The sequence below is a fragment of the Scyliorhinus torazame genome, chromosome 5 (genome assembly GCF_047496885.1).
Source record: "Scyliorhinus torazame isolate Kashiwa2021f chromosome 5, sScyTor2.1, whole genome shotgun sequence".
Classification (NCBI taxonomy): Eukaryota; Metazoa; Chordata; class Chondrichthyes; order Carcharhiniformes; family Scyliorhinidae; genus Scyliorhinus; species Scyliorhinus torazame.
Window position 1 is genome coordinate 237,150,293 of NC_092711.1, and position 72,089 is coordinate 237,222,381.

The following is a 72,089-nucleotide window of genomic DNA, read 5'->3' on the forward strand; positions in this document are numbered from 1 at the left end:
TTCACATCAAAGTCGCATCATCGAAAGAGAATGAGGTAGGAATGTAGACTTGGTGAATTTAGGCAATCGCAAAGCTGCATCATGTATAGCATTCCATCAGTTAAGGTCAAACATATATTCACCATAAATACCATTCATAACTGGCCAAACGGCTTCCATTCATTGGCCAGGAGCAACTGATAGGTCATTGGTATGCCAAACCAGAGAATGAAGCACAGTGCTACTTTGGTTTAACCATCTCATTTACGCCTGCTTACTCCATAGATGGCTCCAGATGTCACATTTCTGGAATGCCAATTTGATCATCTCAATGTGTGCGCTAGCGTCTCGGTACAATAAGCAAATAAGGTAGCCAAAGCTGAGTCCTACATTTCACAGAGGTTTGTAAATCAAAATTTCTCTTTCTTGACCCTTTAATCAATCTGATCTTCAATGTTTAATTTCAGGGAGAAGGCAAAAGGATGAATGGATTCAGGTCTCAATGCTGCCTTTGTGAGAGTCCTTGTGCAATGGAGGAGGTGAAGGAGGGAGTGACGTTGCTGCGCTCTGCTCCAGCTGCAGGCACCGCCTTGTGGGACATGGCCAAAGGGAGCCAGAGCATGAACAGGGTTATGAGAAGGAGAGACGCGAAAACAGAGGCGACTTACCAGACTGTGAGTTTATTATTGAAGAGTGTTCTTCTTACAAGTGAGTAAGAGGCAATGCCAGGCATGCCTGTGCTTGTCCAGAGACTGAGTCCATCACAGCACATTATTCAAAAAGACCTGGGGCGAGATTCTCCTACCCCCCGCCTGGTCGGAGAATCGCCGGGGGCTGGGGTGAATCCCGCCCCCACCGGTTGCCGAATTCTCCGGCACCGGAGATTCGGCGGGGGCGGGAATCGTGCCGCGTCGGTTGCCGGGCCCACCCCCCCTCCCGCGATTCTCCGGCCTGGATGGGCCGAAGTCCCGCTGCTAGAATGCCTGTCCCGCCGGCGTGGATTAAACCACCTACCTTACCGGCGGGACAAGGCGGCGCGGGAGGGCTCCGGGGTCCTTGGGGGGGGGGGGGGGGGGCGCGGGACGATCTGGCCCCGGGGGTGCCCCCACGGTGGCCTGGCCCGCGATCGGGGCCTACCGATCCACGGGCGGGCCTGTGCCATGGGGGCACTCTTTTCCTTCCACCTTCGCCACGGTCTCCACCATGGCGGAGGCGGAAGAGACCCCCTCCACTGCGCACGCGTGGGGATGCCGTGAGCGGCTGCAAACGCTCCCGTGCATGAGCCGCCCGGCAATGTCATTTCCGCGCCAGCTGGCGGGGCACTTCCACCAGCTGGTGGGGCGGAAATCAGTCCGGCGCAGTCCTAGCCCCTCAAGGTTAGGGCTCGGCCCCCCAAGATGCGGAGGATTCCGCACCTTTCGGGCGGCGCAATGCCCGACTGATTTGCGCTGTTTTTGGCGCTGGTCGGCGGACATCGCGCCAATACCGGAGAATTTCGCCCCTGATGTCAGTGGTGTTGGAGGCTTCCCCCTGCTAGTAGCTTTGAAAGTGGCCAGAGCATTCAATTTATTTGCCTCTGGGTCTTTCCAGGGATGAATAAGGGACCTGTGCAGCATCTCTATGTTTACAACACATCAATACATAAAAGAGGCACCGATGCCCTTTACAGCAAGGCCCATCATTATGTCAGGTTCGCTCTGGATGAAGTTAGCCAGGCTGTGAAATTCGCTGGCTTCATCACCATCTCAGGCTTCCCAAGAGTGCAGGCTGAAATAGACTGCACTTGTGTGGCTATACGGGCTTCAGGGCAGCAACCCCTAATGTTCATAAACCACGAGGGCTACCATTTCATCAATGTGCAATCATCGGGAGTGATCCTGCATGATGTACATGGAACCCTGGGAGTTTTCATGACTCGTACATCCTGAGTCATTTCCAGGTGCCAGAGATTTTCAAGGAGCCAGAATGTCTGCAGATTTGGCTACTGGGAAATAAGGGATACCCACTGAAATACTGGCTGATGACTCCTTTTCATTGCCTCAGAGCTGTTTTGATGAGAGGTACAATGTTACTCACAATTCCACATGCTCCCTATTAGAGCAGACCATAGGACTTCTGAAGATCCGCTTCATTTGCTCAGGTGGCTGTCTGCAGTACACACCGTGGAGGGTTTGCTGTATGACCACAGTGTGCTGTGTCCTTCACAACCTGACTATGCAGAGAGGTGATCCCTGTAGTGATCTGCATACCTGTATGTACACAAGAGGTTAATGTATAGACATAACAGCAAAGTAATCACCAGAGGGCAGCACTGGAGATGGGTATAAAAAGACAGACTCAAGCCAAGATCTGCCTCTTTGTAAGGACAGTGACTAGTAACCAGAGGCAGACAGAGACAGCTCAGCGCAGGTGTAGTTAATCATAAGTATTTCTTATTCAATCTTGTTCATGTAACATCTAGTTTAAGTATTGGGGAGAGAACAAACTCACAGTTTATTTGTTAACGTTACTTAATAAAGTATTTGCTCGAACTGGAAGACTACGAGTGTTCATCAACATTGAGCTAAAGATCATCCTGGCAAGAAGCAAGTAAGTGACATCATCATATCATAGAATTTACAGTGCAGAAGGAGGCCATTTGGCCCATCGAGTCTACACCGGCTCTTGGAAAGAGCACCCTACCCAAGGTCAACACCTCCACCCTATCCCCATAACCCAGTAACCCCACCCAACACTAAGGGCAATTTTGGACACTAAGGGCAATTTATCATGGCCAATCCACCTAACCTGCACATCTTTGGACTGTGGGAGGAAACCGGAGCACATGGAGGAAACCCACGCACACACGGGGAGGATGTGCAGACTCCACACAGACAGTGACCCAAGCCGGAATCGAACCTGGGACCCTGGAGCTGTGAAGCAATTGTGCTATCCACAATGCTACCGTGCTGCCACATATATTGCACAAAGCAATATAACATTACTAACTGAAGTAGTAATGTAACATGGTATCAGGGTTTGACTTCAAGAAAGCTTACTAGATAGACTGGATAAGAACTAGAAAGAAAAAAAACCGAACATTCGGACCGACAATTCGACTTTGGAAGGCTTTGCAGCATTTGGATCCCTCGATGAACAATTGACTCGATGGACCATGTTCAAGCTCCACATCAACTAAATTTAACCGGTAATCTTAACTCAAAAAGGAAACTTTTTAAACAGCAATTCCATATCTTTCTAGAAGCACAGGATTTTACCACCGCTTCTGAAATATACAACTCTTTCATTTACTCTGAATTAGTTTTTTTATAAATTTGGAGTACCCAATTCATTTTTTCCAATTAAGGGGCAATTTAGCATGTTCAATCCACCTACCTTGCACATCTTTGGGTTGTGGGGGCGAAACCCAGGCAAACACGGGGAGAATGTGCAAACTCCACACGGACAGTGACCCAGAACCGGGATCGATCCTGGGACCTCGGCGCTGTGAGACTGCAGTGCTACCACTGCGCCACCATGCTGCCCCCACTTACTCTGACAGGGAGGACAAAAGTAAACTTGTAATAATTAACAAATTTGGTGACCATTGCAAAACGCAGACAAATGAAATCTTTGAGAGATTCAGGTTCAACAGCCGTGTGCAAAAAGTTGGGGAATCTTTCATCAGCTTTGTCACCGATTTAAAGTTACTGGCACAAACTTGCAACTATGCAGATTTGCATGATTCTCTCATCAGAGACCAAATTGTACATGGAATATGTGATGAGGGCCTCAGAGAATCATTATTAAAACAGAAAGATTTAACCCTGGAAATCACAACTCAAAAGTGTTTAACTCACGACAAAGTAAAGAACACTATAATGAGTTTTACTACCGTGAAAAGGGCCCAAAAGTCCACCACGAGGTTGAGTCTGTAAAGATGGTGTCACAGGCAGCCAGGAAGCACATTTCAAATGGCAGCTACCCTGCGCGCGCAGCCTCCAGCCCGGGACATGCGCACTTTGCATGAAAATGCAAAACTGACGAAAAGACGTTTGCGCATGCGCGAATGTGGTTAACACGTCAGAGAGACGACGTCATGAGATGTCATTGATATGGCAACGCCCACTTAAAAGGGCAATGTCCGGCTAAAAGCAAACTAATGTTTAAAGTGTGGACAAATCAAAGACTATGCCTCACAATGCAGGTCTGCAATGCAATTTGAAACTCTGAAACCAAAACAAAGGAACATCAACGTTCGCAGTGTGGAATCATCAGAGCACAAAACATACAAAGAGAATTATTCTTCAGAAGAGGACAATTTCTCATTAGAAAACACACTTTTCGTGGGAACAATTGAAAAAAGTGAGGAACTTGAAGCAGCAACCAGCACTCCTCAACTGGTCAATATGATCGACTCCAGCAGTGAATGGACATCAACAGTGCAAGGTAACAATTTTCCAATATTATTAAAGCTTGACACTGGGGCTTCAGCCAATCCACTGACAAGCAAAGATCTCAACTCTATTCCAGAACATGAGATGATACCTGCTGCATGTAGGCTGAAAGTCTATAATGGTAATCAGATCACATCAACGGGATGTGCCATCTCCAAGTCAAAGCTAATAAGTTAATTATTACAAGTTTGCTGTTGTCAAGAACAAGCTACAATTCGAAATAATGGAAAACGACATATCATCACTGTTAGGCGCTCAGGCTTGCAAAGACTTACAGCTTGTTCAAAGAATTTTTATGAATACTCAGGATACCTCACACATGGAAGATGAAATCCAGCTGATACTTCAAGATTACCCTGACGTATTTAAAGATATGGCATTTTACCTTACCAGTACAAGATTTTGCTGAAAAAAGGCACAAAGCCTGTAATTCATCCACCAAAGAGGGTTCCAGCTCCTTTGCGAGAGAGGTTGAAATTAGTACTTGAAAGGCTACAGTCACAAGGCATCACCTCTCGAGTCACGCTGCCAACTGACTGGGTCAGCTCTCTTGCATGTGTTAAAAAACCATCTGCAGATCTTCGAATCTGCATAGATCCAAACAATCTGAACAAGAACATTCGCAGGGAACATTACCCTAACCCCAAGCGTGAAGAGATCACATGCAAGATGGTGAATGCTCGCATCGTCATAAACGCGACGCTTCGCAGGGATTCTGGCAGATGCAGCTTGGCGACTCAAGCAGATTGTTGTGCACATTCAATATGCCATTTGGAAGCTTCTGCTTTAACCACATGCCTTTTGGAATAATCTCCGCTTCAGAAATTTTCCATAGGATAATGGAGCAGATGACTGAGGGTATCGATGGTGTAAGAGTCTATGTCGATGACATAATAATATGGTCAACAACAGAAGGAGACCACGGGCTGGATTCTCCACCCCACATTTCTGCCTCGACCCACTGGCGGGATTCTCCATTACGCCAGCTGGTCAATGGGCATTCCCATTGTGAGGCAGCCCCATGCCGTCAGGAAACCCCCGGGCGCCGGCAAAACGGAGAATCCCGCCGGCGGAGAATCCCGCCCCACATTTGTGATCTGAAGAAGGTGTTTCAAAGAATCGATCAGTATGGATTGAAACTCAACCATTCAAAGTGCACATTTGCACAAACATCTTTAAACTTCTTGGGAGATACATCTCAAGGTGTCAGACCAGCTGATGGTCAGCGCAGTTGTAGTTAATCATACGTAGTTCTTAGTCAATCTTGTTCATGTAACATCTAATTTACACTACCCACAATCTAATGGGAAAGTTGAGAAAGGTGTTCACATCATCAAGCAACTCATCAGCATGGCGAATGATTCACGATCCGACATTCATTTGGCTTTGTTATCGTACTGAGCAACTCCATTAAGTTCAGGACTATCACCAGCTCATATGCTTTTTGGCAGAGACATCTGAACAACGTTACCAGCCATACAATTTCAAGATCCTGATCACAGACCTGTTCTCAACAAAATGCAGGAACAAAGTTCTAAACAGAAGCAATACTATGATCAGCACATGATTAAGCTCAAACCACTGACAAAAGGTGACACTGTCAGACTGAGAAATCCTGAAGGAAGATGGTCTGCTCCAGCCGCAGTACTCAGGCAAGCAGCACCGTGACCTACATCGTAAAGTCTGCAGATGGAGTGCTTTTGCGATGTAATCGGCGAGACCTACTTAAGATTCCATTTCAAATACCAGTTTTTCCTCCGTTGGATCTGAATGAGTCAATTAGTCGGCAGAACTTACTTCACAACAAAATGACAGACAACGTTCACAAAGACATTAAAAATATCCACAGCACTACTGCTACAGTTCAGAAGATCCAATAGAAGAAGAAGGAAACCCAACTGACTACATTTATAAAGATTGGACACATAAATAATAATTGGCTTTGTATAAGTATCAATATCATCACAACATCGTTTATCTACATGGTTTGTACAATTTTATTTAAAACAGTACAGAAAATATCTTTAAAAAAAAGGGGGATGTAGTGATCTGCATACATGTATGTACATACAAGTATGCAGATCACTACAATCCCTTGCAAGCGAGTGAACTGTAATGGATGAGAGCTCATCAAAAGATGAAGATGCAGATGTCCAGGAAGCTCAGGGGTCTGCTGAGGGACAATTTGAGTACGTTGATGCCATGGAGGAGGGAAGATGTGATAGACGTTACCGTGAGACTTTACCTGCGGACAGGTTCCAGTGAGAGTAAAGTTAACACATCCCACTGAACCCTCAAAATTCCCTGTCACCCCAAGAGATATCGAAACAATCGCTGAGAAAATGGGTCCTGCGTGTCTGGCCTCATGACTCAAAAGGACATGATTTCAGCTTTGGTCTGCAATGCCCTGTGAATCCATTCACACTACGAACTTTGAGTCCACTGAGGAACAATAGCGATGCAAAACAAACCTTGATACGTTTGTCGCCATCTAATGATGCAAACACTGCCGTGACTGAGATAAGAACCCGCCTAGGTACCTCATCCGAAACAGTACATCTTGTGTTGGGGTGCTTGCCACTGAGGAGACCCAAATGCTGCTTTCGTATCAGTGCGGTTCCACCATACAATTCTAATAAATGTCTAATGTTATCCCCATGAAAACACACAAGGGTAAGGAGGCTAGTTCAACTGAGGTTAACATCACATGAATGTTTATCTCGCATTGGGTCACTGAGTGAGAGGATAGCTAAAACCCGAAATGAGAGGATTCCAAAGTACAAATTCACACCGGCCATAATTCTCCGGCCGTTGCGATTCACTTTTCCTGTCGGCAGCGCACCCCCGCCAGTGGGTTTCCTGGTGGCGTGGGGCAGTTACAATGAGAAATCCCATTGACAAGTGACAGGGGTATAGAATCATGCAGCCAGCGAATAGCACACCGCCGATAAACACAGGGCTGTGCAACTGGAAAATCCAGCCCAGCGTCTTCAGTTGACCTGAACATTCACATACCCATCAAGTGATTTCACAAAAGTGCTGCTTATTTACAGTGACAGCGCACCTTGTGAACCAAAGGTAACATCAACATTTTTTTACGTCCTAACTCTACCGCTAGGCCTAGTTGCAACCCTGACATCCACAGTGGAGGTGGAAGCAGCCTGCTGACTGCTATGCCCTGATGCCTACGATGACCTTGGCAGATGTCACTTGATGGCTTGAGGCCTTGATGACCCCCGCTTCATAAGGGTCTCTTGCTCAGGGAGTGGGTGTGGGCATAGGCGGAGGGGACTGTGAGTGGTTGCGTACCCTTGTGATGTTCTAAGAGGAACCCCCCAGGGCTACTGGCTGATGCTCAGCTTCCCTTGTCGATGCTCATTGGCCCCGGCCTGACTCCTGCAGGAGATGTTGCACCGGAAGGTGCCCACCACGGTGTGTGGCCATGGAGTGCAGGGCTAAGCACAAATCCAGCAAAATCTGCTGGACCAAGGTCTCCAGGGTGGTCGGCCTTCTCATCATAACCTATGTCAGAGCCATAACATTGGACAACAGACTCTTCCAACATTGAGTCTAGTCTGCTGAGTGATTACTGAATCACTGTCTGCTGTTCCGCTGGCGATATGACAGACGGCGGAACAGCAGACAGTGATTCAGTAATCACTCAGCAGACTAGACTCAATGTTGGAAGAGTCTGTTGTCCAATGTTATGGCTCTGACATAGGTTATGATGAGAAGGCCGACCACCCTGGAGACCTTGGTCCAGCAGATTTTGCTGGATTTGTGCTTAGCCCTGCACGCCACGGCCACACTCCGTGGTGGGCACCTTCCGGTGCAACATCTTCTGCATGAGTCAGGCCGGGGCCAATTAGCATTGACAAGGGAAGCTGAGCATCTGCCAGTCCTTTCCAGAGATTCATCATCGGACTGGGACTGAGTGGCTGGTTGGCCCTCTGACTGCCAGAGACCTGGGCTGTCCCTGCCTCCAACTGCTGCGGGGACATGTCAGTGAAGTTTTCTCCAGGGAGTAATCTAGAGCTACGCCACACCGAAGTGTGTATCTCTGTGCTAGTGGCGGATGCAGGTGAGCGCTGTGATGGTTCTTCATTAGCCTCCTCATCCTTGGGCAAGCTCTGAGGACATGGCAGTCTAGAGGGTCTGGATCTGCTGGTGCCTAGAAAATCAAGAATAGAATTTTAGTTGATGAGCAAAGCAAAAGTACATGTCTCACTGTGATTGTCAGGATTTCATGAAGTGATGGAGCTGTGGCCTGTACTAGGTTGTTGGGAGAGGCCAATCTCCCTTTCCCTCCAGGAGAAATCCCTCTCCTCCCCTGCAAAGTTAGCTGAAGGCTCCTCCAGCCCAGTGAGGTCAATGATCTCAGCCGTCCTTCTCCTTGCCCGGGCTCTTTCATACTTGTTGTGTGCCAGCTTGGCCTGTATGAAGATGAAAAAAGTAACATAATCAGAGGGGTTGAGCAGAGATTTGGGTCACTGCATTTCCCATGTAAATATGGTGAACCCTCTGCAGAAGGGGCAGAGTATGGAGTGCGACCAATTGGTGGGATGACCATAAGACGTAGGACCATTTGGCCTATTGACTCTGCTCTGCCATTCAATGAGGTCATGACTGATGGTGGTGATGTGAAAGTCTCCAAGAGGGAATGAGAGTTGGTATGTGTTCCTGCAAAAGGATGTATGAGATCCGTGAAGAGAGTAGCCATTTGACTACATGATGCGATGATGAACTTTTCATATTTGACGGAATTGAGAGGTGAATTACCCCGACAGAGCGGATGAGATCATTTATCCTCTTCCTGCACTGGATGCTACTTTGTGAACGGTTGCCAGCTGTGCTGACCTCCAAGCCAGTGACGTGAAGTTTGTATGTTTCCTCAAACCATCACTGGGGTAGAGGACATGCCTTTGTGTAGGGACACATTGGATTAAGGTCTCGAGGGCGCATGGCTCGATAGGAGTGCAGACTTCTTCTTGAGGCTGCAAGCCTTTTGCTTCTGGCTTGAGGACATGTTACACAATCACGTGAGGACAGACAGGCTGGAGTGAGCGAGATGTGTGTGTTGGACTGGCATTTAAATATGGCATTGGGACCTTCAAATTCCCCAGTTGACAGCAGGCAGACATATGAGCTCCCGACCTGCCAGGTGATACGACCTGATACACGCCTGTGCATAATCAATTAGCAAGCGCGGAATTGGGCCTGAGTTTCCGTCATTCTGGCTAGCGGGAAGGTCATCACTGGATCCGCCCATCATTGCATTTCGTTACAAAAATGGAAAATTCCACCAAAATCTTACTATTCATTTTTTAAGAAATATTTTGATTAGCATTTTCAAAACGTTTTGCATAATTTACGTTGTACATATTTTAACTAACATTTAACAATCTCTCCCTCAACCTGAAAATAATTAATCAACTAACTAATTGCCCCCCCCTCTCCTTTTAACTGCTGACTGAGGCTAACTCCTTAAAGTGTGATATGAATGGACACCATCTCTTGTGAAACCCTCCTCATTACCTCTTAAGCTAAATTTAACCCTCTCTCGGCTTAGAAACGCCATTAAGTCTCTCAACCATACTGGTGCATTGATGCACAGGGTGAAGTAACTGACCTCCAACCCAATAGGATCTGGCTCCTCACCACCAGTGATACAAAGGGTAAGACATCTGCCCCCGGCCCCGCTTGGAGCTTCGGCAAGTCCGACACCCCATGTATAGCCCCTAGTGTACTGGGTTCTAGATCCAACTGTGACATTGTCAAGATGGTGCTAAAGAAGTTGCCCCAGAACTTCCTCAATTTTAAGCACGACCAATACATGTGCACATCATGGGCTGGTCCCCTCCCGCACCTTTCACAAATGTCCTCAACCCCTTTGGACAGGTGACTCATTCTTGATCTCGTCAAATGTGTTGTGGTGAAATACCGTCAATTCTATTAATGCCAACCACCCACGAGGTTGATGCGTTTACCCTCTGTAAAATTTTGCACCACAGTCCTTCCACCAACATCTCCACCAATTCCTCCTCCCATTTAGCCTTCGCCCTATCCAGGGATTCTGATCCTGCTTCCATTATTTTCCCACAAACAGCCGAGATAACTCCCCCTTCTATCCGAAACACTGTAATTGCGTCGCCCAGCAAAGAAGAAGGAGGTTATAATGGGGACAAAGGAATGGCCTTCTTTTAAAACATTGGCAGAACTTAGGGGCAGACTATCCCATCTTTGTAAGTCTCCCTGAACCCTTGCTTTAGGTTTGTAAAATTAAATTTACGGATCTGAGCCCAGTCTCGAGCCACCTGCACCCCCAAGTACCTAAAGTAGTTATTATCTAAAGTTTATTTATCTAAAAATCAACCTCCGTCTTGGCTGTGGGCCAAATTGAGGTAAATTTTAAAATTAATCATTCCAGATGAAATATAACAATACATATAATGATAGAAAGAACAGAATAAAGTAACATACTGATTTTAGATTTGGATCTTTAGGGTTGTAACAGTCATCAGAGTTTGTTCAATGTGAGGAAGAGATATGGGGCTGGATTCTCCGTTTGGGATACTAAGCCCCCACACTGGCGTGAAACGGTGGTGCTTTAAGCCAGGAAAACTGGCGCAAAACGACCACTGATTCCCTGCTCAGGGGAGGGGGGGTGGGGGTGCTAGCAGGGAGGCAGCAGAGAGCTCCCAGCTATAGCTGCCGATACGGCCTGGAGCATTGCTGGGGTCTGTGGCTGCGCATGCACCTGCGGCGGCAGCGCCGGGCTTCATGGCAGGCTTACCCAGCAGACCCGGATCACAAAAATAGTACCCCCCTTCAGCTGCTCGTGCGCCCCGGACCTCCCCCCCCCCCCCCCCCCCCATCCCCCCCCCACAGTGCTCCCACTCCTGAATGAAGCCCCCTCTGCCAGCGGATTGGCTCTCCCTTGACGGTGGCGGCGCTGGACTGGGTCCGCAGCCGGCACGCTAGGTTCACAACAGGTGAGACCATGAGAGTCCCACACCGTCAGGGACTTGGCCGGTCGGAGACGGAGCATCGCGGGGCAGGTCTCAGTCAATGACCTGAGGCCGTGGATACGTGGCGTGGCGTACTCAGAGAGTACGCCGCTTTTCATGGGGTGGAGCATCGCGAAAGCGGCGCTGCCCCCGATTTTGCCGTCATCGGTGATTCTCTGCCCCCTCGCCGAGTGCGATTTTGGTGTCGGGGATCGGAGAACCCAGCCCATGGTGTTGGGCTATTCCTAAATCTTGTCATTTTATATTTTAATTCTGTTCATTGTTTCAAAATCAGTAGCTGGTAGTTGTTGGGAGATCTGTCTACAGATGAGTAATGAAGTGTGGACTTTGGTAGCAATCTTGCAAAAGAACGGCAGAGATGATCGTATCTGCCCTCAACTGCCTCCAAACGTATTAGACATCTGAACAACTAAGGCAATTAGGGCCAGAACAGTCATTGCTGAGCTTTTTCAAAACAATTCCAATGGCTTTGCGTCGCTGTTTGCAATTCCACTCAATTGGTGTCCCCGTATTCCAAAGCAGGGCAAGCAATAAATGCAAAAACGCTTGAGAGGGAATGGTACGTCAGCTTCCAAAGCATGTATAAATGGTTATTAAAAAACATGCTGGAAAGTCTCAGCAGCTTTGACAGCATCTGTGGAGAGACAAATAGTCAATACTTTGAATCTGCTTGAGTCCTTCTCCCGCTAACAAGAGTTGTAAGGACTCAAAAGGTTGGGGGTGATCTTGCGCCTGTGTTTGTCGTCAGCGAGAATGGCAACAGGGGCGCAAAATTCTGTGAGAATCTGGAAATAGGTTTCTCAACGGCGTGATGTAATTTCCCGATTTTCCCCAGTCCTCACCAGTGACATAACAGAGATTCCCGCCCAAAATATACAGAAACATCATTTAAATACGTTTTACTGCATTTACATATGTTTAAAGGGTCTCCCTTCCACTTTATCCCCCCCTCAAAGAATATTGAAACCTTGCCAAAGTGATGTCACAACGGCAAGGTTCACGACAGTTTCTGAAGACGAGAAGCAGTCGAGGAGAACCTGCCGGGGGTGTGAAGGTAAGTATAGTCCCTGGGGGAGAGGGAGATGCCCTGGTAATGTCAACCTGATGGTGCCAGCAATGCAGTGCCAGGAACAGTACCAGGTATGGGCCCTCTGAGGAGACCCATGGGAGGAACTTCCCTTATGTGTGTTGGTGAGGGCCTCCAAGTCTGTGGTTGTCAGGGATGGAAAGAGAGAAGAGTGCCCCCGAGACTGCAGTTATGGGGGGGGGTAGAAAGAGGGGAGACGCCACTGAGACTGTGATGATGGAGGGGTTGCTCTGCGAAGGGCATTGGGGGGTGTGTGTTGAGGGAGGAAGAGAGGGGAGAGCCTCGATGCCTGAAAGGTGGTGGTGGGGGGTGGGTTTGGGGGGGAGAAATATTGATGCAGTTGTGGAGTTGCCCAAATTTGGCATTGTGGTTGGGGGTGTGTGCCCTGATGTTGGCATTGTGGTGGCAGGGGAGGGTGGGGGGGGGGGTTTGAAGAAAGCCCCATTGCTTGTGATGTGGTGGTGGGATGGGAGCTCCCAATGCTTATGAGGGGGGGTCCCCCATGTCCGTTGTGGGTGGCTCGGAGAGGGGAGGGACATTTAATTTCTGTACTAATTGAGGTGCCCTTTAAAGATAGCACCCTTATCTCTGTGGAACTGGCCTTGTCGGTTCTATCAAGGCCTGCCCTGCCACAGTGACAGTGTTAACCCTGCCCGCTCAATTTCTTTTTCAGAGTGCCAGAAAATCTGGTCTAATTCTTGGCTGTGCAGCTATAGAGCTACACCCTTGTTTTCAGTCAGAGCCTGACACTCTGACAAAATATGGGAAAATTCTGTGCAGTTGACACTGCCAAAACTGCTGAATTCTTCCAGCTCTCTCTGTTTTTATTTCAGGTTTTCAGCATCTGCAGTGTTTGACTTAAATTTTAAAGTATAAATGGTCGTTAGCCCATTTAATAAGGAAATTGGCATCCAATTTTAGATCTGCCTGGATAAATATCCCCTGAAGTTTGAAATTCATATGATGTTGGATTGTGACATGTTTTGAGTGTGTAGTCATTTGCGATGACCACTTACAAAGTAAACATGGATACTTGCAAAGACTCAAGGGAAATATGGCCAATACAGAATTCAGGCAAACTCCGAGCCTGAATGTATATTTGCTGACAGAGAACCAGACAGTATCAAAACCCCTAGCCGATTTGCATTCTAATGACCCATTTCCCCAGAACAAAGGACTGGTACTCAGGTATCAGATACAATTCCAGACACATTGGCGCCACTCCCCTCACCCAGGAAGCCCAAACAGCCAAGGTCAATGACAGTTCAGGACATGCCCAGCCATCAAGGCACCCGCCCCTTTATTGGCTCAAATCGAAGGCAGTGATCGAAGCCTGCCGAATTATTGGGTCCCAAGCGAAGGTCCGCCCAAAAGAGCGCGAAACCCCAAAGGATAAAGAGAGACACTGCCTTGTGTTCGATCTCTTTTGGCCCTGGCACACCGGCACTCTTTGCTGGCACACCGGCACTCCTTGGCCCGGCCTATACCTGAAGCCAACTGCAGCACCACGACCAGAAGCAAGTTCAAGATCAACGATCGCTACCAGAAGGATGAGCCCAGCAGAACCGAAGTTACTTTTCCAGACCCAGCCACTCCAGATCTGAACAAAGCCTTGTTCCTCTGCCAAAGCCGGGTCCCTGAAAGTTAAGTACAGGTTGTTGTAGTGTTAGGTGTAGTTTAGCTTGTAGTGTCTTTATGTTGCATGTGTGAGTTAATCTTGTGTGTAAATAAACCATTATTGAACTTGAACTAACTGACTGGTTGTTGAGTCTTTGATCACTATCCGGTTGAACATTGTGGTGGTATCATCTGATACCTGGCGACTCTGAAAAGCAATATTACTCATCAAAATCGGCAACAAGTGAAACAGTTGTCAGCAAGGGCACACCCATCCAAGCCAAATGTCGAAATGCTTGCCCATAAACCTCAGTAAACTCATCCAGAGCACTTCTGTTCAATCCTTGGTCGACATTGAGTTAGCTGAAGTCAGCAAGGTCAGACATAGAGTCATTAAGAATGGCTCAGTAACCTGGGTTAGAGATGGGAACATTTTCCAAAATGACTGCCTCTAATTGCCATCCTGCTGGGCTTGCTGGAAACAAACATATGTGATCATCAGGTGGGCACAGGATTTTACTCAGGTGTGAAGATCCCCACAATCAAATAACCAATTGCTATTCACTCTCAAATCTCATACTTCTCATACGTGCACAATAGCCAGTTAGGCAAAGTGATAGAGGGCAACAGTGCAATAAAGGGGAGGAGACAAAGGGAAAGAGAATGGCGAGGAAACTGAGGGAATAAATGGTAAGGAAAAAATGCATTTCATAGAATCACCAAATCATAAAATCCCTACAGTGTAAAAGGAGGCCATTTGGCCCATTGAGTCTACATCAACCTCCTAAAAGACCACCCCACACTATCCCTGTAACCCGACCGAGAGGAAATTTAGCATAGCCAATCGATCTAACCTGCACATCTTTGGACTATGGGAGGAAACCGGAGCACCGAGAGGAAACCCACGCAGACAGGGGAAAAATGTGCAAACTCTACATAGACAGTCACTCAAGTGTACCTGGCGCTGTGAAAAGAAAATCACAGATTGTTAGTACCAGATCGATTTTTCTTTTTCATTTTAGTTTTTCCTTTTTCTCATGGCTTCACATGAATGTACATTCACACTTAAAGATGTTGCTACACATATAGGCGTACATTCATTTATATTTTATAAAGCCTGACTAAGGGTACAGATTCAGATATTTTATGAGGCCACTGTATCTTTAGCTGTATAATCACACATACATTTTATGAGAGTGTACGTTCTCATACATAGTTTATGGAGTCAGTGCACATCCTACTTGTGTGAGCGCTCCAACAGAAACCTATTGTTAGATTAGGCCGTTTGCATTTAAAGCAATGCTGTTCAAGAGACCGGCAAGAGGGATAGCCCAGTAAAAGGGAATATATAAACTGAATAGCAAAGAAAGAAAAAGGTTTGTAAAATAAATGGAGAATAAAATAAATCTAAACGTAAGCTCATCCAAAAGTATGCTGCTGGCATTCGAGCACATACCAGTTTCTGCCAGTTTCCCCTACACTTGCTGAACCTATCCACTAATGGCTCAATTTTTAAATTCTGATTCTCGTGTTCAAACCACTCCATGACTCACTTTTGCCCTTGTCTGGGACGCCTCCAAACTTTCAACCCTCTGAGAGAGCATGCACTCTCAATCTCTAGAGTTTTGTGAACTGCTGATTTCCATCAGGTCACTGCTGGCGGCCTTCAATTCTCTCTGTCCTAAGCTTTGGAATTCCCTCAGTAAATCTTCCTCCCTCTCTTCCACTCTCACCTCCTTTAAGACCCTCTTTTAGATCTAACTCATGAACAAAGTTTTTAATTACCCCTTCCAGGGTCTCAATCTTCCTTTCGGTGTACATTTTGTCTTGTCATGCTCCAGTGAAATAATTTAAGATGTTTGCCTACATTAAATAAATGCAAGTTGTTGCAGTAGTCTGCAGGGAGACAAAGAAAGAGACCAGTGCAGTGCTGTAACCATGCTTAGCAAGGAGAAAAGGCAGCACAATAAAAGGACATGAAAACCGCCACGCGTTTCAGGGAGGGAGGGAGAATGAGAGCACAACACTGAAAATGGGTAGATAATAACTAGAGATGATAGGGAGAGAGTCAGACGAGGTTGTTCAGTTTAGTAAATAATTGTAACAGAAAGAAGGTGTTGCTCTTGTTAGCCTTAGTTTATTACCTCTGATTATGTCACCTTTGCTCATGAGTCGCCAGGTATCTTTCTGATACCGCTATGTGGTTCAAGCTCGAGTTATGATTAATAAGTCAGCACACGGCTTAGTAAGATTGAAATCAACGATCATTTATTATGTACAACAAGTAATGCTTACACAATAATGCTACTCTCTATATAGAAACCTACCACTACTGGCCAATACTTAACTTTAGGAAGGGCCCACCAGGTCAGGGAAACGAATGGCTTATCGAATCGGATCTGGCCCGCGGGATTCAAAAGGCTGATACGGGTCGATGGCTAGGAGTCTCTGTCGGGTAGCGATCGCTGGAGTCAAACTTACTGTTTCTGGTCGATGTTCTTGCGAAGGTCGCGAGCAGGTGAAGAAGGGAGAGAGAGAGAGATCTGAACTTGGCCCCTCACTTTATAGGGTCCCGGGGCTTCCCGCCTCTCGGGGCAGCCCTTGACCCTGAGTCCCAAGTGATTGGACTTGTTCCCAATCACTGGGTTCGATATATCCAATAACGGGGCGATTCCTCGATCGGGGGGGTGGTCGTTCACCTGTCTTTGTTTCGGCCACTGCAGGCGCCGACAGGTCTGGCCCGGCATTCAATTGCTAATATGTTGCAATTGTTCCCGGGTATAGCCGATTAAACTGCAGATGTCTGGGTTGAGGTGCTGCTAATAGTCTTGAGCATCGATCTGGGCCGACTTCCCCAGAGCCGAATATGCTATTCTGTCTGCAGCTGTCCGTTTGTGTCCTGTTGCCTGCTTTTCCCATCAGCCTTTTCGGTTAGCCATTTTAAATCGGGCCAAATTAATAGGGAATCAGCCATTTTAGGTGGCTACAAAGGTAACCGTGAAAAGACACACATAGGAGGAGAGGGAGGCTAAAAGAATACAATTACCATTGGTTGCAGAATGAGAAGGTAGCACAGGAAAAGTGTACACAATGTGCATAAAGCTGTGAGAGAAAATTGCACAATATAACAACTGCATGCATCAGAGAGTTAAACTTAGGTCGCACTAGCGGCAGCCTGCAAAATTGTAGATTCTTCGGAAGTATCAATTTATTTATAGCAGAGTAACCCATGTGTAACATAAATACAGGTAGCACAGTAAAAAAAACGTGGCTACCATGTAGGTTATAGGAAGGGAGAAGGACGCACTGCGAAGATGCATTCAACACCATGTGGCCAGCAGAGAGGTCAGCACAACGAAAGGGCATGTCATTACTCCAAGTAGCAGAGGTGGCGAATAGTAAAAAAAAAACCCATAGCTACCTGAAATGAGACATCACAACACAATGGTAACTGTGCAGCATAGAGGATAAGAGTGAAACTAGTGGAAAGCGAGGGGATGGCAAACTAAAAGGAGTTGTGCTAGCCATCCCCATGAAGGTAAGTTGGAGTGAACAGAAAGAAGAGAATTGAGGCGCCCAGACTAGTGTGTATTACAGACTGCAGTGTTGTTTTAGGTAGCATTGTCTTCAATGGCAAACAGCTGAGCTGCCACGAAAAAGCAAGGGAATCAATCAAGGGTTTACAAAATAAAGCAGCCACTCTGCCTGGATTGAGCCTTATTGAACATACGTTTGGTGTGCCATATCACTGCAGTAGATTTCAGGCATAAAGTACTATCCAAAGGGATGTATCGGAGATTCCTTGTCTGACAATTTGCTGACTATCTGCGGCAAATTGATGAAAAGCACCAACTACAATTCTGTCACCGTGATGATAGTCACATTCTGTTGCAATATCCAACTTGAAAGACTGTTGTTAATTGTATTTCTTAAATAAGTAGATTGATACTTGCCAATTTTTCCTTATCTATTTGAAATTTCTGCAGGCTGCTGCCAATGTGACACAACTTTAACAATATTAAAGAAGAATAAAAATGTGAGGTCTCTGTTTATGTACATTGCAGCCAGAGCTTTATGCTTGGTGTGGGGCAAGAAACCAGGGTGTGGGGCGAGAAGCCAGGGTGAGGGGTGGGAAGGGGGTGCGGGGTGGGGGGGGCATGCGGTGAGCGCAGTTGGTGGTGGTGATGTAAAATTAGGTGGGATGGTGAGTTGGTGATGAAGGGGGTTTATTGTGCCCATCACCTTTGTGTCTCTGCTGGTATTTGAGCAGTAGTGGGGCGGGTGGCACTTTGCCTTCTGGAAGGCGATCAAGCAAACACTGATGGCCTCCCTGCAGGATTTTGGGGGAAGGGGGGTAAGGTTTGTACTCGAGATGGACACCCTGTCTGTCCCAGTGTTGCTGTTGCTATGGGGAAACTACCTTGCCCTTATCAATGATCCAAATAACCCTCTCTCTCTTGCTGGGGCCAATCCCTGACACCACCTGGTTGCACTTTGGGCCTGCACGAGGGGGGGGCGGGGGGGGTGGTTGCTTGTTTGCCTCCTGCCTCAGTCAGGCAATAATCACAACTTCAGTGAACTATTTGCTTAAATAAAGTAGAAGAGAGTTGTGAATTTCAGGACAGGCCGAGGCAGATCAGCCCAGCCTTTCAACATCAAGGTGAAATTCTGGCCAGAATTTTCAGAGCATAGAACAAATTGGGCTTTTATCTGTGGCGAAGCCTTTTACGACTCTATCCCTTCAGCCGTGGTGTCAGTCTGGATTGTCAGAGTCCCATGGGTCTGAAACTGCTTGCTTCTTGCATTAGCCAGTAACTTATTCACTGGATGGATAGACGAAATTTTTCTTCTTAGAAACAGATGAATTCTCTCAAAACTGACTGAAGAGACAACAAAGAAAAACAAAGCACCAGCTTCGTCAATTCTGACATGTACTCCTTTAAAGCCATGTGTAGGTCTCTGGGTGAAAGACAGTTGAAAATAAATAAAGCATGACACATAAATTGGGACCTATTTCAGAATCATACATTATCTAGATTTTCTTCTATAATTTTATAGATCATTTAAAGTTAAATGGTAAAGCTTTATGAAAGCTGGGAATCAAAGCACCAGGGTTGTTTGATGTATTCAAGTTTCTCTACTGTACTGGGGAACTGAAAGAATCAAAACTGAGGTGTTAGAGTGTCACCGGTGGTGGGAGGATATAATTACAGCATGGCAAGTTCATGCGGACAATTTCCATGAGAAATGTGGACACGGTGGGATATTACTGTCCACTCAGGGAGTTCAGAAAATGTTTACAATTGTTGGACAAAGGGACGCACAACGGGAACAAATCCCTGACAACTGAAAGAAAAACTTTGTAGACAAGAAGTGCACACTAAATTTCAAAAGCTGTTTGGGAAGTGTAGTAGAAAGATGCAGCAATAAGAGGTTAAAAGCAGACAAACAGATGTAGAGTTAGATAGGCAGTGGACAATACTGAAATGGAGCAATCAAGCATGAGGAACAAGCAAAACAACGGAACAAAACAAGGCCTTGTTTCCTCTTAGTTTTGTTTGACTTATTCTTTTTACTCTTAGGGCCAATAGTAAGGTGCAGGAAAATGCTTGAAATAGAATAAAACTGCGACTCTACATTTTCACACAAGGGTAAAAGTTTATAGAAAGTCGATATCTTCTAGCTGAATCACCTCCTTTTAAAGTGACTGACCATAATAGATTTATTTTCGACAGTTGGTCAAATGTGATGCTCAATTGTAACAAGGCAAGATGCTTTAGATGACGCATTGTTCACTTAAATAATATGACTCCAGAGAAGTTTTGAAGGACAGAGGTTATTGAAATGTTTAGAGCACAAAGGAAACAGAAGAATAAGAGGTCAATAAGGAAACCATTGACTTGACAAAACTTAAAGAAGTGTATTATTGAAATTGACTGAAGTGTTCAACATTCCAGCTAAAGTATGAGATGGGAAAAGGTGGGAAAAGGTATCTTTGGTAAATTGAAAATCAAAGTTAGAGACTTAATCGAAAACATGATGGCATCATGGGCTGGAAACACTGCCAAAGTCGTGCCCTAAACTTGGAAATTAAATATAATATTTTTCAGTATCAGATTAAAGTTAGCTAATACTAAAATATTCAATCATGTTTGCTATGGGACTTTTGATTATTTTAACTCTGTTTATTTATGCTAAAAGGCTAATTCCATGAGATTGTTAACCAGCATCATAGAACATAGAACATACAGTGCAGAAGGAGGCCATTCGGCCCATCGAGTCTGCACCGACCCACTGAAGCCCTCACTTCCACCCTATCCCCATAACCCAATCACCCCTCCTCATCTTTTTGGACACTAAGGGCAATTTAGTATGGCCAATCCACCTAACCTGCACAACTTTCGACTGTGGGAGGAAACCGGAGCACCCGGAGGAAACCCATGCAGACACGAGGAGAACATGCAGACTCCGCACAGACAGTGACCCAGCGGGGAATTGAACCTGGGACCCTGGCGCTGTGAAGCCATCAAATACATCAAATTTGTATTCAAACGATAACTCCACAGGTTGAAAAGAGTGCCGCAAGATGATAGCCCAGATTCTCCAACCTATTACCTTTACAAATGTAGATTATTGATGGGAGTACAATTATGAAATTACGAGTTGAAGCATCTGCAATTTTTACTGTGATTACTAATACTGAACCCCGTTTTGGTGTTAATGATAGTGCTGTTGAAATAATGAAATACAATAGTTTTTAAAAAGCAAATTGAATGTCCTGTCCAGTCCCATAGTGCGTGAGGAGTGAATTTTTAATCTTTGTCATAATAATGCACTGTACTCATGTTACCCCACCGACTGGGCTATTTTTCTTTGTTGTGCTGGTTCTTGTAGTTTAATTGTAAACAATTGGTAAAATAATGCACTTATTTTTTCAAATAGAGGGCTGAATATTAACTGAGAGATGGGGAGGGATAGGTTGGGGTGGATGTGGGAGGTGTGGAGCTGATTTAAGTTTGGGAAACCAAGAAAATCGGGTTTCCCTCAGGCCATTTGACATTTAATGGTTGGACCTGATTTGCACATTGTGTCTCTATTTCCTGACTGCAGCCAACCAGGTTGACTGTCACATTGTTTGGTGAGCAGTCTTTCAATACCAGCCTGAAAGAAGGAGCGACAAGGAACTGGAGAAGATCGGGGGGCCAGTGTTCTGCAGGGTCATTGGGGGTGGGGTGGGGGAGGGGGGATGTCGTTTGGTAGGAAGATTAGAGTCATGAGCTGGGGAAAATTGAGAAGGCTGGATGGCACAGTAGGTGTGATGGTCGTTGGGCGGGGAGGACGTGGATTGCAGTAGTGGGGGTGACTGTTGTTGTAGGAGGAAGATTGGATTCCAGACACCCAGAGCTGGGGGAGATGGAGGAGCCTCAGGCATGAGGGTCAGAGTGGAGAGGGAGATCAGTTCTTCTGGAGCTCCAGAAGAGAGGGGCAATGAGAGCAGGAATCAATTTGGAGTCTGGGTTCAGGAGAGATTGAAGGCCAAAGGCAGAGTGAAGGCCTTTTGTAAAGGAGATTGTTAGATTGGATTGGATTTGTTTATTGTCACGTGTCCTGAGGTACAGTGAAAAGTATTTTTCTGCGAGCAGCTCAACAGATCATGAAGTACATGAAAAGAAAAGGAAATAAAAGAAAATACATAATAGGGCACACAAGGTACACAATGTAACTACATAAGCACCGGTATACAGATGAAGCATACAGAGGTGTAGTGTTAACGAGGTCAGTCCATAAGAGGGTCATTTAGGAGTCTGGTAACAGCGGGGAAGAAGCTGTTTGTGAGACTGCTTGTGCGTGTTCTCAGACTTCTGTATCACCTGCCTGATGGAAGAAGTTGGAAGAGTGAGTAAGCCAGGTGGGAGGGGTTTTTGATTATGCTGCCTGCTTTCCCCAGGCAGCGGGAGGTGCAGATGGAGTCAATGGATGGGAGGCAGGTTTGTGTGATGGACTGGGCTGTGATCACGACTCTGAAGTTTCTTGCGGTCCTGGGCCGAGCAGTTGCCATACCAGGCTGTGATGCAGCCTGATAGGATGCTTTCTATGGCGCATCTGTAAAAGTTGGTAAGAGTTAATGTGGACATGCCGAATTTCCTTAGTTTCCTGAGGAAATATAGGCGCTGTTGTGCTTTCTTGGTGGTAGCGTCAAAGTGGGTGGACCAGGACAGATTTTTGGAGATGTGTACCCCAAGGAATTTGAAACTATTAACCATCTCCACCTCGGCCCCGTTGATGCTGACAGGGGTGTGTACAGTACTTTGCTTCCTGAAGTCAATGACCAGCTCTTTAGTTTTGCTGGCATTGAGGGAGAGATTGTTGTCGCTGCATCGCTCCACTAGGTTCTCTATCTCCCTCCTGTGTTTTGACTCTGTGGAGGGGCCAGCACCAGTGCCACGTAGAACATGACCGATTCCAATGAAAAATGATGCGGAATTCGGCAGGTCCATGAATGATACTCAGGAGGCTGACAAGCTGCAGCCGCATATACACATTACAATCCCCACACACTCATCCCAGCCAACAAGATGGCACAGGTTGCGCTGGAGCACGGCCATATAGGTGATGGGTTGGCAGGGGTCAGAGGGCACCTAGGGGGATGACCTATGAGGTCACCCATATGGCACTAAGTTCACAATGGGCTGTCAGCTGCATGGCTGCCTCTCCAGCTGCGGCAATGGTGTTCTGTGCCCATCCACCCCAACCCCACAGCCCACCCCCAGCAAATCCTTCTGGCCCTGGCAGACGCCCCCCAGCCATCGGCACAACTGTGGGCAAATTATGGTGATGTTAGACACTTTCCACCCTCCCCTCTCCCTCAGCAGCCACGACGATGGTGTCACGGCTTTTAAAAGCACAAGTGAACTGCGCTGTTGGGAACTTGGCCCATTAGAGACAGAGAATCGCAGAGGCCCCGGAGAATACCAGGTCAGGTCTGCTAATGATATGCAAACGGTGTTTACTGTACGTGACGCCCGGACCGTATTGGCGCCGCTGTCGAGGTGACGGAGCATTGCCATTTGGCATCAAATCAGTGCCCGCCATGGTTTTGGCTTCCGAACCTATTCTCCACCCAATCGTATTTCCCGATTTTGGTGTAGGCCAATAGAGAATCCGCCCAATACATTTAGGCACTAGAGAAATTCCATCATCACTGTCTCTGCTATATCCTCCTGATTTATTGGGAGAACACATGCGGATATCGTTCTTGAGCTCCACAAACATTCAGGCAAAACTCCTGCAAAACCAACTTGGATGAACTTGTCCAAATGGGCAAAAATTACCTCCCCTGCCCGGACTTGATAACTCAATTTTCAAATGGTCAGCATTCTTATGGACGACAAAGAAAATGTTTCAAAGACACACACACTCTCCTTGAAGCAAGGCAGCATTAACATGAATGACCGGGAGGAGCTTTGCTCTCAGTCATTCAAAATGGCTTCAACTTGTCCATCAAGCTGCATCACACATTGAGACCCAACGTGTTCATGGTGAGGCAGAATGGTGGCAAAGAAGGAAAGAAAAGGAAGCAAATCCTCAACTTTGGATGTCACTACCTCATGGGACACCGAACGCCACTATTCAAGGACTGGTGGTCGAGATTCGACCTGTTCTCATATGAAGACCCATGGCAGAATCTTGCAACACCAAGTCAACATTTTCCTCTAAACGAGATGAGGAGAGAAATGAGATTTGAGCAGGGCAATGCCCACAGTAAAGAAATTAAATGAATGGCCAGTTTTGGTTGTGTTGACTTTGTGGTGAGAGTTTGTCAGAATGCCAGCAGAATTCCCTTCTCTTCCTTTTACTGGAACCATGGACACAATTTAACAGAAACATTTTTAAGTGTGGTTTTGGCGCTTTTGGTGGGGAGTTTATCAATAGTCATATTGGTGAGATCGCAGCCCATATTTTATGGCACTTTGTGCTGGAAATAAGCCCCCTCAAGCTTCTCATCATTACTGGCTGTCTTGCCATCTGATTTGGCAGACTTGCGCCTCAGCGTCTCATCGCTAACAAGAGGGAACTGTGGGATAAGCATGTACACATCAATGTATCTCATTGTTTATGATTGTATATAGTTATCAGTACTACCTCTGACCAGCGGGTGGCGATAGAGATCTACCATGTGACTTGAGACACCCGCCAGTTGGTAGTAAGTCGTACAAGAGATTAGTCACACTTAGAATAGCTCCTGAATTAATTTAGCCGCCATCAACTGTATATAGTTTGTCAGTTATCTTTCCACATGTTTGTTAATAAATCATCTTTCTAGTTAAACAATTAGATGTTCGGTGTGCATCATTACCATGGTCATAACACAGAACACAACAGGAACTGCTTTTAATCCTCCCTCACCACTTTTTCAGTCAACACACAACCATAGCAGCGCGCAGATTTGATCCTCGTTTTGGGGATGCCAACCTCACAAGGCTGTCAATGTGAGACAGGACATCCTGTTCCACCGAGGAGGTCAGAGGACCAGCAGCAGGGTCACCAATACCGCCTGGGAGGTAGAGGCAGAGGCTGTCAGCGTGGGCAGCAAAACCAGGAGGACTGATGTATAATGTCAGATGAAGACCAACAACCTCCACTGAGCTGCAAAGGTAAGTTACCATCTCTTTCCTGGCATCAGGTTTGCCTGTCAGCCCTCAAATTCCCAAACCACTACCCCCCCTTCACCTAGATGACCTGTCTCAAGAGAGTTGTTCATGTCAGACAGAATTATCCTTCACTCTCAATGACACAGACCATTATCTTGCAGGAGCTCCTTCTGATGGGCTGGGCCATCTGGAGTCACCACACCTGTCACCCAACAGAACACTTCGGGGGAGTGCTCCAAGGAGAGCACTATTGAGGCACGGCAGAAATAACCCCCACCTTCCACCAGCGTAGAGGTACACCTCGATGGGCAACATCAGTGGACAGGCTTCTGAGGCACAATCTGGTGAGCACCACACAATTGCTGATTCACATCAGGTGGAGGTAGGAACATCCAAGGGAGTCAGCGGTTAGACGTCTGCTGATCCTGGACTCAGCTGAGTCCCAGTCAGATGGCGAGTCTCTGGACAAGATTTTGCTAGAGCTGATGCAGACGGTGGGACACAGCCGTGATATACAGTGGGAGATGTCAGTGATATTCCAGTGAGTGCATATCCGATTGGAGGAGTCCCAAAGGTTTTTGGCGCAGGAGATGATGGCAACAATGCATGGCACTGAGGCCAACACTGCTAGGGTGGTGACTGCAGTGGAAAGATTGGAGCACGACGTCAGGGTCTTGAGTGGTGATGTCCAAGGCGTGGCTCAGTCTGTGACGACCATGGCTGAGGGTGCCGACACCATGGTGCAAACAATGGGGAGCCACCAGAACTGGCAGAGCCAGATGACTCAGAGGCCTCTGGAGTTCTCTCCAGCTGTCCCTCCATCTTAGGGAGAACCCCAGACCCTACAGGTACCACCAGGAAGGAGGATGCACTGGAGGCCAACCTGGGACCTGCCACCAAGGAGACGATGGCAGTCTCCATTTCGTCCAAACCTTTCCTCCTGACACCAGTGCATTTCAAGAGCAGCAGACTGAACAGGGCGGCAGAGTGATGCCAGAGACATCGGTAAGTCATGCTGAAGCTCAGCTCTTGAATGTTTGATTGTTGGCTGCTGCCTCTATGGTACTGACGCTTCTAGCGTTCAGGAAAATATTCAGGCTTCAAATTTTGATTGAAATGCAATACAATAATTATTGTCTGAGACATGGCATGTGTACCCGCAAGAAGCCATTTGAGAATATTTTGTTTATTGAACAGTCAACAATACCTTTATACAAAAAAGAGATGGGTATAAACTACTTAACAGTCCATATGTCACACAAACCATTAACCAACAAGGAAAAGACACCATGCCATATACACACAAGTAACTTTTCACTACAAAATATCAGTACAAACACAAAGCTACACCAGTTCATATGTACAAAGAAAACCACACATACCATATCACCCCCACAGATCCTCAACAGAATGGAGGATCCTTGCTTTTTGGTAGTTTTACGTATCTGCCTCTGTCCATGAATCTCCGTTGTGCAGGCTTTCTTCTATGGCCTATTTCCATCGGATCCAAAGCTCAGTATCCACATGTTCCATTGGCATTCAAGGTGCAATAAATCAGCCTCAACGTCCAGCACGTTTGGTTCGCGGCAATATGCTAGGCGACACGCAGCACTCACCATATGTACAATAAAAACCGCCACCAGCAATCTGCAAAAGCATTTCTTCAACATTTTCATCAAGTCGCTCACTTGGATCAATCCACCTCTCTCTCTCCCTCCTGCAGCTCCCAACAGTAGATTCCCCAATAGTGGAAAATCGCACCAAGCCAGGGCACGCCAGAAGATAGAAAGAATTCCCCTTCTCCTTCTCCAGCCCAGGCAGCAGGCCATCTTACCATCCTCCCTTTCCATACTCCAGGTCACTGAAAAAGAAGGAAGCAACTGCAGCCTTCAGGCATTTACAGCAACAAGTAGCAACATGCAGCAAATACAACCTGCAGGACCACTTGAGAATATTTTGTTTATTAAGCGGTCAACAATACCTTTATACAAAAAGGTAACAACAAACTACTGAACAGTCCATATATCACAATAACCATTAAACGACAAGGAAAAGGCTCCATGCTATATGCACAAAGGCACCTTTTCGCTAATGAATATTGGTACAAACACAAAGCAACAACAGTGCATTTAAACAAAGAAAACAAAATCCACATTAAACATTGAACAATCAACAGTACAATAAAGTAATCAGCATCCGAATCAACCCGCAGCTCTCTCCCCTGCCGCTGCTCCCAACAGTAGACTTTCATCAGTGGAAAGTCACTCAGGGGTTGTGCAACATTATACCAGAAAGTCACATTGATGCACAGCACAGCAGAAGAGCGAAAGAGCACCCCTTCCACTTCACTAGCACTGGTAGTAGATCATCTTACTGCCACCCTTGCCTCAAACCACAGAAGCAAGAGCGGCAGCATCAGACAAACACACAGCTTCCAGGCATTAAACATTACACAATCAATAGTACAATAGCAAACACACGGTTTGACATTAAACATGGACCAGTCAACAGTACAATAAAGTCACCAGCAATATGCTAAAGCAGTCTTTCAATACCTTCAGCCAATTGCCAGGGCTACTGTCGGCTGGCACTGCCCATGCCAGCAGTATGCTCCGCAGCCCCTGCCCAGCACTCCCCTGTAGGGGCTAATGTGGGCATTGCCCTTGGGTGGACTATGTGATGCCCTGGCACTGGGTGGCGGTGTTGGGGGGGCGGTATGGCAGAAGGTGGTGTTATGGGCCAGGGTTTAGAGAACCCCAAAGTGTATCATGGAGTTCACCTGACCCACAACTTTTAATAGATTGTGGTACGGGGAGCACATGGCCAACTCGACAGGTGTGGTACAGCAGAAATGGAAAAGTATTTTTTAAAGCAAAACAATGTTTATTCTATGAATTCAAGTTAACCTTTTTAAAACATACAGTGAACAGCTTAGCAACCATTAATTCAAATACAACCCCCAAAGAATACAACACTCAGTAATCCTTTAAGCTTTCCTTTTAACATCCATAAGACTTAAAATACCTTGTACCAGAAGCACATCAGGTTAAAGTCACTACTGTTATTAGTTTTAAATCACCAGGATCGATTTACAGTCTTTAGATTACAAAGAGAGACTCTAATACATCTTCTGGCTGTGACTGCAGCTATCCAGTTCTGAAAACGAAGCTAAAACACACCCTGCAGCAAACAGCCTAAAACAAAAGTAAAAAGCTCACAAACAGCCCAGCTCCACCCCCTCTCTGACATCACTGCAGTAATAAACACCCATTTCTTCAAGGTACTCTCACTACAGATACTTATATACACACCCATTTATAAACACCCATTTCTTAAAGATACTCTCACATGGCAGTGGGGTACAGGGGTGATGGGGTGGGGGCACCCATGCGGCTGGTGGCATTCAGCAGAATCAAGGCCAATGTGAGTGGTCAGTGGGGTGCACAGCAGGATGGCTGCCTTGCAGGCCACGGCAATGGCAGCCCATACCTGGACACCAACCCAGTCCCGTGGCCCACACTCCGGCCCCACACTCATTCCCCCATCACCCCCCACCCCGGCCTGACAGGTCCCTCCCCCCCGCCCCAGCCCATGCAGCCAGTGTCAGGACCGGGAGTCCACAGTTGTGCCTCTCCATTTCTAGTTCCCCTCTCTCCCTCATCATCCACGGCGCCTGTTTCTCGATTTTTAAAAGCACAAGTGAACCTCACCATCAGGAATTCCTCCCGGTGAAGGCGGAGAATCACGGAGGCACTGGAGAATACCGGGTCAGACCTACTAATGATATGCAAATGGCGTTTGCTGCACGTGCGGAGTGGAACACATTGACGCGACTGTTGAGGCACCGAAGAATTGCGATTTGGCGTGAACCTGACGGCCACCATGATTTCGCCGTTGGGATTGCTTCTCCGCCCAGTTGCATATCGTGATTCCGGCGTCAGCTGGCGGAGAATCTCACCCATGATATTCCATTGACAAATCTAATTCCCATTGGAGCGTTATTACATGACAGTTCAACAGGATACATTTGAAATTTAATGAACGGGTTCTAAATCAGCATGGTTAAACAGAAGAACATTTTCTTTTAAGAGGTTTTAAAAGCTGTTATAAGGTCCTATTATTGAATGCAGCTTTTATTAATCTAATATAACAGTTTCAATTAAAATAAAATTATTCCTGTTCTGTGACTGAGGTTGCAAAGCCATTTTAAGTTCGGGGTACTTGATTGTTGTTTTTGTTGAACCTATTTAATTCAAATGACAAAAAGTCACACCATATCACTTGAAGAATAGGCACTTTTGAAGTGATTGGCCGGTACAGTACATCAAAACAATCTGTGAAGTACAATCCCGTCCTTTGGGGCCTGCGTTTAATGCCATTTTAGAGGGAAACACATTCAGGAATACAAATAAAAAAAGATCGAGCAACCACGAATGATAGCAAGCTTTTCATTAAGATAATTACCACAATAACAACCTTATAGGAGACTCAACCAACAGCTGAGTGACTTTACTCAGGGAATTGATAATCATTATACATGAGCAAAATCCCAGCTGAGTCAACTAATCTCAGTGAGGATGTCAGTAAAAGAGTTACAATTGGCTTGCATCCTCAGATACAGACAAAATAATCCCACTCTTGATTGTGGCTTCACATCATGTGCTGACAGGACTGGGCTCATCAACGACAAAGCGCCAATAAACAGTCAGCAAACACTCACTCTCAAGGCCCACATATGCGTTTCCAGACAAATTAAGGTACCACAGCAAGAATTAAATATCTTCTTGGGGATGGTGGGGTGGTGGTGGTAATGTTGGGGATGAGGGCCACGGTGAAAACTGAGACTAATATAATGAAGAAAATTTGGAAGAAAAATAAATTACATGACCGATATTTATATTTTCTCGTCTATTAACAAAGGCCTGGATTCTTTGGTCTCCGGAAACCACCCCCTCGCCCACAGTGTGTTTTCTGGTGGCTTGATATTAGCTGCCAGTGGGATCTTCCAGTACTGTCAAAGTCCGGTGTTTTGTATGGCTCGGACGTATGGCGGCCGGGCAACCTGTCATCGGCAGTTGCCTTTGGTGAGTCTGGAAGTGCCGTAAAGTCCTGCCAAAGAGTGGCAATTAACGTATCATTGCTAATCAGAAGTCTGACAGAAGTTGTGGCGGGGATTCCCCATTCTCTGTCAATGCGATCGGGAGTCCCGATCGGGCAGAGAATGGTGCGTCGTCGGCCGAAAAACGGGAATGGTGCCGGATGGCAGACCTATCCCGTCACCGCAGCTCTGCCGCCAGCTGTAGGAGGCTTGGCGGGAGCATCCAAAGTGCTGATTTGCATGTATTAGCATGGAATTAATGGGCTGGAAGCCCAATTCTCCTCCCTGTGTGTTGCTCTGACCCCCACAGCGGTAAATCCACTCGGCGGACTTTGTCTTAATTAAGTGTAGCCCTGGCACGGTGGAACCGACAGAAGTCAAGGAGGTTATCCCATTGCCTATGTGCCCCTCTGCTACTGCCAGGCTGCAGAGGGGGTTCCTCAAGGGCTGTAGGGGTAGGGTGAGCTTAGCCCTGTGGGCTCAGGGGTTGACCCCAAAATCCTCCCCCACTGGGATGGGGCTCCCTGTCTGGATTGCCCCTTTCAGCCCTAGGCAACCTGATCACCCTTGGAATGGGGATCTCAGGCAGCCCTCTGTTGTACAGCATCATCCTGGTCAGACTTTTAAAACTCTGCAGTAGCCTCCTCACTCTGAACTGCTCTGTGTGACAGCTGTTGAGCTGTCCAGGCAGTTCAATGAAGAATCAACGCTGGGACACTTTTCCTTTCTACACATCTACTCCTTCAGCCCTACACGTTTGAAACTATAACTTTTTGAAGTGTCGGAACCTTCCCAGAAAGCCACCAACACTCGGAATGGCTTCAAATCCCCTGAGATCCTTTGAAATGCTGAGCATCCATTCAATTTCACAGAGCAGTAACTTTCACTGGCCTGTGAATGGCAGCTTAATGTTTCAGACACATCTGTTCGGGAGTTTGTTTATTTATCTTTCTCATTGCGCTTTAATGCATCTCAAATACCCTCCATTGATCCTAACCACACTCTTTATAAACACTCTTGTTGTGATTGACAACTCCTGACCACTTTGAAGCAACTAAGTTGTTTCACTTCCTCTATTGTAACCGCAGAATGCACTTAGCACCCTCATGCATGTGTGGTGTGGGGTTACCCATTGTTCCCGTGGGGGGACGGTGATGGGGGAGGGGGGGTTCCGCTCATTGATATGGAGTTAGGGGTGCTCCCCTTGTCAGAAGGGGAGGGTCAACATTTATGCTGTGGGGGGCCTGCCGATGGACTTTGGGATTAGAACGCCCGTTCCGAATGGTGACCCGTGCTGTAGAATGATGGGAATCTGATGCAGTTGCTGCTCGGCGTATATTTGCATGCCAAAGGACTGTAACTCACACCTGGGCGTCGCTCCTACCACTGGCGGGGTCCAATCCTGATTCTCTGCTGGTGGGACCACTTGTATTCCCAAACGGAGAATCGCGCCCTGTGAATGTCTTCATTTAATTGAGGCATGGATTCTCTTAAGCAAAAGAACAGAATTCCTACCAAGCCATAATTTAAAAATAATTTTAATATTTCATTTTCCAGAGTTTTGATGAAAGGATCATTTATCCATTTCATATCCCGAGTTTGTTAGATTATGGGTGGGATTCTCCGGCCGCGTTCGCCCGGCGACTGGGTCAATGGAGTTTTCCATTGTCGGTGTCTCGCCCGTGGCGTTCTTGCTGTGGGCGGGGTGAAAGAATCCAGCCCTATGTTTCTCAGAGATGAAGAGCATTAACAAACTCTCTAAAGTGCTTTGATAAACTTTTCTTTTCCAGTTTTTCTCTGCTGTGTGTACCACAACCGCAAGTATTTCCACTGGTGGCTGTGGTATCGCAGCATATATACAAGGATTTCCTTTTTTGGAAGAATCTTTCCTTTTGCAATTGTACTTCAGTAGAGCAGGTGAATCCTTTAGGTTGTGAGCTTCCCGGTTGTGGTAGTATGCATTACGGGTCATGTGGGACTGTGAAGCCGTGATGTCATTGGCTGACAGATCCCGGGTCCTGGTTGGACGTTGACCTCTAGCTCCGCCCTGAAGGCGGAGTATAAGTACCAGGAGTCCTCCCCCGCAGGCAGTCTACTACTGAACTGTGAGGGAACAGTCACGCTTAATAAAGCCTCATCGACTTCACTCTATTCGTCTCTCGGAGTCTTTGTGCGCTACAATTTATTAAGCATGACTAAAGGACTATGGAGCTCAGGATCATCCCGGAATGCCTGAGGATCAGCCCCCACGCAGTGAACGCAGCAGCAGCTTTCAAGCACTGGCAGACTTGTTTCGAGGCCTACCGCAGAACGGCCACCGGCCGGGTCACAGAAGACCAAAAACTACAGGTCCTGCACTCGAGGTTAAGCACGGAGATTTTTTCTCTCATCGAAGACGCAGAGGATTTCCAGACGGCGTTCGCAGCACTAAAAAGTCTCTATGTCCGCCCAGTAAACCAGATCTACGCTCGCTATCAACTCGCAACGAGACGGCAAAGTCCCGGAGAATCGATAGATGAATTCTACGCCGCGCTACTAATTTTGGGATGAGCCTGCAGCTGCCCGCCGGTGAACGCAAATGAACACACGGACATGTTAATGCGCGATGCTTTTGTGGCAGGTATGAACTCCTCCCAAATTCGCCAAAGACTTCTACAAAAAGAGTCGCTAGGACTCTCAGAGGCACGGGCCCTAGCAGCCTCCCTAGACGTGGCCGCGCGAAATACCCGCGCCTACGGCCCCGACCGCGCGGCAGCCCATTGGGCTCCGTACGCACCCGTCGCGACAAACCCACCCCCCTCCCCCGGACACCCCACAGGCTTGCGCGGTCCAAACGCCAAGTCGCACCGGGGGAGCCCGCTGCTATTTCTGTGGCCAGGCGAAACACCCCCGGCAGCGCTGCCTGGCCCGCGCAGCGATCCGTAAGAGCTGCGGGAAAAAGGGGCATTTCGCGGCTGTGTGCCGGTCCCGCGAGGTCGCCGCTGTCCCGGGAGAACAGGGAGCCCTGCACGCCGTTTACGCTCCCAACCCCCCAGCGCCCCATGTACGACCCGCAGGCGCAACCACTCTGGGTCCCGACCACCGCTCTCCCCGGAGAACAGGGAGCTCTGCACGCCGCTTACGCTCCCCAACCCCCCCCCCGCGCCCCATGTATGACCCGCCAGCGCTACCACTTTGGGTCCCAGCCACTGCTGTCCCCAGAGAAGAGGGAGTCCTGCGTATTCCCAACGCTCCCCAACCCCCCCAGCGCCCCATGTGCGACCCGCAGGCGCCGCCATTTTGGGTCCCGGCCACCACGAGGGGAGGAAGGGCGCCGCCATCTTGGACCACCCCAGACCTGTGCGACGCATGGGGGTGGCCATTTTGTCCACCCCCACCGCCATCCTGTGACCCCCCAGCCATGTGCGATGCATGGGGGCAGCCATCTTGTTCACCCCCGACGCCATCTTGGACGGCAACAACGGGCCCCAGTGTCGACGGCTCCACGGGGTTCGAAGAAGACGCTCAACCACTACAACCACGTCTGGCTTCAATGACGCTGGACCAAGCTCGGCCCCGGACGCTCCAGACGACGACGACAACGGTGCTGATAAACGGGCACGAGACACCATGCCTAGTCGACTCCGGGAGCACGGAGAGCTTTATCCACCCCGACACGGTAAGACGCTGTTCTTTGACCACCCATCCCAGCGCACAAAAGATTTCCCTAGCTGCAGGATCCCACTCCATACAGATCAAAGGCTTCTGCATAGTTACCCTAACGGTGCAAGGGAGGGAGTTCAAAAACTACAGGCTCTACGTCCTTCTCCAACTCTGCGCCCCCACATTACTGGGATTAGACTTCCAGTGCAATCTACAGAGCCTAACCTTCAAATTCGGCGGCCCAATACCCCCACTCACTATCTGCGGCCTCGCAACCCTCAAGGTGCAACCCCCATCCTTGTTTGCAAACCTCACCCCGGATTGCAAACCCATCGCCACTAGGAGCAGATGGTACAGCGCCCAGGACCGGACCTTCATTCGGTCCGAAGTCCAGCGGCTACTAAAGGAAGGCATAATCCAGGCCAGCAATAGTCCCTGGAGAGCACAGGTGGTAGTAGTAAAGACAGGGGAGAAGCAAAGGATGGTCATAGACTATAGCCAGACCATCAACAGGTACACACAACTAGACGCGTACCCTCTCCCCCGCATATCCGACATGGTCAATCGGATTGCCCAATATAAGGTCTTCTCCACCGTGGACCTCAAGTCCGCCTACCATCAGCTCCCCATCCGCCCAAGTGACCGCAAGTACACAGCCTTCGAGGCAGACGGGCGATTATACCATTTCCTAAGGGTCCCATTTGGCATCACAAATGGGGTCTCGGTCTTCCAACGAGAGATGGACCGAATGGTTGATCAACACGGGTTACGGGCCACGTTCCAGTATCTCGACAATGTAACCATCTGCGGCCACGATCAGCAGGACCACGACGCCAACCTCCAAAAATTCCTCCAGACCGCTAAAGCCTTGAACCTCACGTACAACGAGGACAAGTGCGTCTTTAGCACAAACCGGCTAGCCATCCTGGGCTACGTAGTGCGCAATGGGATAATAGGCCCCGACCCCGAACGTATGCGCGCCCTCATGGAATTTCCCCTCCCGCACTGCTCAAAAGCCCTAAAACGCTGCCTGGGGTTTTTTTCATACTACGCCCAGTGGGTCCCCCAGTACGCAGACAAGGCCCGCCCCCTAATACAGTCCACGACCTTCCCTCTGTCGACAGAGGCTTGCCAGGCCTTCAGCCGCATCAAAGCGGATATCGCAAAGGCCACGATGCGCGCCATCGACGAGTCCCTCCCCTTCCAGGTCGAGAGCGACGCCTCCGATGTAGCTCTAGCGGCCACCCTTAACCAAGCGGGCAGACCCGTGGCCTTTTTCTCCCGAACCCTCCACGCTTCAGAAATCCGCCACTCCTCAGTGGAAAAGGAAGCCCAAGCCATAGTGGAAGCTGTGCGACATTGGAGGCATTACCTGGCCGGCAGGAGATTCACTCTCCTCACGGACCAACGGTCGGTAGCCTTCATGTTCGATAATGCACAGCGGGGCAAAATCAAAAACGACAAGATCTTAAGGTGGAGGATCGAGCTCTCCAACTTCAACTACGAGATCTTGTATCGTCCCGGAAAGCTGAACGAGCCGTCCGATGCCCTATCCCGCGGCACATGTGCCAACGCACAAATTAACCGCCTCCAAACCCTCCACGAGGACCTCTGCCACCTGGGGGGTCACTCGGTTCTACCACTTTATTAAGTCCCGCAACCTCCCATACTCTTTAGAGGAGGTCCGTACAGTCACAAGGAACTGCCACATCTGCGCAGAGTGCAAACCGCATTTTTTCAGGCCGGATGGTGCGCACCTGATTAAGGCTTCCCGCCCCTTTGAACGCCTTAGTCTGGATTTCAAAGGACCCCTCCCCTCCACCGACCGCAACATATACTTCCTTAATGTGGTGGACGAGTACTCCCGCTTCCCATTCGCCATGCCCTGCTCTGACATGACCGCGGCCACAGTCATTAAAGCCCTGAACACCATATTCACACTGTTCGGTTGCCCCGCATACGTCCACAGCGACAGGGGGTCCTCCTTCATGAGTGACGAGCTGCGCCAGTTCCTGCTCAGCAACGGTATAGCCTCGAGCAGGACGACCAGCTACAACCCCCGGGGGAACGGGCAAGTAGAGAGGGAGAACGGCACGGTCTGGAAGACCGTCCTACTGGCCCTACGGTCCAGGGACCTCCCAGTTTCACGGTGGCAGGAGGTCCTCCCGGACGCCCTCCACTCCATCCGGTCACTACTGTGTACTAGCACTAACCAAACGCCTCATGAGCGCCTCCTTGTCTTCCCCAGGAAGTCCTCCTCTGGTACGTCGCTGCCGACCTGGCTGGCGGCCCCAGGACCCATCTTGCTCCGAAAACATGTGCGGGCGCACAAGTCGGACCCGTTGGTCGAAAGGGTTCACCTCCTTCACGCGAACCCGCAGTACGCTTACGTGGAGTACCCCGACGGCCGACTAGGACACGGTCTCCCTGCGAGATCTGGCGCCCGCCGGCAACACACACAACCCCCCGACACCAATCACCCAACCCCCCGCCCCCCTTCCTGCCACTGCCGCACCCCGCCACCGCCCCCTTCCCAGGAGGATCGGTCCTCCTCCCAGGCCCGACCAGGAATGAAGCCCAAGCTGAAACCGTAAGGCTCCCGGAGACGAAAACACCGGAACAAGCACCACCACCACCACCGGGGCCGAGGCGATCGACACGGATGACCAGACCGCCCGACCGGTGCGCTACACCGGTGAACCTTGTTGATGCATACTTAGAAATGATGACAATTACTCAAAACCCTGGCACTCATAGTCCAGTTTCCTGCTGCATCCTGACTTTAAATATATCGGCCTCCCGACTAAGCCCAACCACCTATCCCGACCACCCAAGTGCCAGCTAATCACCCGGGTAACTCCCACCAATCTGACCGGACAACCCCCCGATCACCCGACTATCCCCTGATACCCAACTGCCCATCTGACCATCCGACAACCCATCCCGACCACCCGACTACCCTGACCCTGCCTGACTACCCCCGACCCAACAACTCCTCGAACCTGACCCAACCAGCCCTGACCACGCCTCCTCCCCGACCTGATTAGCTCTCTCCACTCACCTTTGGAGCCGCCTACCCATCTGACCCACCTATACCCACTTTACCCACTTCACTCACTCACTCACCCACTCACTCACACTCACCCACTCATTCATCCGCTCACTCATGCACCCACTTATGTATTCACCCACCCTCCCACACACCCATTCACTAACTTACTCGCTTACTGAAAGACTTGGACCTTTAAAAATGTACCTGAATACAGCAGTAACTTACATAAAAAGGGAGCATGACCTCCCTTCATCCATCTCTTCTTGTGCCCAACAACGTATCTGGGTGTGGCAGCACTGACCGTTCAATGCTTCAACCTAGATCAGAAAAACCATTAAAGTTGGGTTGCAGAAACCTGTGCAGCAGAGTCAATGCACTCAGCATTGACACAGAGCTGAAAATCTGGGCCAAAACACCATTGTCACTCCTTTTGAAAATACAAATGATTTTCTTTTGGAAGAAAGAATGTGTTAAATAGCTCATTGCAAGTCTTTAAGTTTGAATAATATTTTCATGTTTTTAAAAAAATATATTTTTGAATAACGTTTTCATGTTTCTTGTGCACATTGCTCACATATTTGCACTTTATTACCATTACAGGTGTATTAAAATCAATACATCAGTTTAAAATAACACACAGAGGGATTATATAGTGGGCCTCTAGTTTTGCCACCATTGGGAAGATCTAATTCCGATTTAACAAGGAGTTATAATGCAAAACATCAGATCCATTTGAAAAGCACAGGGCGGGATTCTCTGGCTGCGTCCAACCCGTGGCGATCTTGCGGCTGGCGGGGAGGAAGAATCCAGCCCACAATCTTCGCTAGGTGTGTTAAGCCTCGACATTAAAAGTTGCATTTATGCCACATTCTTTAGGGGATGACAACAGCTGAAGTGTTCAGTTTAAAATTGCTAATTAAAATTGTTGAACTCTTTCATAAAGTAGACAAAATGATGAAACAATTAAGAGACCCACTGTGCAATTCCTGTGTGTTATTTTAACCTAGTTCTTAAATGGTTCACTGATTTTAGAATAACACAAGTAAAATGCAAACATTTAAGCAGTGTTCTGCCAACAAATATTAAAACTACAGGAATAGATAGAAAAAAGGAGAGAAAAAGCAAGTTAACAAAAAATGAACAGTCACTGACGAAATCATTTTCTGCATGAAAAATGTGTAAAGTTCATAAAATTGAACTGAGCCTGTAACATGCCACTATTTTGAAAAAAAACTGGGCATGATTCAACAACCTGGTCACGCCCGACTTGGTGTCGGGACAAGACCGTTGAATCTCGTGAGAGGCCTCTTGTGAGATTAACGATGATTGAAATATCGGGCGAGATTAAATGGAACCTCGTGAGAAGTCGCGATCCCGGATCTCGCTCTCACTGGGCGTGATCCAGATCAGCATATTTAAATGGGCTATTACGCTCAGGTGCCTGGACCTTGTCTCTGGAGGGGCCCTCCAGTATAGCGCTAGGAGAGTCACCCACATCATGGTGACCTGCTGTGTCCTCCACAATAATGTGCGTCGGATGGATGACATGCTGGAGGAGGGGGATGAGTGCCAGGACTCGTTCAATGAGGAGGATGCGGGGGAGGGTCACGATGGGCAGGTACAGGAGGCCACACAAGGTGTGAACCAGGGCAGACATGCACGGGACGCATTCATCGCCTCGTGGCTCGCTGACTAGGGTACCTGGCCGATTGCAACACGGACATCCCATCTCACCTCCAGCTGAGCAGAGACAGTGCGACATATCTGCCAGATCATGGCACACCTGGCACTGTGGGGGTATGGGGGAGGATACTCGCTCCCAGTGGCCATCAAGATGACAGTCACCCTGAACCGTTACGCAACGGAGTGCTTCCAGACGCCAAGTGGGGACTTGTCCAGGATCTCACAGACCATTTGTGATGTCATGGGGGCCCTATGTGCCCAGATGGCTCAACACATCCATTTCAATGGGGACCGACACCACCAGGATGCCTGGGCAATGGGATTCGCCGCCATCACTGACATGCCCTGGGTCGAGAGAGTGATCGACGGGATGCATGTCCCCATACGAGCACCTGAAAATAACAGGCCGCTCTACACAAACTGAAAGGGGTTCCACTCGATGAACGAGCAGCTGATATGTGATCATCATGCCTCATGCACACCTGCATCTGATTCCCAGGCAGTGTGCACGGCGCCTTCATCCTGGCACACTCGACGATTCCTGACAAGTTCGAGATGCCCCCCCCCCCCGCTGCTTCAGGGCGACAGGGCTTATCCGCTGCGGTTGTGGCTGATGAAGCCTATCCGGAGGCCACAGACCGACGTGGAGACCTGCTACAATGATGCCCATTCTGCAAGCAGGAGCGTGATCGAGCAGCGCTTCGGCCGCGTGAAGATGTGGTTCAGGTGCCTGGACGGTTCTCGAGGGGCCCTCCAGCATGAGAGGGTCGCCTGCATCGTGGCAGCCTCCACAACATCACGCAGCAGAGGGGCGACATGGTGAAGGAGGAGAAGGAATGCCTGTCCTCGTCCGACGAGGAGGATGAGGGGGAGGGGGAGGATGGGTAGGTCATGGCACCCAGGCAGGCAAGGGAGGCCAAGGTGCATGGGATGCACCGATTGCCACCTGGTTCACCAACTAGGTGGGGGGGGGGGGGACTGGCCATGGGCATGGACACTGCATCCCACCCCCGTCCCCACCTCCCCGGCCACCCCGTCTACAATCCCCTATGCAATACATACCTGCTGCACTCTGGGGTGCAGGGGCCCTGGGTTGGCAGTAACACTGGGTCTGGTCCATGGGATGGAGGATGATGACAACCCCCTCTGCAATGAGCTCCGGTGCTCCACATCGTTTGACAATGTCTGACTCCTACCCATGGTCGCACTTTCCACCATCCACCTGCTTGATCCCTGCATGCAAGCTGGACATTCCATTACACAGTCCTATCGAATCCCTGGGGTGACAGTGATGGGGACATTCCGGGCAGAGGAGCCCAGGCCACCCACAATGTCCACCCACTCTCCCTTCCCCAACATCCGCCTGTTTCCCCCCACTCCTCCCCTGGCTAGCCCAAAGGCACGGTAGCACAGTGGTTGGCACTGTTGCTCCACAACGCCAGGGTCCCAGGTTCGATTCCCGGCTTGGGTCACTGCCTGTGCGGAGTCTGCACGTTCTCCCTGTGTCTGAATGGTTTTCCTCCGGGTGCTCCGGTTTCCTCCCATAAGTCCCGAAAGACGTGCTGTTAGGTGAATTGAAATTCTGAATTCTCCCACTGTGTGCCGAACAGGCGCCGGAATGTGGCGACTAGGGGATTTTCACAGTAACTTCATTGCAGTGTTAATGTAAGCCTACTTGTGACAATAATAAATATTATTATGATTATTATTTTACCAGAACACCCATCATCTAACACAGCACCGAGGCAGGTTAAAAGAGTGTGAACAGGCTTTTAATGTGACAATGTATATCCAGAATTGTGTGCTAGCCCCTATAACTAAACTGTGCCTTGCACCCGTGCCAACTTAACTAGTGTTAAGATTTCTGGCGGTAGGGGCCCTAATGCTACGCCTTGGTGGGTCCCCAGATAGTACAACGGGAGTAGAGGGAGCCTGCTGTGATTCCCGCCGTGTGACCTGGGTCCCCGTTGGCGGGCATCTTCTGGGGCAACTGGGCAAAGCTGCTGCTTGGGTGTCCCAGGTGTCCAGTTCTGCCCGCTGCCCACCAGATGCACCAGGGACAGGACAGGGGGAGTCCAAGGTGCTGCAGTGTTCCGGCACCTCCCCTGCAGGAATCACCGGCACGGGCCTCATCACCTCCTCCTCCCTTAGGGTGCCAGTTGGCCCCCGGGCTACACCATGGGATGGAGGTGCAAGCATGGCTAACCACCGAGGCTCCCTTGTCACCAGGCACTGCCAGCCCTGGAGGCCTGCTCTTGTCTCGACCAGGGTCTGCATGCTCCCGGCCATGGAGCACAGCGAGTGGACCATCTCCATCTGGGACTCCGCCACATCACCGGTTGACTGCCATAACCTACTGGTTTTGTGTCACATCAGCCAGTGACTGCCCAACCTCCCTCTGGGACTGGGCCACGTCCTTCTGTGTATGCACCACGTCGCCCATCACCTGGGCAATGCTGCCGATGTTCCCAGCCATGGTCCGCTGTGACTGGGCCACACTCAGAAAAGCCGCTGCGATATCCAGGTTGCTCTGGCACGGTTGCTTATGAGGCAGCAACTCTGTCCTGGGCCTCAGCCAGCACCTGCACAGAATGCTTCAGGCCTTGGATGAGCTGATCTGTAGCCTAAACCATCGCCACAATGCCTCCATTGTGGATGCCACCTGTGCAATGTTGACCTGGGTGGCATGCATGGTTAACATCACCACCTGCTCCTGCACACCGTTGGACTCCTCCAACTGCAACTGCAGATGCTGGATGCTTGTGAAAACACCTCATACAGTCCCATGATCTGCGATTGCATTTCCAAAACCGATGGAGCTTTCCCAGGCCGGGGTACAAGGTCAGCCTCTCCTCCACTGCGTCTAGGAGGGTATCCAGCTCGGCGTCAATGAAGCATGGATCTGCTCTCCTTGCTGCCATCTCGTTGGCTGGATAGTGAAGTGTGTGCGTGGGTAGTGAAGTGTGAATATGCGGCTGTAGCTTGTCAGCCTCCTGAGTGTGAATATCGCACCGTTTCTCATTGGAAACAATTGTGTTCCATGTGGCGCCAGTGCTAGCCCCTTAACAGTAACAGAATCGGTCCAGGTGCGGCGTCGGTTTTGCTGTTGTGGAACTCCACAAATTTTGCACTGGCGTCGACGCGGAGGGCTAAATTCCCCGATTTTGAGGCCACGTCCGGAGGATCTGTGGCATTTAATGTGGTAAAAATCGGCGACACTTCAGCACGGACCTCCGACCGCAGAGGTGTTAGCAGCCGCACAACGTAAAACGCTCGGCCTCCACGAAATAAATGGCCGGGGAATTGCCGGGTATGGCTGCGCTTGCATGCGAAGGTGACCTGCAGCGGTCGCACCGTACATCATGGCGCCGGCCATGCAATGACCCAACCTGCCAGATAGTGCCCCCCTGGATGTTCCTTCGCCACCCACTGGCCACCCCCCACCAGTCCCCCCAGCCCTCGCCAAAGCCCCGCCGGCCAGCAGCATGGCTCCCGCCTGACTGGCGGCGCTGGTCACAGCACGGCTGGGAACACACTTGTTATTGCTTTCAGTCATCACAGCAGATCATTCTCTTATTTTATTTGGGTACAAAGGAATACTTAGACATGACACAGACAAGCAATAGGACGCTTGCAAGCATATGAAAGAGCCTTCCCAATGTTACAGCCATTTTTATTAATAAAAAGAAAATATGTAAGCTCTATTACCTACTTAAAATTTCTGTTTCCTCACCCCTTGATTTTCCTCGATGTACTGTACAAAGCTGACTATTTTGTACATCAGAGGAAAGTCTGATCCACTATTTTCATCACTCCATCACAATGCAGCACGGTAGCATGGTGGTTAGCACAAATGCTTCACAGCTCCAGGGTCCCAGGTTTGATTCCGGCTTGGGTCACTGTCTGTGCGGAGTCTGCACATCCTCCCCGTGTGTGCGTGGGTTTCCTCCGGGTGCTCCGGTTTCCTCCCACAGTCCAAAGATGTGCGGGTTAGGTGGATTGGCCATTCTAAATTGCCCATCGTGTCCAAAATTGCCCTTAGTGTCCAAAATTGCCCTTAGTGTTGGGAGGGGTTACTGGGTTATGGGAATAGGTGGAGGTGTTGACCTTGGGTAGGGTGCTCTTTCCAAGAGCCGGTGCAGACTCGATGGGCCGAATGGCCTCCTTCTGCACTGTAAATTCTATGATAATCTATGATAATCTATGTAGCTCGATGATAGGTATTACATATACTTATCACAGGAATTCTTCATGAATGCATCTGCAGTGTGATGACACATACCACCCAGAATAGAGAAAATGTTGTGAATTGTATCCACCAACCGAGGTGGAAAAACAAACAAAATAAAAATTGGAAAAAAAATAATGATTGCAATATTACTGTCTAAATGGTCAAAGGTGCATTTCTTTCTCTGTTTTGTGATTCAGGAAACTTTGAATGTATCATGAGTCACATATTCAAAGTAGATAGCCCTTTTCCTATCATTGGGAGAATAATGTGTTAATAAGTTATAAAGAGAAACTCAATCAAACATTGTTCATTTGATTGATTGAGGCTTTGCATAGGCAAATAGGTTGCAGTTGGTTCAACATGAGTTTGGATCAAACTTCTTGGAAAACTGCAGACATCTACATCATTTAAGAAATTAGCTTGCCATTGAATCAGGCTTTATTCATGAGGTTGAAAACTTCAAACCAGTTCATTTGTTCCTGTTGTTATTTTGAACAGCCAAAATAACATTTGTGAACTAAAGTTGGCTTGGATTATATTGCCTCTAAAAATATTGACGTGGATTTCTGAGGCTCTGGTGTAAACATGTCACAGGCAGACAGGATGATCCAAGGTTATCTTTAACAGCAAATTGCAGCAATATTCAATGTATATACTATAATGAGATTATTTTATCTGTTGCCAGTCTCAGTGTCAGGAATCCAATAGTATTTTATTACTTGACTGACTAGCTGCTGAGAGAAAGAAAGAAATGGAGATGATTCAGTTGGTATAGCAGGGGTTTTCATTGGAGACCGTTGAGCTATGGTGCGTTGCTGGAGCACTCCATGGGAGCCAGCAATGCATATCCATGGCACAGCCAATTTGGCAGCAAATCTTGTGCTGTCACTGGGACAAGTGACAAAATGCTCTCTGTCGCACTGTCATCTTTCATCTCGATGGGCATGAATAAAGTACGAAACACACCATTCTGTTTCCTTCAACAAATTAAACGGCTATAATTCTTCGTCTTATTTGCACAGAAAATCATAAGATTGGCTGCTTCTCAAGCTGGTCCCAATGGTTCTGTTTGACACATACTAAATAACATTACTTATACTGCTAATGTCTGCCAAAGAACATGAATAATTGTCAGACAGCGATTATTTTTGATAAGGTCTGCAAAGCTGAAGAGGTTTGCTCTCTGGAGGTTAGGACAAGATAAGCAAACGTGGAATAATTTGGTAGTTTTGGCTACCAACCCATTTCAAAGTAATTGTATAAAACTATATGTGATGTACCAATTCATCATGTGCAATAAGTATTAAAACAAGGTTACAAATTTATAATAAAAGTATTGAAGCAGCAAATATATTTCTGACATCATTAATTTAACAGCATTGCTAGTCATTGTCATAATTTTATTCATTTTTTGCTTCACAGATAAATACAAGTTTGGACTTTCTGTATCACTGGGGAAAAGGAAAATTATAATTCCTCTTCTGACATCTTGCTGTGTATTGTGAAAGTGACATTTCATTGGAAGTGTACATTTCAATGTAGGATTTATTACTGCACATTTATAATTCACCACAAGGTTACAATTCTCCTGGTCGATTCATAGGTCTTTGAAACAAGCTGCTCTTTACAACCCGTTTGCGATTTTATTTTTCGCCGAATTAAGTTGCAACCCCGCGAACAGAAGGTTTGAATTCACTTTGCATCTCACAGCTTGCAAACAGGGCAATGCACAGAGAAACTGACCACTATTATTAAACCAATTCATAGGAGAATCTAAAGACGATTCACTCACACGTGATAAGTCAAATCTAAAAAACTTATAATTGGATAGACAGCAGTCATTAGTTCTGATAAAGTTATCTACACTGCACTCTGTGTTATAAATTATTAAGGAGACAACAGAGGAGCAGAACAAAGATGAACTTTCCATGCCCAGCTTCTGCCATCTGCAATTATTAACAGGGAGAAGTAAAAGAATAGAACATTCTGGACACAAATTGTAAAAACAAAAACACACCAGAAAGTACTTTTTATTGTCACAAGTAGGCTTACATTAACACTGCTATGAAGTTACTGTGAAAGCCCCCAGTCACCTGGTCGGGTTCACGGAGGGAGAATTCAGAATGTCCAAATTATCTAACAGCACGTATTTTTGGACTTGTGGGAGGAAACCGGAGCGCCCGGAGTAAACCCACGCAGACACAGGGAGAACGTGCAGACTCCGCACTGACAGTGACACAAGCTGGGAATCGAACCTGGGACCCTGGCGCTGTGAAGCAACAGTGCTAACCACTGTATTATCGAGCCGCCCCAACTTACCTGGAATAATTGAAAACTAGTCCATGCATTTGAGATTATTGACATGTGGTATGATCCAATGCTGAAGTACTTCAAGGATTTGAAATGACAATGTACATCCCTCGAGTGATTCTCAGTAGTTTGTCAATGCCAGCCACAACTCTGAAATGTCAGCACATATTTTTATACAAGCACATACACATATCAAAATACATCCTCCTAATTTTAAATTTACTTTTCCCTACCTTGAACCGATCACTTTAGTCCTTTCAGCTTGCCCCACTTTGAAGGTGTTTCCTGATAGTTTAGCATTTCCTGTTTGACATTTGATTCCTGCTGAATAAAAGGGGTACGCTGTGGGGTTATCACTTTAGATAGCAACAGATAGCAAGTGTCCATAATTAAAAGATGCATTTCGATAAACAGCAATATTTTCATTGCATTTTTTGTCAAGTTGTAATATTAGAATTGATCTAACTGAACGATAAATGAAGGATTGAATTACTTGCATATCATGATAGTGAATGACCCAGAAAGCTTTATGCTGGAGCAGAACTCTGCTTCCTCACCTTGTGCTTCAATCAATTCCATTCTCTGTTTCTTCTAAAAGCTGCTGTGTCATTCACTGAAAGTCATTGCTGTGATTCATCTTTTCTTTTATTTTCTCCTTATCAATCAGAAGAACACAACAGACAATTTTGTGCGAGGGTGCATGGCTGCGAAGTTATACTATGGAAAAATATAATTAGTTTTTCTGCTCTCGAGATAGCTATGTTTTCGTATGTAGATGTGGTTGAATGAAGGCACAGATTCTTCCAGTTTTCCCTTTGAGTTCCTCTCGTTATTCTCCCCTCTCCTTTCCTGAAGGTGGTGATTAAGTGGACCTACGTACATGCAGGGAAGTCCTCCAGCACTTCTCCAAGAGTTCATTGAAGACTCGCACATCCAGACATAGGAACAGCTTCTTCCCCACAGCTACAAGACTCCTCAACGACTCCCCCCTCGGACTGATCTGTTCTCTGTAAGAAAACTATTCACGACGCCCTATGCTGCTCTTGCTCATGTTTTTGCTTTGTTTGGCCCCTTGTTCCGCACTGTAACCAATCACTGTTTGTCGATGTACCATTTGTCAATGTTCTCTGTTGATTATTCTTTTGTCTACTTTGTACGTACTGTGTACGTTCCTTCGGCCGCAAAAAAATACTTTTCACTGTACTTCGATACATGTGACAATAAATCAAATCGATCAATCAATCAAACCATCACGGTGGAGCTCGTCTTGAATTCACCTGACTCACACATACATGTACTTCTATAGAGGTCAATGAATAGTGGTCAAAAATGAGAGCCCCATTCTATTTTTCCACTCCCTGTAAAGGCTCAGGCAAATCGTGAGACCACTAACCGATTGAAGTCAACTGGCATGACCCAGATTAAGGATCAATATCACACCAGGTAGCTCAATATCGCACCAGGTAGTTTTTCCATTTTAAAGTACGTCTCTCTACTCTAAGGCATTGTGAAAATCTCTGATCCCATGCTGTGCCATTGCAACCACATTAAAAAACATGAGGATAAAAGCAAATTACTGCGGATACTACAAAAACCCAACATGTTTTTTCATATCACAAAAACAGAAAATGCTGGACAATCTCAGGAGGCCCAGCAGCATCTGTGGAGAGAGAAGGGAGCTAACCTTTCGAGTCTGGATGACTTTGACAAAGAGTCATCCAGACTTGAAACGTTAGCTCCCTTCTCTCTCACAGATGCTGTCCGACCTACTGAGATTGTCGAATATTTTCTGTTTCTGTGATATGAAAAAACATGTTGGGTCGTAACTTCTGAGTTACCCAGCATCAGATTTAGAGGGTACCTCAAAGATACAGTGGGGAATCCCTCCTAGAGGTTCCCAGTTAAATATTTGCATGGAAATTTCCCACTCGCGCAAACTTTCTCCAGGCAATTGTCCTGCATTGGGAACCATTCGAAAACATGATTTAAATCGCGAACTTCGGATGGTATCAGCAGCGTTGCACCAATCAACCCCCCTTCCAATGCAGACCCGACCCCCCTAACCAAACTCTCCAACCTCTACCAATCTCTGACTCCTTGCACTATATCCTCCACCTTCCACCACCTCCCTGATGTGTCCCTACCCCGATCGTCCCGCAACATGCCGGACCTCCGCACACATCCCGCCCCACCCCGTCAAACCACATAAATTCCATTCATTTACCCTGGACCCTTAACTTCTTTCTGGTCGGTCAATTACATAGGGCCCTTGAAAGTTACCTGCTTTCTGGAAGCCAGTGGCCTCCTCGAAGGTGCTAGAGCTGGACTGTGCTGGAGCCTGCGATGCAGGCCCCAAGCAGTCGCTAGCAGACTCACACATGAGTTGGAATTATGGCCTGTTGACTTCAATGGAGAGGAAATCAGGCACAGTACGGGAGGCAGGGAACTAACATCTCCTGGATACAAATATCCTGCTGAACATTCACCATGGATTCAGATTCCTACCTAATGGGCAACTGATCTGATATTTCCTATTTTACACCATCACCAAAAGTTAATATTGCTCCACCTGGGGTGAATTTGTTTAAGAATGCCTGTTATCAAATGACTTGGTGCATGCAGTGAGCTATGGTGGTAACATTTCTATGACAGGCACAGGCTGGGATTTTCCGGGGCCTTCTTGAGCGGATTGAATCTCGATGGTCCACTGAATTGGGCTTCGGGGCAAAAACAATTTTCACACCGGTTGCAAAACGAATCTCCCAGCTGGCCCTGCCGGCCCAGACAAACTTCCCGATGTACCCAACAAGGTTCTCACCCAGACCCAAACAGAACATGAAAATTGTTTACATTCAGTGTGACCTGATCTTTCTGGGAAGCAATTGAGGATAAAGAGACAGTCTCTTAAAAAAACTGCTGTCAGAATATCAGCTGCTTCGCTGCGTTAATGGATCCCTGCAGAGCTATATAAATAAAAAATCTTAGTCCTCCCTTTGAAACTTCCTGGACTTGTTGATCAGAAGGCTCCTAAAAGGCATTAGCTGGTGAAATTGAATATAAACAATGCAATTCAATGCTTTTAGGCTTCCAGTCATACAAATAGGCTTCAATGCTTAAAAGGGCAATGAAATTAACTGTGAGAAAACCACTTCAAGGGTTTTCACCACAGTAAAGGAAATACTTTTACCTTCATCTCACAGATCTTTGAACTTGGCGTACTAACAGACTGTTTAAAGTGTTCAGAGGTACAGATGTGAACACTTTTGCTTTATTGTGAGAGAATTGAATTTATGAGTTACCGACTGACTGTTTAAAGGGTTTAAGGCTGCAAATGGGAAGAGCAACCAAACGACCCCCATTGCAGGAAAGACCCCCAACCTAAGCCCCTACAGCCTGGCACAAGTTCCCCTGAGCCCCACATCCCATGAAGGACACCCCTCGGCACCCTTTGGGGAAGTTTAGGGATTGTACTCATCCCCTTGCTACCCCTCAGATTGCAAGGTGCTAGGTTGGCACTGCCAAGGGACTGGGACTGAAGGGAGGGAATGAGGAGGGGGTGCTGAAGGAGAGAATTGGGGGGAGGGGTTATGCTAAGATGGGTAATTGAGGGGGTAAGGACCCTTAGTAACGATTAGGGTGGGGAAGGGACCTTGACAGCGATCCATGAGGGGGTCTGCAGCAGCATTCTAAGGGCACATAGGTCTCTGAGGAGTGGGACCTCTTAGAGTGATTATGAGCTGGATTCTCCGATTTTGAGGCTATGTCCGGAGGAAGTGTCTAGCTCTACGAAGAAAAAAATTGGAGAAGCCCCAGCACCGACCCTCCGACTAGTGAGGGGCTAGCAGCCGCGCCATGAAAAATACGCAAAATAAACGGCCGGATCCATTACCGCACATGCGCACGGCGATGACGTGCAGCAGTCACACTGTGCAACATGGAATCAGCTGCGCACGGACCTGGCGGGAGCACTTTGTCTCCGATGGGGAGAATTGCGCCCTCAGTGTTTGAACCTTACTCCAAACAGCTCTGGTTCTGATTTCTGGGTGAACATTAGGATACCTGCAAATGATGGGTATGAATGCCCACATATCTCCCCTCCATCCCCTCCCAGTTTGTTTTGAGAGAGTCCATAAAAACCTCTTGCTGTTATCAACTGGGTTACAGCTATGAAAGGTGTGTTGTGGTCTATCAGGCTGTTAATCAGTCTTCTGACCCAACATAAGAATGGGAAAATAGGAGAACAACCTAATGGCGGACACTGATTGGAGTAACCGTAATTCACTTTGCTGTGCTATTTCTGATAGAAATCGCAGCTTCACCATCAGTGACAATACTGGAAACAAGGTGGTACTGCTGCCACTTGAGCCTCCAACGCCCACTTTAAAAACTGGTACTGCCAGTGCCCCTGAGGTAATGCTTCTCTCAATGGTAATGGAAGAATTACCATCAAAGATAGAAATTGCAGTTTTATTTTGATTGCCACTAGGCTGACTGGCTCAGGTGGCCTACATAGGCCAGGATAATGTGTTTTTTCCGCTCTTAAGTACACCTGTCCCAACTGGATGAGAGGTGCGAAGGCCAGGAAATCTAAGTAACAAATTACCATTTCTCTCTCCCCCCAGCACAGACATGAGAGTTTCCACAGAACCAGGTTTCTTGGGCAAATATAAATAGTCCATTAGGAAAAAATGCAAAGCAGCACTTCATGATACTGAACAAATACTCAAGAGCTTATTACACTGACTTTCCACCATCTTTTTCACTAACGTGCTAACATTTTGTCAGGGTGACAGGGTGGTAATGACTTTAAATGGCACATAGAAACCACGTAGGCCGTTTTCAACTTGTCATATTGGCAAATTTTAATTACAAGGTGCCACAGGCACTCTGTTCCTCTTTTAAACACTTCCAAGTGCAGTGATCATGGATAGGATATTACTTAAGTGCTAATTCACTATGCTAAGGCTTCAGGGATTCCTCAGCTGCAATCTCGTACTGTATGGTCCAGTTGGTGATAAAGTACAATGTGGTGGATGAAAAGGGGCAGAACAGATTTAGAACCTTACATCAAGAAGCAAGTCTTTGCATCACACACAGATTTTTTTTGCTGTACCCAAAGTAAATATTACTTTGACCATTGAGTGAAGATTTGGCTCTTTACATCCAGTAACCATGGCAATAAATGTCTATTGATTCTATCCACACGGAAGGCACATTTTCCAGGAACCTTTTAATAATGAAATAATCTTCATTTTGTATTTATTTTTCAGCTCTTCGTGTTGATCGATTTAGGCAGTCCCACGTCAGATGGCGTATGTTGTTCAAACTGATCCTCCAAGCTTTGGTATTCTTTTCCACTCTCTTTAATGTGACCCACTGTTCAATTTAGCTCCTGATGGCATGGCTAAATATAGGAACTTGCAGGAACTCACCTCCACAGTTTAGCGTTTCTTTCTGGCACAGTGGTTAGCACTACTGCCTTACAACTCCAGAGAACCGGGTTCAATTCCGGCCTTGGGTGACTGTGCGGAATTTGCACAGTCCCTCGTGTCTAAGTGGATTTCCTTCGGGTGCTCCAGTTTCCTCCCACAGTTCAAAGATGTGCATGTTAGGTGGATTGGCCATATTAGATTTCCCTTGAATGTCCAATAATGAGCACATTAAGTGGGTTGGCCATGATCAATGCTTGGGTTTATGGGGATGGGGCGGGCTGTGAACCTAGGCAGGGTGCTCATTCGGGGGGGGGGGGGGGGTAGGTGCAGATTTGATGGGCCGAATGGCTTCCTTCTGCACTGTTGGGAATCTATGGATTCTATGAACTCAATTTGCATATTATTTAACTGCTGAACCTTCACTTCCCAGTAGTGTTGGGCATCTCCTGGGAAATAAACAAGTGATGCAGATATGGTTCTATATGAAAATGGTTCTCAGAGTGTGATTTGCAGACCAGAATGGCTCACGCAGATCTTCCCAGTAATCTGCAGCCTGGTCCAAAATGCAAGACACTGAAGTTGGTATTGGGTGCGAAAGTTTTGACCGACCTGTGGCTCCACGTACGATCCGAATATCCTGGACTCACCAAGGCAAATGAAGCATCTGCTTACCATTCAGATTTTCAACACTGGTGGCACTGAAAACATTGAATTGGAAATGGCTGAACAATAAACCCAACATGAGACTGAAGCTCTCCAGATTGGAACAAAGCATCACCGTCAAAAGTTGCAGCACTCTTCCGATTAATTCTGATGAACATTTTTTGTGGTGGCCAGTGAGATAGGCCTGGTAGGTGGTTGCAGGGTCCTTCACTCCAACTAAGTGCTTGGCAGTCTAGTATGTGAGAACTACTGCTTCATAATAACCCTGATGATGAGAGTGCAGTCCAAGAACTCCGCTGTTCTTATTTAAATATTGCACTTGCACCACCAGCATCCCATTGAACTCATGATATGATGTATTGTGGGTGGTATGGTAAATTGAGCATTGTACACATAATGTATTCAAAGGTGAGACCATTTAGAGTACTGTGCAGAGTTTTGTTCTCCGTATTTAAGAAAGAGTATGAGTGCATTAGAAACAGTTGAGAGAATGTTCACTCAACTAATACATGGAATGGGGAAGGCAGGGTTATCTTATGAGGAAAAGTTGGATAGGTTGGGCCTGTATCCATTAATGTTTCGAATAATGAGAGGTGATCCTTATTACGGGCCAAGGTTTAGAGAACCCCAAAGTGTATCATGGAGTTCACCTAACCCACAACTTTTTATCGATTTTGGTTATGGGGAGTGCAGGGGGGGGGGCCCACTCTACGGATATGATGCAACAGAGATCTAATGTACCTTTTAAAACAAAACAATGTTTATTATATGAATCCAGTTAACATTTTATAAACACACAGTAAACATCTTCGCAACTATCAACTCAAATATTTTCCCCAAAGAATACAGTACTCTATAAGTGACCCTTAATCTTTCCGAGCAACATCCATGTGTTAAACCCTTTTCAAAGAAAGACAGCAGATTTAAATTCTCTGCAGAAACAGGTATTACTTTGAAATCCTCAAATGAGCTGAAGACATTCTGTCGCTTGTAGAGAGAGATATCATTATACAGCTACTTGCTTTGCCTGCAGCTATCCAACTCTGAAAACGAAACTAAACACACACTGTAGCTGCCAGCTCAAAAGCGAAAGTGAAAAACAGACAGGAAGCCCAGCTCCACCCATACTCTGACATCACTGCAGCTATTTGATGACCACCCATTTTTTAAAGGTACATCCACTACAGCTATTTCAAAACCATCCATTTCTTAAAGGTACTCTCACATGACACCTCTCTCCAAGAAAAAAAAAATACCATCAACTTCATGATGGTTTCATTTTTCACCTTTTCACTTTCCTTTAAGAAATATTGACAGTGATTATACATATTTTTTATAACAAAACAAAACACGCAAACATTTATAATAACAGAGTCCATTTTAGTTCTTCTTCCTCCAACTGGAATCCCTCTTGATTGACAGTCTCTATGGACAAGAAGGTCTCTGCATGATCCACCCATTTCTCTACACCCCGGCATTTTTCTTTAAAGTCAGATACTTTAGTTCAATCCGGTTACAGAGCCCCTTGTAATTCTCCAACATAGGTGCATTGGCTAACACCGCCTTCAGGCAGTCAAATGCCTGTTGACACTCTGCTGTCCACTTAAATTTGCTACGCTTCTTTAGCAAGACCGTCAGTGTAGCAACCACGCTGCTAGAATTTGGCATATATTTCTGGTAGAATCCACTTATGCCAAGAAGTCGCATTATTTTCCTTCGTGTCGAGGGTATTGGAAACTCCCCAATAACTTTTGTTTTCACATCCCGTGGGACCATTCAACCCTGTCCGATCGTATGGCCAAGGAAAGTGACTTGGGCTTTTCCAAATTCTTTGGCTAGGTTTACCACCAAACCCGCCTCCTGAAGTCGATCGAATAATTCCATCAGATGTTTTAAATGCTCTTTCCAAGTCTGACTGAAAATTACCAGAACGTCGATGTATACCGCACAATTGGGTAATCCTGAAACAACTTTGTTAGTTAACCGTTAAAATGTGGCTGGGGCGTTTTTCATGCCAAATGGCATAACTTTGAATTGGTATATACCATCTGGAGTCACAAAAGCTGAAATTGCCTTCATCCTTTCGGATAAAGGTACCTGCCAGTAACCATTAAGTAAATCCAGTTTGGAAATAAAAGCTGATTGTCCCACTTCCTCAATGTAATCCTCCAAACGTGGGATAGGATAAGTTACAGTTCTTGTAACTGCATTAAACTTTCTATAGTCCACACACAACCGCTGGGTACCGTCCGTCTTTCGTACCATCATTATGGGTGAGCTCCATTGGCTGCAACCCACTTCAATTATGCCATTTTTAAGCATACTTTCAATTTCTTTGTTAACCTGTGCCAATTTTAAAGGGTTAAGTCTATATGGATGTTGTTTAATTGGAATAGCATTTCCAACATCTACACCATGTATAGCCATTTTAGTGCTTCCCAACTTATCTCCACAAACTTGCCCATGTGATATCAATAACTCTTTCAGGTCAGTTTGTTTTTCCTCTGGAAAGTAACTAAACAATTTATACAAATTCTTAAGAACATCCTCGTTTGCCAATTTAATTTGAGGGATGTCAAATTCAAAGTCAGCTGGATTCGGTTCTTCACTTTGAGTTAGAATCATTAAAACCGCCTCCTTTTTCTCTCCTTCCTTTTAAGTACCTTTTAAGCATATTCACATGACACACTCGGTGAGTTTTCCTTCTATCTGGCGTTCTAACCACATAATTTCCTTTCAATCTGATAAGGTTCACAAAACCTTGCTTTTAAGGGTTCACCTGCCACTGGTAACAATACTAAAACTTTATCCCCACTGGCAAAACTACGAACTTTTGCTTTCTTGTCCGCTACCCGTTTCACCACATTTTGTGACTTCTAAATGTTATCCAGCAAATTCCCATGCTCTATTTAATCGCTCCCTAAAATTTGACACGTAATCCAATAATGTAAGTTCTGACTGCACACTCACCAATTTTTCCTTGATCAATTTAAGTGGTCCTCTTAGCTCATGACCAAAAATTAGTTCAAAAGGACTGAATTTGGTTGACACATTAGGTGCATCCCTAATTGCAAACAGTACAAATGGAATTCCTTTATCCCAATCTTCTGGATAACCGTGACAATAAGCCCTCAACATTGTCTTTAATGTCTGATGCCACATTTCTAATGCTCCCTGCAATTCTGGATGGAGCGCAATTTAAACAACTAAAATTGTTTCATTCCTAAGCTATCCATAACGTCTTTGAATAACCTTGAGGTAAAATTTGATCCTAGATCCGATTGTATTTCTGTGGGTAGTCCATATCTAGTAAAGAATTTAAGTAACTCCTCCACAATCTTTTTAGTTGTAATATTATGTACTGGAATGGCTTCTGGAAACCTAGTAGACACATACATTATAGTCAAAAGGTATTAATTCCCACTTTTCGTTTTAGGAAGCGGTCCTATGCAATCAATTCAGACCTTTGTAAAAGGTTCCTCAAATGCTGGAATGGGTATTAAGGGCACTGGTTTTACCACTGCTTGAGGTTTCCCTTTCACTTGACATGTGTGACATGATCGACAAAATTTAACTACATCTTTATGTAGTCCAGGCCAATAAAAATGTTTTTGTATTTTAGCTTGAGTTTTCCTTACTCCCAAATGACCTCCCACTGGGACCTCATGTGCGACTCGCAACACCTCCTTTCTATACCCTACCGGCAATACCACTTGATGAACCTCTGCCCACTTTTCATCCACCTGTATATGTAAAGGTCTCCATTTTCTCATCAGACATCATTTTTACGGTAATAACATTCTGGTATACTCGCAGATTCCTCTTCCATGTATGCTTTCTGATACATCCGTTTTATTTCTATATCTTTCTGTTGTAACTCCGCCAATTTTCTTGAACTAAAAATATCTGCCTCATCCTCCACCTGTTCTTGTTCTTTTCCAACCATCTGATCAAAAATCATTTCTGATAATTGAACTTCAACTTCATCTTCACTCTTTGATTTCTCCTCTTGTCTTAACCTGTGACTTTGCGACCTTGTTACTACACAATCCGGAAAAATCCCTGGATACTCATCCTTCAACACTTCAGTTGTCTGATTTTCCACTGGCTTATCAACCACAGTAGGTATCACTCCCACCTGCAATCCAGCTTTTTCATTACCCAAGATAAACTTTATTCCTGGACAAGATAGTTTCTCTATTACTCCTACTACTCTTCACTGGACTTTCCAACCTTACCTTATATAATGGAACACTACTCTTCTCACCCTGAATTCCACATATTACCACCTTTTCTGGCAATATTCTTCCCAAACTACATAACTCCTCATCTCTTACCATTAAAGATTGACTAGCTCCCCTATCTCTTCAAATTGTGACTTCTTTACCTGCTCCTCCTGGTGCACATGAGTAAACTTTACCCACACAAGTAAATTCTTGATAGAGATCTGGCACCTTCTTATCAATCAATTCTTGATCAGGCTGTACAATATTTTGCACCTCCTTTTCTTCTTTTGGGCTTTCCTTTACCACTTTCACAAACCCCACTGTCTTATCCTATTTTACCACAACATCCTTTCACGTGTTTTTCTTCAGCAACCAACACTGTGACTTTACATGGCCTAGTTTATTACAGTGAAAACATTTGAAACTTTTCATTTCTCTTACACCCTCCTGGATTTATTTTTTAATCTGAGGTACACTCTCCTTCTTATCTCCCACTAGATCTCCTTTACCTCTGCCACTTGAGTATTTCCCTTTGTCCCAGTTTCTATCCCTCACAGGCTGAAACTGATGTCGGAAACCAAGCTTTGATTTATGAACTAATTCATAATCATCTCCCATTCCTGCTGCTAAACTCACTGTTTTAACCCTTTGCTCTTCCACATGAGTTCTCACTACATCAGGAATCGAATTTTTAAACTCCTCCAAAAGTACATTTCTCTGAGAGCTTCATACGTTTGATCTATTTTCAAAGCCCTTATCCACCTATCAAAGTTAATCTGTTTGGTCCTTTCAAACTCCATTTATGTTTGACCAGGTTCTTTCCTTAAATTTCTAAACCTTTGTCTGCAGGCTTCAGGCACCAGTTCATATGCATCTTAGATGGATTTTTTTCACCTCCTCATACATCCCAGATACCTCCTCTGGTAATGATGCAAACACTTCACTTACCTTATTTACCAGCTTTGTTTGAATCAGTAATACCCAATGTCTGGTGGCCATTTCATTTGTTGAGCCACACTCTCAAATGAAATGAAAAAGTCTTCTACCTCCTTCTCATCAAACCTTGGCAATGCTTGGACATATTTAAATAGATCCCCACCAAGCCTTTGACTATGACGCTCTTTCTCTTTATCCTCAGCACTATCCTCCAACTGTACGTCTCCCTTTACAGCCACCAATTTTAACTGACTGTCATGTTTCATGGCCATTTTCTGAAGTTCAAACTCTCTCTTTCTCCCTCTCCTCTCTTTCTCTTTCTTTGTTTCTTTCTTCTCTCTCCTTTTCTTTTTACCTGATCTGTATCTGCCTTTCTCTCTCTCTTTCTCTTTCCTCTCTCTTTTTCTTTTTGTTCTGCGAGGGCTATTCGTTCTTTTTCTCTCATTTCATACTGAAGCTGCTGTAATTCTTTTTTATGTTCAAGTTGCATGATTTGTAACTGAATTTGTGCCATTTCTAATGAGTCAGACTGTATCTCAGGCAATTTTAAATGCTCAACTTGCACCGTAAGTACCTCTTCTTTTTGTGTGCTATCAGATAACGCTAACTGCAATGTTTTTGCCAAATCTAAAAGCCTCTTCTTAGTCTCTGTTCGTAAGGTACTGGGTGTGACCTTCTCCACCCCGAAAACTTCCGAGCCTCTGAAAGAGCCATTGTCCACAAAACACTCCCTACTTAAACTGATATACCACACCTGAAAAGCAACCACAAATATGCTCACCCCTCACTGTCGTTAAGTTCACTAAGCCAATCCAATCATGAAAGATAGACTTTTATCCCTCTAACCCCCAATTTATTATGGGCCATGGTTTAGAGAACCCCAAAGTATATCATGGACTTCACCTGACCCACAACTTTTAATCGATTTTGGTTATGGGAAGCACAAGGGCCCACTCTACAGGTGCGATGCAACAGAGATCTAAAGTATTTTTAAAACAAAACAATATTTATTATATGCATCCAGTTAACATTTTATAAACACACAGTAAACATCTTAGCAACTATCAACTCAAATACTTTCCCCAAAGAATACAGTACTCTATAAGTAACCCTTAATCTTTCCCTTAATCTTTCCTAGCAACATCCATATGTTAAACCCTTTTCAAAGAAAGACAGTAGATTTAAATTCTCGACAGAAACAGGTATTACTTTGAAATCCTCAAATGAGCTGAAGACATTCTGTCGCTTGTAGAGAGAGAGATTGTTATACAGCTACTTGCTTTGCCTGCAGCTATCCATCTCTGAAAATGAAACTAAACACAGACTGTAGCTGCCAGCTCAAAAGCGAAAGTAAAAACAGACAGACAGCCCAGCTCCATCCACACTCCAACATCACTGCAGCTATTTGATAAACACCCATTTCTTAAAGGTACATCCACGACAGCTGTTTGATAAACATCCATTTCTTAAAGGTACATCCACTACAGCTATTTGATATACATCTATTTCTTAAAGGTACTCACACATGACATCTGATTGAAACATATAAGGTCCTGGGGGTACTTGACAGGGTGGATGCTAAAATTATGTTTTCACTTGTGGGAGAGAATAGACACTATTTAAATGGTTTCCTATTTAAGACAGAGATGAGGAGACACACTTTATCTTAGAGGGTTGTGAGTCTTTGGAACCCTCTTCCCCAGAGAGTGGTGCAGTCAAGATCATTGAATAGTTTGAAGACAGAGGTAAATTCTTGGCTAATACGGGAGTCAAAGGTTTTGTGATAGGTCTAATGTAGAGTTGAGGCCACCAATGATCTGACATGATCATACTCAATGGCGGAATAGGTTTGCGGGGCCAATGACCTATGTTGTTCCTAATTCGTATGTTCCTAAAACATCTAATAAAATGAGTTGTGTTGGACCATCAAAAATGCTTCCAGATTGTGCTCCTATTGATGCAGCACTTTTACTGGCCAGAGTTGGACTGGCTCCAGGTAATAACATTTCTTGATTGGTCGTCCAACAACAGGTTTACTGTCAATTGGCTGCCAACTTCAGGAAGCCAGGGCTACAGCTACAGGGCTTGGTGGTTGCGATGCTGAACTCGTAACTCAGGGCCTTATGCATTCAGAATCCCACCATGGTAAATAATGAACCAGTTTTAGTTAATCTGGCAATTTGTAAATTGGCAAGGATAGTTACCATGTAATGGAGGAGCAAATCTTAGAAGTACTTAATAAATAACCAGGTGTAACAGAAGCTTGAGAATAATGTTATTCTGGATGGGTATATTAAGATGGGTGAGATTGTCTCTCATGTCTATAAGTGTATCATGAACTTACAAGATCTGTAACTGCAAAAATCTTTGGAGATAAAAACAGAATACTCAAATTACTCAGCAGATAATTACACACAACCGACCTGCTGGCTGTTTCTATCTTTTATGCTTTTATTTCCGACATCTGGCATGAGCAGTATTTTTCTTTTGTTAAGGTATTGGGGAAATTACATAGTCTCACACCAGCCACCGTCAGCTAACGTCGACAGAGATACAGTTCCCATGGCCAAAATCATGGAGGAAGTCCAGTTAAGAACAAGGATCTTGATTCCCAAAAATCAATTCCAGCCAATCCTCCCGCCACAGTGTGCTAAACATATTATTCGAGGATGTGTTCAAGATGTTTGTAGCCTGTGTAGGGGTCAGTGAGAGTGTTAATTATATTTCTGTGCAGCCAGCCTCAGTCAGAGCCACAAATTTTGAAAAAAGAATTAGGACCATTAAGAGAATTCTTAGAAATGTAAGGGTGGCAATGTTTTAAACAACGTATATTGGATCAAGGTTGTTATCTTTTACAATCGAATAACTCTTCAATAACTTGCTGTACAATTGCAATGATTCTGTATTTCATCTGTTCAATGGAATTGACAGCCAAATTGTTGAGAGTGCTACCCGGATGGGCCGAAGTCCCGCCGATAAATTGCCTGTCCCGCCGGCGTGGATTAAACCACCTTTTGAACGGCGGGACAAGGCGGCGTGGGCGCGATCGGGGCCCACCGATCCGCGGGCGGGCCTGTGCCGTGGGGGCACTCTTTCCCTTCCGCCTCCGCCACGGTCTCCACCATGGCGGAGGCGGAAGAGACTCCCTCCTCTGCGCATGCATGGGAAACTGTCAGCGGCCGCTGACGCTCCCGCGCATGCGCCGCCCCATGATGTCATTTCCGCACCAGCTGGCGGGGCAACAAAGGCCATTTCCGCCAGCTGGCGGGGGTAAATCACTCCGGCGCCGGCCTAGCCCCTCAATGTTGGGGCTCAGCCCCCAAAGATGCGGAGCATTCCGCACCTTTGGGGCGGCGCGATGCCCGTCTGATTGGCACCGTTTTGGGCGCCAGTTGGCGGACATCGCGCCGTTTCGGGAGAATTTCGCCCAAGGTCTGATTAACAGTTGTGCAGCTTCACGATATCTGTGATTCCAAAGCTAAAATACTGAATTAGAAATAAATAAAGCCTCATCTATGCATCTCATTAAATTAATGTGGCAATCCTAATCTTCTCAATTAAAGACACTCTCAACAAACCGACACAGAACACCAATGTCAACAATTTTCTTTTTCATAATTTTTCTTTTAAATCTCAACATCATTGCATTTCTCAATTCAGAGCTAAACTGGTCCCTGGTCCGTTCTCATTCCTGTTATGGGCAGAACCTCCAGTTGCCATTCCTGCCATTGACAACATGCCCAAAAGATAATCTGGGACAAAACCACAAACCAGGGGCGTCATTCTCCGACCCCCCGCCGGGTTGGAGAATGGCCGTTGGCCGCCGTGAATCCCGCCCCCGCCGAAGTCTCCGCTCCCGGAGATTGGGCGGGGGCGGGAATCCGGCCGCGCCGGTTGGCGGGACCCCCCGCTGGATTCTCTGGCCCGGATGGGCCGAAGTCCCGCCCAGGAATTGCCTGTCCCGCCGGCGTAAATCAAACCTGGTATTTACCGGCGGGACCAGGCGGCGTGGGCGGGCTCTGGGGTCCTGGGGGGGGCCGCGGGGCAATCTGACCCCGGGGGGTGCCCCCACGGTGGCCTGGCCCGCGATCGGGGCCCACCGATCCGCGGGCGGGCCTGTGCCGTGGGGGCACTCTTTCCCTTCCGCCTCCGCTACGGCCTCCACCATGGCGGAGGCGGAAGAGACTCTCCCCACTGCGCATGCACGGGAAACTGACAGCGGCCGCTGACGCTCCCGCGCATGCGCTGGGAAACTGTCAGCGGCCGCGGACGCTCCCGCGCATGCGCCGCATTTCCGCGCCAGCTGGCGGGGAAACAAACGCCATTTCCGCCAGCTGGCGGGGCGGAAATCCCTCCGGCGTCGGCCTAGCCCCTCAATGTTGGGGCTAGGCCGCCAAAGATGCGGAGCCTTCCGCACCATTGGGCCGGCGCGATGCCCGTCTGATTGGCGCCGGCTTTGGCGCCAGTCGGCGGACATCCCGCCGTTGGGGGAGAATTTCGCCCCATGTTCTTCGCAATTGCTGAGTTTGGCTGCAGCCAATCTCATCACATTTTCTGAGGGAGAAGCTCTTGTCCATTTACTATCTAGGCATCTCCAGGTGTCCATGCTTCTGGATGTGACTCACGTCTAGCTTATAGGGAAGGACGTTTCTTCTAAACGAGGAATGAAATGAGGAGAGAGACAAATTGATAGAGATAATGGAAAATGCACTGTAGGAAAGGAGAACTCCCAGATGGAAAGGAACTTGACAGACATTCCAAATGAATAAAGCAATCTGACATCATAGGTAAAAGCATAAGATTTACAGAGAATTGGCTTCAGCAATGAAAGGGGCATGAAGAAAACAAAAAAATAAGATTGAGGATGCCAGATTTGGAATTTTTGACTTGCACTATTTGTTCTAAATGTGGTGCTTTGAAGGAACGTTAAGCAGCTATTGCTGAAGTGTTGCAATTTTGCTCTATGTCATGAGGTAGAGGCATTGTGGTCACAAAAGTTGACAACTCAAGAAGAATGTACACAATTTAAAAAAATCTCAAGCAAAAATAATTTCAAACTAGGGAACACAAATATCAGCAAGAAACTGAATATGTATGTGTGTTTTAAATGAATTCTTCTCTTCTTTTTTAAGCTGTGTGTGGTCAGCGATTTGCTCTCTACTTCTATTTAAATATCTCCAAGAGTGACAAACATATATTTAGTTCCGGGAGATAGAGTGAAATTGGCATTAGGGTATTCAGTTAACACTGGAAAGCTACATGGAGATGGAGCTTAAGAAGGTTCTCTGGCTTCAATTTATCTGAATGTTCTGCAGCAGAGGAAGAGGCCGTACCAGAAGGTATGCTGCTGTCAGAAATTTCCAGGCAGTTAGGACTTGAAGACACCCAGGAAGCCATGATTGTCGCAGTTGGTTGCAGCTTGGACCTCATGTAGCTTACAGAGAAGTCCTGGGATCTGTTAGCAAGCTCTGGGTAGTTAAACGGGCTCAATGAGGTCCTGGGGAGCTGAGAAGGCGGCTGAAGGTAAGTGGCTTCATGGTGAAGACTGTTATTACTCAGAGAAACCCTGGGATCCATTTCTAGATTGGTGCCAGGAGACTGGCATTCAGAGAACCCCAGGGACAGTGCCAACATAGTGAAGTTAGCAGTCTGAGAAAGAGCTGGAAGAGTGCTGGTACTTAGAGGCAGGGAGTGAAGCTTTGTAAGTCCCATAGAAAACAATCTCAGGAGGTGAGGTTGAACTATCAGGAGGTGAGCAGTCATTGAGCTAGTCAGAGTCAGAGCAGCTTCAAGGGAATTCAGAGGCTAGATCTTCAAAAGTGAAGAGTTGAAATCCCTCATTAGGGAGACAGCATTTTAACGAGATTTTGTGATTCATAGTTGTAATAGCCTGACAGACCGGCGGACACCAGATGTATTAACAAATAAATGATTTATTAAAGTAATAAATAATGTACAGAGAGTGAGATAAAAGTGACATGTTCCACAACTCCAAACTCCTAACTGACTGGGAACCCGCACTCAGCCCCCAAGGTTCGCTTGACCCTCCAGGAACTTGACCCTTAAAAGGACAGCCACCACATCCCTCCACGTTTAAGGTCCTGATGAACATTCACAAAACAAAGGAACTATTTACAAAAATGTACAAGTGTCTCCCAAAACAGTCTCTTATAGGGTCAGTCAGTCAGAGGACATCTTAATTTGTTGGGTGTGATGCAATTCACCGATGAGTGCTACAGCAGTAGAGGTGACTGGTGTTTGGCCCTCAAGGGGTTGATTCTCGATAGGTGAAGGTGTTTCCATCCAGGTAGATTCCTCAGCTCCCCTTGAAACAATAATGGGTTCGTCCTCTGGGCAGTTTGCTGCGGAATTGCTTTCAACCACCTCCATCTCGCTGACAAGAGAGCCGATTGTCCTACTAGTCCGGTGGGCAGTTCTTTTTTGCTTAAAGAGCTGAAAGTGGTTTTTTAACCTTCTCCATTGTACTTCTATCTCGTACAATACTGGACCTGTTGTGGTGACGACCAGACCTGGGACCCAATATGGGTCAGCACTGAAATTCTTCATGTAAATGAAATCACCCACCACAAATGTTCTTTCAACTTTCTTTGAATCGTGGTGTCCTTTCTGTTTATTTTGGTTAGCCTCCAGCTGCCCTGCCAAATTTGGAAATATAAAGTTCAATCCCATTCTAATGTGTCTGTTCCTTAGCAGATTTGCGGGTGTGGCACCTGTGGTGCTGTGAGTAGGAACTGGACCAGTCTCAGTTGCTAAGGTGTTGAAGACTGCTTTTTCATGGTGCTTTTGAATGTTTGGTAGGTTCGCTCAGCCAGTTTTTTTCATTTGAAACAGGATGATAGGAAGCAGTTTGAATATGTTGAATACCATTGATCCTCATAAATTCTTGGAATTCTTCACTTGTAAAAACAGTCCCATTATCTGAGACCAGAATGTTAGGCAACCCATGGGTAACGAATGTCCGTCGCAATTTCTCTACCATTACTGATGAGGTTTTCAATTAAGATATTTCCAATCACTTGGAGTGAGCGTCAATGAGAAGTAAGAACTTGGAGCCAATATATGGGCCAGTGAAGTCAATGTGTTGTCTTACTCAGGGGTGAAATGGCCACTCCAAAGGGTGCATTAGAGCCACAGATAGCAAGTGTAGCTGCATTTGACACTGGTCGCACTTGATGCCGATGACCATCCTGGGCTACCACATGTAACACCCTTGCATGGATGCAGTGTTACTCCTGTAACAATAGTTTCCTAGCATGGGTGGAAATGACCAACTTAGCTGCCCACAATAATATGCTGCCTTCACAACTTAACTCGTCTTTTCTTATCTGAAAGAACTGTAGCAATTCAGACCTATCGTAATGCCAGCCGTGAAGGACCATATGCTTGACTTGAGATAATAAGGGCTTCTATTGGGCCCAAAGCTTGACCTGTTTTGCTGATACTGGTGACGTGTCAAGGAAGTGCAAAGCAAGAACGATCTCCTCTATTACCGGTGGAGACTCTATACTCTGAGGCAGGGGAAGATGACTCAAAGCATCTGCATTCGAAATGTGGGTGCCCGGCCTATGTTAAAACTTGTACTCATAGGCTGCTAACAATAGAACCCAGTGTTGGACCCCAGATGAAGTTATGGAGGGGAATGGCCTTACCCTTCCCAAACAACACCAACAGGAGTTTGTGGTTGGTACCGAGTATGAAATGTCGTCAATAGATGTATTGGTGGAGCTTTTTGACTCTGAATATCATGGCCAGTCTCTCTTTTTAATTTGGGGAATAAGCTTGTTCAGCACTGATCAAAGCCCTCGAGGCGTAGTCAACGGGTATTTCAGGAGCATCTTCCATCTTATCGGTCAAAACCATCCCTATTCCATAAGGGGATACATCACAACTAAAGTTTACCTCTTTTGATTGGTCAAAATGGACCAAGAGACTGCATGATTAGCAGACTAATTTAATCTGTTCAAATATTTCTTTCTGATGCTCTTTCCAATACCATCTCTGGTGCTTTTTGAGTCAGATGTGCAAGGGTGCCAACAATGTGGAAAGATTGGGAATAAATTGACTATAATAGTTCGGCACTCCTAGAAAGAATTTCAATTCCGACATTTTTGGGGGGGTTGGTGCATCTTTAATCGCTTTGATCTTTTCCTCCATAAGGCGCCCACCCTGAATCCTAAGTGTGTTTCATCCTGAGCTTGGAAAGTACACTTTCCAGCCCTATTCCAGCCTTCCTAAATCTCTTTAAGACTTCTTCAAGATTTGCTAGGTGCTCCTCTTCAGACACTCCTGTAATTAATACATCATCTATTTCGACAACCACCTTGGGTAGGTCCTGTAGTAAATTTTCTATTGTGTGCTGGAATATCACACAGGCAGATGAGACTCCGAAGGTGTTATAAATGTGGGCTATTATAATTGTGTGCAACGTCTCTTTAAGAACTGAGTCACGTGACATGTGTGACATCATCAGCTACTTCACCAGTTTTCGCCCTTAGTCTGGCATCAGCTTTTGTACAGTGAAGACTTACTTATTAAACATCTGTTAATGCTGCTTTCAACCCACATGATTCGGCAATCTATTTCTTTTGTACTGTTAGTCTAAAGAAGGGTAGCCGAGTATATTGGCATCAGCTTTTATTGTTGTTTCTGGTAATCAATTCCCTGGAAGTTTTGTCTAGCTCTTAACTGTTGGTACTCATGACTTATAACAAACTTGGTATAAGTTAAACCTTCTGCTAATTCGGTGTATTAATCTTTGATTCTTGGTATTGGATACCGGCCTGATTCACAGTTTGTTTGTAGTCCCTGCACATTCTGATGGTTCTTATCTGGTTTCACCACAAGCACGACTGGAGCCGCCCACTCTGAAAACTCTACAGGTTTGATAATACTTAATTCTTCTAGTTGCTTGAGTTCAGACTCAACCTTCTTTTGAACAGATAGGGGACAGATTGAGCTCTGATAAATGTGGGCATAGCTGCTGGATTCACATAAATCTTTCCTGAAGGTACTGTATCTTTCCTATTTCATTTTGGAAATCTCGTGATAATTTTTAAGACATCATGAAGGCCTCCTTCATTCATTTAAAAGCTCTCCAACCAATATAATTTAATTTGGCAGAGCCAATCCCGGTTCATGAGACTTGGCCCTTGGCCCCCACTACTACTAGGGGCAGTTGAGCTGACTGGCCCCAGTAGCTTATGGGTGTTGTGGTTGTTCCTAGGATTCTGAAAGCTTCCCCAATAAATGCGGCTAGCTTGGCCAACATGCTTCTTAACTTCCGGAGCTGGGCCCCACCTTGTAAATAACGATAGGTTTGTTCACCTATGACTGTAGCAAAGGCCTCAGTGTCCACCTCTATTCTAAGCAGTTGACATTTACCATGAGCAATCTTAATTGGGGTTGGCTTGCCCAGCTTCCATGAAACTACCTGGGGATCATTTCCCCTCTGGTGATATGCATACAGGTGTATCTATCTATAATTGTCCGTAGTTGTATCAATGTATATATTTGCATATAACAGTGCCACTGTATATAGACAATGACCAACACATGTAGGGACAGCTATAAAGTCCCACCAGCAGGTGGAACCAAACAGGACAGATATATATATATATATATTAGAGGTGAAAGAATAATGTACATCAAGTGCATGGACAAAAAAGGGAAGGATGCCAAAAAGTGTACAAAAATGTGAGATAATGTGGCAGAAAAACAATTAGGAGGACCAAGAAAAACAACAGTTACATTTTCAGGGAATATAAAATTAAATAGTAAAGTATTGTATCGATAGGTAAATAACAAAAGAAAAATCAAAACGGCAATATACCCACATATGGTCTATATGATACAATCTCATAGGTAATTATAACAAAGTGACAGTAACATAAAGAAAGATAGGTAAAAATACTTTTACGATAGAAAGGGGGTAAAATAATTGGTAAACAAATCAAACTTAGGGAGGATTACCATAATACACATCTCTCACACGTTTCTCCATCCCAGATTGCCTCTGCATATAATAAAATAAGTAAGGGAATCAATAGCAGAAATGTTATTACATATAGGGAAAGAATTGCATCAAAGAACCAAAGACAGCTAATGCAATTACTATATTCAGGAAGATAGAATAAGTCCAGGGAATTATAGATCCATTAGCTTATCCTGTGTTTGGAAAGATAATTGAATCCTTCTTCAATTATGCAATAGAAAAACATTTAGAAATTAAAAATATAATACAGGCCTCAGCATGAATTTTGAAAGTGAAAATTTTGCTTGACCAACCTGAATGATTTCTTTGAAGGAGTAACAGACAAGGTAGATATGGGTAATATAGTAGATGCAGTATATTTAGCTTTTCAAAAGGCCTTCAATGCGATATTAAATAGTAGACACATGGCATGCAGATTCGGGGAACAAGTAGTAGAATGGACAGCAAGCTGGCTAGAAAGCAGAGAGTAGGGGTTAGAGGTAGTTACTCAGTCTACAGTAAGCGAAGATCCAAAAAGACCAATGCTGGGATCACAACTGTTAAACTGTTACATAAACAATTTTACTAGGAAATTGGAAGCATAATTTAAGCATTTGTGGATGACACCAATTTGGGTAGGAGAGGTAATGCAGAGGAGGACTGCAACAAAACACAAGAGAATATTAATTATGTGGCATAATGAACATGTAGATGGCGAATTAACTGCAATAAATGTAAATGCAAGGTGGTATATTTTGGTAGGAAGAATGAGAAGGCCTCATACTCCTTGGAAAATAAGTGTCCAAATGAGACAGGGGAAAAAAGGGACTGGGGAGACAGATGGGAAAATCATTATAAATAGCTACATGAGATATAGCAGCCACAAATAAAAAGAAACAGTGCATTGGGATTTATTTCTTGAGTTAGAGAAATAAGCAATGGATAAGTTGTGTTAAACCTATATAGAACTTTAGTCAGATCATACTAAAGGACCATTTACAGTTCTAATGCCCTTTACACTATATATAAAATAACATGTAGTGGTAGCGGAAAAGTGCAGAAAGATTTTCTGAAATAATGTCAGAACTGAGAGTTAATACTTATCAGGAAGGTTTGAACAGCTGTGGAACTTTTCTCTAGAGAAGAGAAGACTGACAGTAATCTAATAGAGGTCCTTGAGATTATGAAATGATTTGATCGCATAAACAGAGAAAATATTTCCACCCGTGAGGGGAAACCAGAACAAGGAGCTACAAATGGAAGATTCACTAATAAATCAAATCAGGAACTTATGAAATAGTCATTTACCAAAGGATTAGTCAAAACCTGGAAATCACTACCGCAAGGAATATTTGAGGTGAAGGCTTCAGGTCTGTGACCTTTCATCAGAACTATTGAAACACCACAGACTTGAAACATTAATTATTTTTCTTGCTCCGTAAATGCTGCCGGACTTGCAGAGTGTTTCCAGAATGTTCTATTATTATTTCAGATTTACAGCACCTGCAGTATTTTGCACTTGTGTTAAAGTCGTTGAGGTGACTAGCATTAATGCATTCAAGAATAGAGAGAAACACATGAGGAGAAAGAAGTAGAAGAATTTGTTGATGAATTGAGACGAAGAAGGCTGAGAAGATACATGTATGTGTAGAGTAAAATCATTAGTGTGGACTTGTTGCTCCAAATAACCTCCTTCTGTGCTGGAAACACTCGTCAATAATAAATGCTGCACCATTTTAAGAATTGTTTCCAGACGTGTGTGTTCTATATTGATTTTGTATGATAACATATACCTGGAATTATAGTTACATTACTATAAATTTAACAATAAATAATTTGTAGATTATCCCAGGTACAACTATGTCCTGTGTGCTTCTTATTTATTCAATAATGAGAGTTGATTTTAACTCCTGAAATGGTGAGGATAGTGGCCCAAAACGGGTGTTTCTTTACTTGTCGACACGCTTAAGCTGCTACGCCAGCCACTGTCATCCTGAGTTGACAAGTTGGGGTTCCTGCCAGTTTCAGGTGGCAGGCTTTATATATTCTGTAATTTGGTGTCCTATTATTTGCTGAGACATCCTACTGCATCTTGAAGTACATATGGGTGGAATGGCTCATTGCCAGTAAGTCTGAGGTTCTCCCACCCACCACCCCCATCCACAGTTCCAATTGCCAGCTGGCTCAGTTTGGGAGCTGACTAACTTCCTGTCTACTTGGAATGATACAGTTACAGCAATAGGTTCTACCCACTGTTTGCTTCACTGGGTTTAAATGCATTGTAAAAATGTTGTCCGCAGTGGCTAGCACAGCAAACACCAAGAGCCAATGTGCTTGGAGGTGATGTGACATGGTATGCCCACTGAAGAATTACTGATTGTAAGGTAATGACGGCACAATTGAAGAGCAATGATCAAGATTTCATTGTTCCAAAATATTACCAATGTTAAATATACATTTAAAATTAATGAGACCATTTTAATTGGTCCTGAGTGTTTATTCTTTGAGAAAAGGTCACAGTCAGCTCTGCAATAACCTCTGGCATGTATGGTTAGAAACAAAGAAAGGACAGCCTGACATTATTTCGATGTTACCTAATGAATAAGAGGAGGCTCTACCAATTGAATTATAAAACGGATTTGGAGTGCAGTACTGCAGGGTAACGGATTGTAAACTCTATCTCATTCACACATTAATGAAGCAGGGTCGTAACCTCCTCCAAGATAGTCATGTAAAGTGAAATATCATCCACGGACCAGTGGTCTAATGTTTTACCAATAGTATGACTGGTGTGGCAGCTCCTTATGTAGTTTCTTAGTCTGAGATTGTTCTGCTGTAAGAATTCTGACCAGCATAAACAATTCATGCTCTCAGGAAAGTTCCCAAGTTTGTTTAAGGTTCTTTGTTGAGACTGCTCATTTGCTACTAATGAGGGCACCAGCATTCCTACCCGTCCATCAGAGGCCACTGTAAATGTTGTAAATATTGAGAAGAAGCTGAACACGCTGACTGACAATGTACCAGCAAATATAATGTGAGAACAGTATATAATGCGACTGTGTGGATCCGATTAGCTTTTGAACACTTTGGCCTTTGCCTTTCGGTTTTTTTTCCCTCTGCCAACAATTACTATTTGTGTAGCATGTTTAATGTACGAAAATATCCCAAGGGAGGTAGAATCTACAGCATAGAAATAGGTTTGTGCTATATATGAGCTGCCCTCCTATTCTATCTACTTCATTGCACTATCAACATATTACTTTGTTTCTTTCTTCCTCAAATACATGTCTAGCTTCCTATTAAGTGCAGCCATTAAGCTGTTTGCCTTATTCACTCCATGCGGTAGTAAGTTCCTCATTTTCATTACTGATTAAAGGGGTTTCCCCTGAATTTATATTGTGTCATCAGATAAAACTAATAGGGAGCCTCAGGACGATATATTAGGTAAGGTGATAAAACGTTTGGTCAAATAGATACACTTAAGGGACTCCATAAAGAAAGAAAGGTAGAGTAGATGAGGAAGGGAAATCCCAAGCTTAGGGTCTAGGCAGTTGAAGGAATGGCCACCAATCATGAGGTGAAGGAAGTGGGGGATTGACAAGAGGCAAGAAGTTGGAAGAATACAGAATTATAACCACAGAATGAAGTAGCACAGTTAATTTAACCCACTGTGCGTGGTCAAAGTTTTGAAAGAGCTACTCAATTACTCTCTCTCCCCTGCTCTTTCCCCAGAGCCCTGTCATCTTTTCCCTTCAAGTATTAACCAATTCACTTTTCAATTTTACTATTGAATTTTATTCCTTTCAGACAGTGCGTTCCAAATCACAACCCATTTTGTAAAAAATATTTTCTCATGCCATTCTTGTCTCTTTTGTCAATCACGTTAAATGATACCAGACTACTTTGCCAGCATTGTCTCTTTATTTCTTAAAAGTCCCATCTTAATCTTTTCGGCCCACATGACTCTTGTTTCTCGACATCACTGAAACCTCTCACCTTTGGTATTATTCTTGTAAATCTTGTCTGCATACTGTAGAAGCCAGGTATTTCAAATACAACTAGTATAGATAGGTAAAAGATAGCTGTTTTTAGTACTCATTTTTTAAAATGAGAATTTCAGCACACATAAATTCAGGACTTCAATATGATACATGAAACAGCATAAAATTCCATTATAAGATTATAGCAGCACAGTTGCAAGACAATTTGACACTGCTTGTGCTAATTGTCAAGGCCAAAGACTGACTTCCATGGCAACTAGGTGGCAAGAGTCCAATGCAGTTTGTAAGAGCATTGAATCACATATATATATTCTCGATATGAAGTCTCAATTGTTACATTAGCCAAGCCAGCTAAAAGATTAGCAAAATATCACATTCCATAACATGTAGACATGAAACAATTAAAAAGCTGATGTTGCACATTGAAGATGGACGGCTTGCCATCAAATCAAATGTGTTTGAGTCTAACCCAAACCAATTAGGATTATATTGGGGTGTAATTAGATGACTTAAGACAGATATGAAAGTGTATAACTGAAAAGTTTCCGCCCGCCATTTTAGTGTATTGTCTTTGTGTATTGTCTTTGGGGGTGTGTGTTGAGGAGATGTCTTTGTGTTGTCTGTGGTGTATTGTCTTTAGGGTGTTGTAGGGTATTGTCTTTTGGGGGTTATGTCAGTCTAACAGTCTGTGTCAGTGATGTTAGTCCACTTTTGACTTTGAGTTTGAGTTTAGCTGAAGATTAGCTTTCTCTCTCTCTTCATGTTTCATTGCCAGACTTTGACCTTTTAAAAGTTACTTTCGAGCTGTCTGCCTAAGCAAAGAAAGATAATGTCTGTAAGTCTCTGAAAGCTTCGAATTGTCTACGAATTGCCTTTTAAATGACTTTCAAATTGTAATCAAGCGACTACAAATAAAACAATTCTTTTTGGCACCTGAGAAGTTTATACTGCAAATTTATGCTGAGTTCCAGTATTCGCAAAGTGCTACTGATAACCGAATAGCAGAGATGATATAAATTCCTTCAACTATACACAGTCGAATAATACAAGGAATCGAACAACTTAACACAGTATATAACTATTACAAATCTTACAACTTGTCGTATTGCGCCAGGACTTGATTCATCAACTAAGCTTCCCCCAAACTTGGTGTAGTTCGACAGGTTAAGGTCCCCATAAATTAAAGATTCCTATTGTCTCTTTATTTCTTAAAAGTCCCATCTTAATCTTTTCGGCCCACATGACTCTTGTTTCTCGACATCACTGAAACCTCTCACCTTTGGTATTATTCTTGTAAATCTTGTCTGCATACTCTCCCATCACTTTGGTATCCTTCCTAAAGTCTGGTATCGAGGATTGAACAGAATTCTACAGAGGTCAAACCAGTCGACTCTGAAGGTGCAGAATACTTTGTTGCTTTTGTGTTCTTTACGACATCCTGGGCTATTCAATTCGAGCCCCCCTTGACCTGGAGTCACAACACAATTGAATTGACCAATAATTCTTAGCAAAATACCCAAAGTCTTTGGCCCTTGACTGCCCAATAATTACAGTCACCAGGTTTGTAAATTTAAACACAATTATATTTTATTAATAACAAGACTATAACGAAATATGCAACAAATACAATTGGTCAATTATCATGATATACTAAGCCCCCGCTTTAACTTGCCCAACCCTCTATACACACGCACACACACATACACACGCAAGACAAACACAAGAGGGTAAAATAGGGGTGTAAAAATAAAAATGAAAGGGATAAATGGATTTGTTTCAGAGGTTATTTCTAGCACACTGTCCTTCAAACTAGGCTTTCAGGTTGAGAACTTTGTTTTCCAGTCTGTAATGGTTTTCACTGTAGACTCCTTCAGGTCTCTGCAGTTTCAGAAATACAGCAACTCACAGCATTTCTGGAGAAAACCTCCAGGGAGCGAGAGCTGTTTTTTTTCTCTGTGTGTCCAGGTCTCAACTGTGCTTTCCTTCGGTCTCTGGAAATCATCCCACTCAAGCTGGATACAATCA

At 45.7% G+C, this 72,089-nt stretch overlaps 1 long non-coding RNA gene across 1 annotated transcript; it reads left to right on the forward strand.

Moving 5' to 3' along the window:
* The first annotated feature begins 458 nt into the window (after positions 1–458).
* LOC140422754 (uncharacterized) lies at positions 459–46,062 on the forward strand. The gene is made up of 2 exons (XR_011947582.1): positions 459–653; positions 45,671–46,062. It is a non-coding gene; the product is annotated as an uncharacterized lncRNA (long non-coding RNA).
* Positions 46,063–72,089: the final 26,027 nt, after the last annotated feature.